Genomic DNA, 50,918 nt, shown 5'->3' on the forward strand with positions numbered 1-50,918 from the left:
ATCAACCACGACGTGGATTAGATACGGAGTAAAGTTCCTCCTACACTGTTACCTCCAAACATCTACATGCTAAGTGTGATATTTTGACACACCAACTTTTTTTTATTCGTTCATGCAATTTGGGGCATCGCTGGCAAGGCCAGCATTTATTGCCCATCCCTAATTGCCCTTGAGAAAGTGGCGGTGAGCCGCCTTCTTGATCCGCTGCAGTCCCTGTGGTGAAGGTTCTCCCACAGTGCTGTTAGGAAGGGAGTTCCAGGATTTTGACCCAGCAACGATGAAGGAACGGCGATATATTTCCAAGTCGGGATGGTGTGTGACTTGGAGGGGAACGTGCAGGTGGTGTTGTTCCCATGTGCCTGCTGCCCTTGTCCTTCTAGATAGTAGAGGTCGCAGGTTTGGGAGATGCTGTCGAAGAAGCCTTGGCGAGTTGCTGCAGAGCATCCTGTGGATGGTACACACTGCAGCCACTGTGCGCCGGTGGTGAAGGGAGTGAATGTTTAGGGTGGTGGATGGGGTGCCAATCAATCGGGCTGCTTTGTCCTGGATGGTGTCGAGCTTCTTGAGTGTTGTTGGAGCAGCACTCATCCAGGCAAGTGGAGAGTATTCCATCACACTCCTGACTTGTGCCTTGTAGATGGTGGAAAGTCTTTGGGGAGTCAGGAGGTGAGTCACTCGCTGCAGAATACCCACAGATTATGCATTTCTTTAGGTACCTGAATAGTTATGAAATATTGTGCATACCAGGGAATCTTACAGTGGAAAAACACCTGAACGGCGGCATTAGTGAGGCATTTCAAATCTTCAAGGGATAGATCATTTGTAGAATGTGATTCATTATTAACACAAGCTTTAGAGCAAGGAGGCATGAATCTAATAAAATTTAGAAAAATGATTATACAGTTAAAATAGTTGGAATAAACTACCCATTGGAAGTGGAATGAAAAACATTTTAACATTTAGGACGGTATTGGATATTTTTGGACAGACAGGGATAGGAAAGCCATCACAGGTCAGGTGGGGCAAGAATCATGTGATCTGTGGATCTGACGCTATAAAGGTACAGTCTTATCTTCCTAAGCAAATTCTGGCACACGAGGAGGGGCAAGGTGTGTGTGTGTGTGTGAGTGTTTTGGAGAGGTGAGGTCGTGGTGGCAGGGTCATAGTATTATGCTTCGTGTTACATTAAGAATAACACCAGAATCCTTGAGTCTGTTTGATTGCTTCATGAAGCAGGGGTGGAATGTCCCTCAGTTTTATTTTCTCTCACAAGAGAATGCATTACATCGAATTACATTGTATAGAATCTACAAAATAGAAACAGGTCATTCGGCCCAACAGGTCTATGCTCCACACGAGCCTCCCCCTAGCTTACCTCATCTCAGCCTATCAGCACATCCTTCTATTCCTTTCTCCCTCATGTACCTATCTAGCTTCCCCTTAAATGCATTGATGCGATTCGCCTCAAGCACTTCCTGTGCTAGCAAGTTCCACATTCTCACAACTCTCTGAGCAAAGAAGTTTCTTTATTGGGTTTATTAGTGACTATCTACTAGTTATGGCCCCTAGTTATGGATTGGTATTTTTTCAACCAGCAAGTGGTACACGAGGTTGTACCATCAGATGAATAGAGTGGGGTTTATCAGTCTGATGGCCCTTGTCAACTTTCCTTCCCTATGTTCTCGAGTTATCCCTTCCTGCAGTGCGCTTCAGAGCCTCTGCCATAAGACCACTTCTTACTGTCCGAATGATATCAGCTTTCCACTTCACAGAGCACCAATTCTATGGCATCCCTACATTAGATTGTCAATTTAGACCCTAATAGTTCCGAGTTAAAGTTGCATTAAGCCCTGGTTAGAACCCACCTGGAATACTGCGTTCATTCTGCGCATCGCACCTTAAGAAGGATACATTGGTCCTGGAGGGGTTGCAGCACAGATTCACCAGAATGATACCGGGGCTTAATTATGAGGTCAGGTTTCACAGACTAGGCTTGTATTCCCTCGAGTATAGGAGATTAAAAGGTGATCTAATTTAAAATGGTTAAAGGATTTGATAGTGTACGTAGAGAGAAACTATTACCTCTGATGGGGGAGTCTAGAACAAGGGGGCATATCATTTCAAATTAGGGCTAGGCCGTTCAGGGGTGATGTCAGGAAATACTTCTTCACACAAAGGGGAGTGGAAATCTGGAACTCTCTCCCCCCCAAATGTTGTTAAGGCTAGGCCAATTGAACATTTCAAAACCAAGATTGATAGATTTTTGTTAGGCAGGGTATTAAGGGTTACAGAACCAAGGATGATAGATAGAGTTAAGATACAGGTTAGGCATGATTCAAATGAATGGCGGAACAGGCTCGAAGGGCTGAACGGCCGACTCTTGTTCCTATGTTCCTAATTCGTTGCAGCATACTGTACAGGAAGCGGCAGGATGGTTGGATTAGACCAAGAGATGCATAAAGGAATAAAACACGCGTCCAATTTTTCAAAACTTGTCCAAAATAGTCAAACTCCCGTGACTTTACAGACGTGGGTTGAAGAGCAAGTACAATCATCAGTTACAATAGAGAATATTGGGTCCAGGGAACAACGAGCTATTTAGGCCTTGTTTAATAGTCATACATTTTTGTCCACTGTTTATCGAGACCTTTGATTCTAAATTATTATCCATAGCTCAATAGCAAAACTGATGGGATTAGTTGGTGCTTGGACATTTGTCTGCCAACAGGCTAAAGAACTTGACAACACCAAACTAAAGCATTGTACTGCCACCATTGGCAGGATGTCACTGCTGTAATGTAGGAGATGCAGCAGCCAATTTGTGCACAGCAAGGTCCCACAAACAGCAATGAGTTAATGAGCAGATAATCTGTTGTTTGAGGCATAAATATTGGCCCAAGACACCGGGGAGAACACCCCTGCTCTTCTTGGATAATAAGTGCTATGGGACCTCTTACGTCCACCTGAGAGGGCAAACAGGACCTCGGTTGAAGTCTCATCTGAAAGATGGCACCTCCGACAGTGCAATACTCCCTCTGTGCTGCACTGGAGCGTCAGCCTAGATTTCGTCGTCAAGTATCTGAAGAGGGAGTTGAACCTACAACCTTCTAACTCAGAGGCGAGAGTGCTACTAACTGAGCCTTGGTTGGCAGTGACTTTACATAGGCAGTGTACGTTATAAATATGGATATAGCCGTTTATATTGAGGGTAGGGAAACAGGAAGCAAGGTTCTGTAAACATGCAGACTTAAGGTTTTTGATATATTATAGAGAGATAGATGCATCTTTCATAATGGAATAATTGTGACTTAATGTAAAGAAATGACTAATTAAAAGCGTAAATTGTATTAAAATATATTTTATTGGCAAGCATTGCTGGAAGAAATCAACGATTCTGAAAAGCCCACTTAAATTCGTCTTAAAATGTAACAATAGTGAGGAATATTATATCTAAACTAGCAAGAAGCATCTCAAGTGTAAATCTTTTCTTTTAAGTCTACAATTAAACCAGATATCCGACATTCCATTGATACAGTAGCAAGTCAGTACATTTTCCTTTAAATGAGTCTCTTGGAATATTTGCATACACGCACAGAATGTTCTCGTGAATTCTCTTAGGCCCTTTGAATGGAGGCAGCAACATTGTTATTTTAAATATTTTGAATTGGACAGCTGGAGTGCCGTGTCCAAATCTGGGCACCACACTGGCTGTCCAATTCAAAATATTTAAAATAACAATGTTGCTGTCAAGGCCTTGGAGAGGATGCAGAGGAGATTTACAAGAATGGCATCAGGCATGAGGGACTCCAGTTAGGTGGAGAGACTAGAAAAGCTGGGATTGTTCACTGTAGAGCAGAAAAGGTTGAGGGGAGATTTAATAGAGTTGTTCAAAATTATGAAGGGTTTTGATAGAGTACATAAGGAGAAATCGGTTCCACTGGCAGGAGGCTCGGGAACCAGAGGACACAGATTTAAAGTTATTGACAAAAGGACCAGAGGGGAGATGAGGAGAAACTTTTTTACTCAGCGAGTTGTGATGATCTGGAATGCACTGCCTGAAAGGGCGGTGGAAGCAGATTCAATAATAACTTGCAAAGGAGAATTGGATAAATACTTGAAAGGGAATAAAATTGCAGTGCTATGAGATAGCTCTTTCAAGGAGCCGGCAAGGGCACGTTGGGCCGAATGGCCTCCTTCTGTGCTGTAAGAGTGCATGATTTTCAGCATGGAGGTTTTTTTCCCCAGATTTCTGTTCTTCCCAGGAAAACACTAGACATTTCGTAGGATCCATTTCACGGGTTAGGACATTAATATTCCAAGCGCCCAATTAAAAGGCATATGACTTAATGTACAAAGAAGATAACATTTAAATCTTACAATGATACAGACTATACGTTTAATATAAAATCAGCAATCTCCAAATGTAAGTATGAGCAAAGCTTCGTCTGAAGTTCTACAAAGAAGAGATTATTCTGATTAAACTATACTACCGTTCTAGAGGAAAGGACAGAAATGACACAATCCTACAATCATGAAGATTCTTTACAAAATAACTTTTACATACAAACACATATATGCACGTTATATATAAAATGTTGCCTTTGGGTAGACTGTTCACTGCATCACATGTAAACATTATTCTGCGTCCATACAAAGATCTTTGGGCCTTCACCGCCATGACAGTCCGATTACTTCTGTGCTCGTGATTAATTGGCCCTCTGGATAGAGAAATAAGTAACAAATGGTTTTAGTATATTATAGCGTGTGGAATTGCCCCCCCATGCAAAATTAATCATCAAAAGTAACCTCTCAATGCTACCAGAACTGAGCTTAGATTTACAATATATTAAAAATTATTACATAGAATTTACAGCATAGAAACAGGCCACTCGCCCAAATGGCCTGTGCCAGTGTTTATGCTCCACACAAGCCTCCTCCCACCTCTTTTTAAGCAACCCTATCACCATAACCTTCTATTCCTTTCTCCCTCGATTGTTTATCTAGCGTCCCCTTAAAGGCATCTCTGCTATTTGCCTCAACTACTCCTTGTGGGAGCGAGTTCCACATTCTCACCACTCTCTGGGTAAAGACGTTTCTCCTGAAGTTCCTATTGGATTGATTAGTGACTATCTTACATTTATGGCCTCCTGGTTTTGGACTCCTCACAATTAGGCATATTTTCACTACATCTATCCTATCAAACCCTTTCATAATCTTAAAGACCTCTTTCAGTTCAACCCTCAATCTTCTCCTTTCTAAAGAAAAGAGCCCCAGCCTATTCAATCGTTCCTGATAAGTATAGCCGCTCTCTTCTGGTATCATCCTTTATCTCAAAGTAAATTTGTTTAGCATTAAGAAAAATGTGATAATTCTTAAACGAAAGCCTGTTAGAGTGTATTGGTCTTTTTTTTCTGATAGGCCGAGTGCTGTATTAGATATAGCATGCAACTCTAGATTGGGGCCAATGTCGATCCGCTACACACACAGCGAGATTACTCCCAATGTGACGCTGCGTGGTATGATTACATTTCCGTTTTAATTTGCTTAGGCTACAAAATATCTTATCTTATTCTGACTGAGACAATGTTATCAGAATTTACTCCCAACGTGGCTCAGTTATACATTCTTTTTTAAAGGGCATCAGTCGGAATCCTGTTATTTTCTTAATTTAAGTATGCTTTAACTATTATTTGGCAATCAAAATGAAGGTCTTTAAATAGTGTTAATTAAAGATTTCAACTTAAGAGTTGATCGGAATAAGTGGTTCTTATAATATTGGAATCGTGGGCACGTCCCTCCATTAATCTGAATGTATCTGATTGTTTTACTTGCTTTTTATATTAAATGTTAGAGATGACAGCCGTATCAGCCCTTGGTAACGCTCTCGCCTCTGAGTCAGAAGGTCGTGGGTTCACAGTAGCACTCCAGAGACTTGAGGACATAATCTAGGCTGGCACTCCCAGTACAGAACTGAGGGAGTGCTGCACTGTCGGAGGTATGGTCTTCCGGGTGAGACGTTAAACTAAAGTCCCGTCTACCCTCTCAGGTGGATACAAACAGTCTTATGCCACTATTCCAATGAAGAGCAGGGGTGTTCTCCCCGTTGTCCTGGGGCCAATATTCATTCCTCAACCAACATCATTAAAAACAATATCTGGCCATTTAACTTATTGCTGTTTATTCTGTCTGTGCAGGTAAAGGTTTATGCAAAGCAGACTGTCTAAAGGAGAGAGTTTTTAGTCTTTGATACTGAACTTGTAAAATGTCACAACTTGCGTCTCACCTTATGAGATCCAAACTCGAACAGTCATCAAGATATTGAATACGATGCTTTTGAAGAAGAATATTCTTAAGCCAAAGACCGTCAGAGAGAGAAGATTCATGTGTTCGTCTGTGAGAAGAGGAAAAACAAAAAAATAAGAATATCTAGAACGATAAATAGCATAAGAACACAAGGAATAGGAGCAGGAGTAGGCCATACGACCCACAGAGCCTGCTCCGCCATTCAATAAGATCACTTCCCCACCCGATCCCCATATCACTTGATTACCTCAGTGTCCAAAAAGCTATCGATCACAGTCTTGAATATATCAATGACCGAGCATCCACAGCCCTCTGGGGTAGAGAATTCCATGAACAAATATTGACCCTGCTCTGATATGTTAATATACGACATGGAATGATAAGTAAAGAGGTATGCTGCTCTCAATTTTGATATTTTGGAAAGTATTCCTTCAGAAACTTGAAGTCGAGGAGAGATTACACAAATTGGGGTTGTATTGTCTAGAGTTTCGAAGGTTAAGGGGTGATCTGATCGAAGTTTATAAGATATTAAAGGGATAGAGAGGGTGGATAGAGACAAACTATTTCCGTTGGTTGGGATTCGAGGAGTAGGGGGCACAGTTCTAAAAATTAGAGCCAGACCTTTCAGGAGCGAGATTAGAAAACATTTCTACACACAAAGGGTGGTAGAAGTTTGGAACTCCCCTCCGCAAACGGCAATTGATACTAGCTCAATTGCTAAATTTAAATGTGAGATAGATAGCTTTTTGGCAACCAAAGGTATTAAGGGTTATGGGCCAAAGGCAGGTATATGGAGTTAGATCACAGATCAGCCATGATCTTATCAAATTGAGGGGCTTAATGGCCTACTCCTGTTCCTATGTTCCTAACTCCGCAACCAGCTCAACAGCTCTCTATATTTACAATTTGCTGTTACCTCGGGGTATGTATTCATATAATGGATGTGTGCATTTATCTTTCGTTCTTTCTTCTTATCTTTCTTTTGTATCCATGCATCTAATTGTAATCGATGCGTTTAAGATGATAAAAGGAGTTGATGGTGTAGATGGAGAGAAACTATTTCCTCTGGAGAGTGGAGTCCAGAATAAGGGGGCATAACCTTAAAATTAGAACCAGGTCATTCAGGGCGGATAGATGGAATTAATATACAGATCAGCCATGATCTGATTGAATGTTGGAACAGGCCCGAGGGGCTGAATGGCCTATTTCTGTTCCTATGTCCCTTCCTAATTTCACGCAGGTATGTTTATGTGTGTGTGTGTGTGTGTGTGCTTGCTTTCTTTGATTTTCGCTACTTTATGCATCTAGAACTAAAATATCACAAGTGATACCTATTAATTGTTACCAACGGTTAATGGTTTAAAAGGGTAACTCGAGTGCATGTCATGTCATGTTGCATTGGTTAAACCAGTTGGAAAATGCAGCTGAATCCCTTTTAAGAACATACGCCTTCAACACATACACACACAAACATACACCCATACGCAAAAATACACATATGTACAAATGCATACAGACCCACAAACACACAAACACACACACACATAAACACTCACGCACAAACAAACACACACACAAATACATAAACACACACATTCATGCACACACGCAAACATCACATGTACACACACACACTCACAAACACGTTACACACATAAACACACACACACAAACACATACAGTGTACTAACCTCCTTTTGCATCTTCGTCAACCTTGATGCAGGGCATGTCAGAACCACCTGTAAAAGACAAATAATATTATTAAGAATAATAGCAGTAATAATGATAATATTAATAATAACTATAAGAGAATAGTTCACGTTATAATCTTAAGGTATAAAATTAATTTATAAATGAACATACCGATATCTTTCATTGTTTTCACGGATTCTGTACTCGAGTCGGTAGTATTGCATTGAAATCCCTCCTCCAGTTCCGATTTAGGCCCTGTCAGATATCCAACCAGACTGTAGCTCTTATCCTCGATGGATACCATAGCGTCCTCTGGGGTTCGTTTCTGCTCATTTTTCCCGGCCGCCAGGGATACGGTGAGGTTGTTGGGGAAGAAGTCTGTAACCAGGCAAACGGCTGAAACCTCAGTCGCATTGCTGGCTTCGGGTGGAGGGAGAATATAGACCGATGGTTTCAGAGTTTCGTCCCTTTCTGTTCATAGACAACGAGAAAAGAAAAAACATAATGTTCCATAATTTATCAATATTCTTACAATCTTTAACTACTAGGCTGACTCGTTTTTTACTATCGAAACTGAGGTGTATGTGTAAGTGTTTCTCTGATAGACTACAGAAAGAGTAGAGAAGCATATGGAATCCTGGGCTTAATTAATAGAGGCATAGTGTACAAAAGCAAGGAAGTTAGGCTAAACCTTTATAAAACACTGGTTAGGCCCCAGCTGGAGCATTGTGGCCAATTCTGGGCACCACATTTTAGGAAGGATGTCAAGGCCTTAGAGAGGGTGCAGAAGAGATTTACTAGAACGGTTCCAGGGATGAGGGACTTCAGTTAGGTGGAGAGACTGGAGAAGCTGGGGTTGTTCTCCTTAGGGCAGAGAAGGTTAAGGGGAGATATGATAGAGGTGTTCAAAATCATGAAGGGTTTTGGTAGAGTAAGGGTCGGTAACCAGAGGACACAGATTTAAAGTAATTGGCAAAAGAAGTAGAGGGGAGATGAGGAGACTTTTTTTTAATGTGGCAAGTTGTGATGATCTGGAATGCACTGCCTGAAAGGATGGAGGAAGCAGATTCAATGGTAACTTTCAAAAGAGAATTGGATAAATACACGAAGGGGGAAAATGTGCAGACCGATGGGAAAAGAGGAGGGGGAGTGGACTAATTGGATTGTTCATCTAAAGAGCCGGCACAGGTACATTGGGCTGAATGGCCTCCTTCTATGCTGTATCATTCTATGAGTCTACAATTAAACTGGAATTGAATTATTTACTTTGCAATAGTCATTTGAAAAGTCAGATGCAATACCTGGTTGCTTTATTTTTGCTTCAGGGCTGAATTTGAATATAAATTGTCACTGCCTTTCATAATCTTAAAGTTCTTTTGAATCACTTGGCGTTCTGAATAAGTGAATATATTTTAAAAATTTGTTCATGGGATGTGGGCGTCGCTGGCAAGGCCAGCATTTATTGCCCATCCCTAATTTCCTATATCTAGAGCAGAAAATGATTACAATCCAAATATGTCACGTGTGGTCAATTTGTCGTCATTCATTCACAACAATAAAGCATATTGTCTATTTTAAATGAATTCTATTCTGTTTGCAAGTGGGCGATGGACACATTTCAGCAGCTAATATGGCTTTAGCAGGTGAAATATAGAGCAATATGTTAAAACTCGCCAGCAACCATTTTGACAATACGTCTCATAGGAATTGCTTGACGAGAAAAGATCCAGGTCCATTTAGTTCTCATACCATCCTGGTAGTCGCATGATAGAATAATAACTGATCATTGACTAATCATAACAATCAATCTCGATCGATTAGTCTATAACGGACCCAGAAATGACCAGAGGAAATCATGAGTGGTGGAGAGCTTTGGGAATCATAACAATAACAACAACTTGCATTTATGTAGCGCCTTTAACGTAGTAAAACATCCCAAGGAACGTTATCAGACACAATTTGATAAGGAGACATGAGGACAGGTGACCAAAAGCTTGGTCAAAGGCATATGTTTTAAGGAGCGTCTTAAAGTTGGAGAGAGAGGTAGAGAGGCGGAGAGGTTTATGGAGGGAATTCCAGAGCTTAGGGCCTAGGCAGCTGAAGGCACGGCCGCTAATGGTGGAGCGATGAAAATTGGGGATGCGCAAGAGGCCAGAATTGGAGGAGCAGAAATCTTGGAGGGTTGTAGAGCTGGAGCAGGTTACAGAGATAGGGAGGGGCGAGGGCCATGGAGGGATTTGAAAACAAGGAGGAGAATTTTTTAGGACCATAGGCATTTTTCCCCACAGGCATGCTACACTTACCACATGCAATGTCTCAATGTATTCATATACTGCATTAAAATGTTATTTTCTGAAACATCAGTCAGAATGAGTTGTAAGTATGGCAATTGTTGTAATGTAATACTTTTCTGTCACTGAAAAGGACCTGCTAATAACAGAATATTGGAGCACAGAAACAGGCCTTTGGGCCTAACAGGCCATGCTTTACCTACCTAACCCACCTCGGCTAATTCCACCCTCCCAGTTGCTTCCTTTACCCATCAATAGTCGTTTTACTCATTTTATCTAGTGCATAATTTCTGGATTCTGCTTCAACATCAGTTTGCGGCACAAAATTCCACAACCTACCCTTCCTGTGGATAGTTTTCCTGATCGCCCCTTTCATTTTATGTGATTATTTGAAATTGTGCCCTCTTGCTGAGATCTGGTAACAATCTATCACTCTTTACCCTATCGTGACCCTTCATAATCTTGGAGGCCTTTTTAAGGTCGTCTATTAATGCTCCCGGTTCTAGTCAGAAAAGAATAACTTCTAAATTTTGTCTTCATAACTGCAACATCCTACTGACTCTATATCTCCATTGTTATTATGACCTTTCTAGAATGGGGTGCCCAAAACGCACAAAGTAGGATTACTTCGTCCTAGCTATGAGCTTGTAAAAAATAATTGTTTGCTGATTGTTTTGCGTTTTATGCCTCTAGATACCAAGCATATGATCCCATCTCACTTTTTAGGCCTTATTTAATTGTGCTGCCACTTTTAGGGACCGGTTTATCTGCACACCAGGGTCCTGTTGCTCCTCATTTAAAATCTTATCACTTCACGTCTATGTCATTTCACCATTCTTATTTCGTAAAGATAACTCTTAACATATGTTCTGCTTTGAGCTGCATCTGCCAATATTCTGCCCGTCTTACTAGACCACCTATGTCCTTTTGCAGCCTGTCATAATCCTCCACACTATTCGCCATGCCCCCAAAGTTGGAGTCAGTAGCCAATGTTGATGTTGTCCTTTCAATTCTATATATAGTCATTAAAAGTGTCTCCAACACAGATAACAGACCCTTGTGGGACACCATTAGTCAAAGCTTTCCATTATAAGCAACCTCCTTTTGCATCCACTCTTTTCGTTCTGTGTTCTACCATTCTATCTACGTGCCCGCTTCTCTTTAATGGTTTGCGCTATCTCCTTTGCCATAAGTGCCTTGTGTTGCCTTAGCAAATATTTTTAAAAAATTGTATATTTTTTTCTCAAATCTCTCTCTCTCTCTTTTCTCTCTGCGCCTTAATGTACATATCATGGTCAATAGTGGGTATATTTGCCCGTGTTAATTTTCATATTTAACATTATTGTCCTTACAATACTAATCCAATTGCCACTAATCCAATGTTAGACCATTATCTCTCTCAGAATCAATGTAAATATAAATAATGCACCTGTTTGTAAATACATTTTCTTATTTGCTTCTGGTTTCATTCGACTCACACTTACAAATATTAGTTCAAGGTTATTAACTACCCATTAACTGGTCTCAATATATAAATTATTATATGTTGCCTAGCTTATTATTTCAAATAGTTATACTTGAATCTATTGCCGGCATTACATTTGCAGCAAAGCTGTTGTTATACACTTTAAAGTGTTAATGGATACGCTTTGGCGATGCTGGACAGTAAATCATGATATCAACTGGGGGTGGGGGGTTGAGGAGGGGCAGGTTCGATTAAACTCCGTTTATTCTTTTTGGAAAATATTTCTGGTTTGAAAGACAAGGTTTCATTGAGATATTTGACTATATGCAATAATCAGTTGAGTTTTTAATTATTATTCCATTTTAAAGTTTTTACTAATTATTCTAATTGTCATATTTGACACAAATACTTTTTTTTGCATACCGAGGAGTCTCAGTCATTTCACGATGGTATTCAGGCACACTGCGTGATTAGGGTATAAAACAGAACTGAGAGATTATAACTATCAGGAGAGGCTGAACAGGCTGAGGCTCTTTTCTCTAGAAAAGGGAAGGCTGGGGGGTGATCTGAGAGAGGTCTTTAAAATTATCAAAGGGTTTGATAGGGTAGATGCAGAGAAGATGTTTCCACTTGTGGGGGAGACCAGAACTAGGGGCCATAAATATAAGATAGTCACTAATAATAGGGAATTTATGAAAAACGTTTTTTATCCAGAAAGTGGTGAGAATGTTGACCTCGTTCACAGGTGGAGTGGTTGAGGCGAATAGTGTAGATGGATTTAAGGGGAAGCTAGATAAACACATGAAGGAGAAAGGAATAGAAGGATATCATGATAGGGTGAGATGAAGTAGGTGTGAGAGGAGGTCTGTGTGGAGCATAAATACCAGCATAGACCAGTTGGGCCGAATGGCCTGTTTCTGAGCTGTAAATTCAATGTCATGTAATAGCCCATCGCTAAATGAATCTTGTTGGAAACTTTTCATGAATATAACAGATACCATGTTGGCTTTATTCTTTCACCTATTGACGCTTAATCTATTAATGTTTATTTCACTGTGAGCGCCAATGATGGCATTTCATTAGCTGCATTGTTACCAAGATTCTACTTCCAAACTCTAGCTTATAGGAGCCTGCTGTTTCTTTCACTAATGTCCAGCGCTAGCTAGCCTTGGAAACATGTGCAGACAGATCGACGAAGTTGGATAACCAGTTACATTTGTTCATTCAGTTTTAGGTGATTGTCATAGAAATTATAGAATTTTACAGTGCAAAAGGTGGGCATTTAGCACCTGTAGTGACTCATCCTCTGCCCTTTCCCCCAAAACCCAATTCATTTTTAAACAATTATCCCCTTCCCTTTTAAAACCTCTTATGAATGCTGCTTACAACTGTGCGACTTGCACATATATTTTAACACACATAGTATAGTGCCCAAAACGTGACAATATGCAAAAATATTGGGAGAGTCAGCTTAATCCCGGCTTCGCACCAGGATGTTGGTTGATTGCCAAATTCCCATAGTATATACCTTCCCAATGGATAAACTTACCAAGTATCCACTATGGGATTGCATTTTATTCCCACTGGAATATTTGGTCGATTGCTACTTTTTTTTTACTAGTAAGACATTAGAATTGTGAATTGCATTTTTTGTTAGACTTGGTTCCGCCTCTGCTGATTTATTTTGTGTTGTAATTTATATTGCTAGAATAGTTCTGTTGAATATTGTTTGCTAATTTCTAAATTTCTCTTGGTGCTAATTATGCCTACTGAAATAATAAATCACTGGTTTTAATGGGAAGAAAGGTTGACTCACTCGGTGTTACGGTCAGCCTGGTTCCAGATCCAAATGTTTGTTCGTAGTTATTATTCACACAGCATCATACGGTCATACAAAAACGATGTGACATGGTCAATTGTGATGTGCATTTTATAGTATGTATTGATGAGTGAAATTAAATATTATGTTGATGCATCTACGATCTGAAGTACAACTGGCAAAACACAGGATCATCTGCTAAATATTTTAAAAAGTAACATACATTAGATGACATTTTGTATTACTTATGTATGTATGTATGTATGTATCTATCATCTGTGTATCTATCTATCTATCTATCATCTGTGAATCCATCTATCTATCTATCTATCCATCTATCTATCATCTGTGTATCTATCCATCTATCTATCTATCTATCTATCTATCATCTGTGTATCTATCTATCTATCTATCTATCTATCTATCTATCTATCTATCATGTGTATCTATCTATCTATCTATCATCTGTGTATCTATCCATCTATCTATCTATCATCTGTGTATCTATCTATCTATCATCTGTGTATCTATCTATCTATCTATCTATCTATCATCTGTGTATCTATCTATCTATCATCTGTCTATCTATCTATCTATCTATCTATCTAACTATCATCTGTGTATCTATCTATCTATCTTATAGCTTTTAGTTAAAATTTGTGTGATACCCGATTTTATTATCAGTTAGCCACTAAAGATGTAAAAAGTAATTCTGAAAAGGGGAAACGTTATACTGAATAGCTTTTGATCTGTGATAGGCGTTTCATGACATGTTTTGCCTTTAATTTCATAGATGATGGAGATAATATCGAATGGCATTTTCATATTTGTTTTGTGCTCACATTTACAATTAATCAGAAGTAGTTTTTTTATACGGTAAAAAAAATAACACTTACTGGGTTCTACAAGTACTTTAGTCCCGCTTCCAAACGTTAGCTTATCATTGCCTCCATAATTCACACAGTGCCTTACTCTCTTACAAAAAATACTCCCTGGCAATCCACAATGTCCGCCTCATCTTTTTTCAAAAAGTGCAATCTAGTTGGCACAATGACCCCATAAATGTAAGTTTTTTTTCTTCATTTGATCCGAATTTAAGTAATTAAGTTTGAGTAACACCTAATTCCATTGTTATAAACCCAAAGCCTATGGCGATGAAGATGGTCCATTTACACATCTTTATTAATTCCTTTTAAATTTTGTTTTTAACAATACTGCAAGCCATATTAAAAATTAGAAATTATAGTTTCTACACTGTCTAAAGGAAATCATTCCACATTTCTATTTAATTTGATGCCACCTCAAATTTTTATTGTACGTCATTCAATATCCATGATCCCTGACATAAAAATGCATGTGTGAAAGCAATCTCTAACTTTCAGCAGTGTGTTTGTCTAATCTCTTATCGCTCTCTCATCTTTTTCTCTATTTCTCCCTTTCTCTGTCTGAGTTTATAGTGCGTTAGTCAATCATTGTACTCTTCTATGCAACTGGCCAACTGTGCAGTAAACTTTGAAGCAAAATATTATTTATAATCTTGCTTATTCTATTGAAGTTTATAATATTGCTATAAAAAAGAGTGTAAAATTGTTTATTTTGATTAAAATCATTATACAATTGACCGGTCACCAAATTTGGAAATATTCACTTATCTAGTCTAACCCATGTTTCCACTAAACCAATAGTACCCATATTCTTTTCAAATACCTTTGAATGATTCTGATTAATTTTACACACATGCAATGGCAGGTAGGTTTAAACGTACATTTAAGTTTGGTAAAATACTTACGTGGCTGTACAGTTAATCTAGTCCCTCTTCCAAATATTAGTTTAAGGTTCCCTCCTTGATTCACACAGCACTAAACTCCCCTACAAAAAGCCCCAGGGCTCATTTTATGACCCCTTCATTTACCTACATGATTTTACAAGCCATCCCGATTTAAGCAATTTGGTTACATTAGTCCAATTTACTTTTCCATGTAATTTGTTGCTAAGTGTTCTGTTACAACAACAAGGCAAGTATATTTGTCACATTGTATATCACTTAGATTAGTTTTAGTACTACATACGATTTTTGTCTCTGACCCACATTTCTCGATTATTTTGTGATTTCCAATGCTGTCCCATTAGATTCACATAATAGAATTGCACAGCATAGTCTGGTCAATTGCATCTCATTTAGTGTCTTGCTCTATTTGTTTCTGGCTGTCTCTGTGTGATTTTCCAATGTATGTCCACTAGATTCTACCGTATGAGACGTAACAGAGACTGAAACAAATGCAGGAATGGTTCACGTACATAACTTGTATTATTTGTGTTCCTAATGCCAACCTTAGTTACAAAAAAAAATAATCATTTTGGAGTGTTTATACCGTGACATCTAATATTTATTAAACAGTATCTATTTGGTGTTGTATTTAAAACAATCATATAATGTCACCCTCCTCCCTCACATCCACCAGTATCATAGAATCATACAGCAGAGAAGAAGGCCATTCGGCCCATCATGCCTGTTCCAGCTCTCTGAAAGAGCTAACCAATTAGTCCGACTCCCATGCTTTTTAACCAGAGCCCTACAATGTTTTCCTTTTTAAGTATATCCAATCCCCTCTTGAAATTTACTATTGAATCTGCTCCCATCATACTTTCAGACAGTGAATTCTAGATCATAACAACTCGCCGTGTAAAAATAAAAACTCATCTTTCCCCCTGCCTTTTTTGCCAATTATCTTAAATCTGTGTTTTTTGGTTACCCACCCTCATTCCACTAGAAACAATTTCTCCCTATTTACTCTATCAAAACCCTTCAGGATTTTGAACACCTCGATTGAATGTCCCCTTAAACTTCTCTGCTCTAAGGAGAACAATCCCAACTTCGCGACTCTCGCAACATAACTGAATCACCTAATTCCTGGTCTCATTCTGATAAATCTCCTCTGCACCCTCTCCAAGGCCTTGACATCCTTCCTAAAGTGTGGTGCCCAGAATTGGAAGCACTAATCTAGCTGAGGTCTAACCAGTGATTTATTAAGGTTTAGCATAACTTCCTTGCTTTTGAACTCTATGGTTCTATTCATAAAGCCAAGAATCCCGTACGCTTTTTCTTAACAGAATGTGGAAGGTTTTCCACAGTAAAATCATCCAGACCACCACGTATAACCAATCTTTAACTTCCAAGGGTGATTCCATGTTATTGTGTTGGATATGGCAACATAAAATCTTACATTCAATGACAAACCCTTGAGCACCTGTTGTTCCTTATTTTGTTTTCAACTCTGCTAGTGTTCTTGGGCCATCTTGCCCAGTGCCCATCCGTATAAAGTACTGCCATATTCATATGTTGTTAAAATCGTTTGTAATGTTTGAAATACATATGTGCAGTTGCTAGTACATTTATGCAATGTAGTTTTGTTTATTAAATTACGTACTTGGTTGTACAGTTAGCTTGGTTCCTCTTCCAAAAGTCAGCACATCAGTTCCTCTATTATTCACACGTCGCTATAGCCCTTGACAAAATCTGTTCCTGTGACACTGGGTGATGTTTCATTCTGATTCTACCTTACAGAACTGTACCTTACAGTGGCACATTTCCCCAATCAAAGCAAATATTTGACATAACAAATTAATTCATTCTAAATTAAGGACAATTCGAACTCACTTAAGGCATTCGCTCCATCTCAATTGTCCATTTGAAATATCTATGCCTTGTACATTTGAGGAATCTACAAAGTAATAATAGATTCCTTGTCTTAGCGAACAACTTTGCCTTAACCTCTGCTCCACGTTGCTCCTAACGAGACAAAATGAAGTTCTAGCCAATCTCAACTAACTTTCTACAATGCCACTTACTTTATCATCCATTTTTAATATTTCTTTTCTATTACAATTCACGTACAGTGATCTTTTCTGTAGTCCCAGTTTCGCAACATAACAGCAAAAATCTGTGATTTAAAATTTCATTTGAGAGTTAGTGGAAGTGATGGATACTTCTGCATGTTGTTGGAAAAAGAAGATACTCTGTATTTGCTACTAGATTATCATGGACACTTTCAAAGTTCTGTTTCTCAGTCCTTCAAAACATAAGTGTGATGTGGAATTATTTACGAATGTGACAACTGGCTTTTTTGATCGAATAACTCAGTGGGTAGCACTCTCGCCTCTTGGTCGGAACGCTGTAGGTTCAAGTCCTACTGCAGAGAGTTGAGCATAAAACCTAGCCTCATATCTTACTGCAATACTGAGGGAGTAATGCACCGTCAGATGTGCCTGCTTTCAGGTGAGACATTAAACCAAGTCCCCATCTGCCCTCTCAACTGGACGTAAAAGATCCCATGGCAGTATTTCTGGGCCAATATTTATTCCTCAATCAACATCACTAAAAACAGAATGTCTGGTTATTAACACATTGCAGTTTGTGGGATCTTGCTGTGCGCAAATTGGCTGCCACATTTCTTACATTGCAACAGTGACTACACTTCTAAAGCACTTCATGGTCTGTAAAGCGCCCTGGGGCTTCCTGAGGTCGTGAAAGACGCTATAGCCTTTCAAATCTATCAAAATCTACGCTATACTTTTTAACCAGATTTAATTAATAGCAGTAATGTGATATTTTTGAAAATTGCGATCTGAAAATCACTTGATGAGGCACAAACTATTTGTAGAACTCAACTGCTGTAAATGTCATGCTTGTTATAGAGCTACATCAAATATCACACGCCAAGTTGGCATGAATAGCAGCATATTTACTAATGTCTTATTTTAATAATGAGTCCAACCAAAAAATATTGCAATTGCCTCTTTGCAAATAAAAGCTTTCATCACTTACAAACTTATTCTGTTTGGTAAGTGTTTTGTGGAAATTGAGAATAGTTCTGTACTTACTAGGTTCTACACTGAGACTAGTCCCTCTTCCAAATAATGGCTTGATGCCATCACTCACACAACGAAAGCCCCACTAACAAAAACTCTTAGCAATATTGGGTTTATTTCATGCCAATCAACCGTTGCATGCATTTCATTGACACAGCGCTAAAGAACCATCAGTATTTGGAGTGAAACTTTGGAAAGTTCACATTTGCCTGTAAGTTTATGACGGACAATCAGACAATATCTTCAATGCCACATAACTATTACATATACTTACATAGAGTTTACAGCACAGAAACAGGCCATTCGGCCCAATTGCCCTGTGCTGGTGTTTATGCTCTACACGAGCCTTCTCCAACTTTACTTCATCCAATCTTCTCTATTCCTTTCTCCCTCATGGACTTGTCTAGCTTCCCCTTAAAGGCATCTATGCTATTCGCCTGAACCACTCCATGTGGTAGCAAGTTCCAGATTCTAACCACGCTCTCCTGAATTCTTTATTGGAATTATTAAAGACTATCCTATCTTATATTGATGACCCCTAGTGTTGGACTCCCCTAGAAGTGGAAACATCTCCTCTACGTTTACCCTATCAAACCTCTTTACAATCTTAAAGACCTCTATTAGGTCACCTCTCAGCATTCTCTTTTCTAGATAAAAGAGCCCCGGCCTGTTCAGTCTTTCCTGATAGTTATTATTTACGTTTAATTGTAACGAACTGGCGATACTTATTAACAAAACGATGTTTTGCCTGTTATCAACATAATTAGCAAACAGAATTAAAATTCACTTACTAGGTTGAACCATTAGTTTGGTCCCGGATCCAAATATTAGCTTATTGAGATTATTCACACAGCATTACATGCTAGTACATAAACCCTTTAATTGTTACCAAGCATATAGACTATCTAAGAAATCAACTGTATGTTATATTTATGCTTGATCAATAGTCCACATTACAATATTAACATGTGCTTAATCTTGTATTGTTCTCAGTTTATTTAAATCAATTTAGATTTAGTAGGTCGCACACATTAATGCTACCTGTTTACACATTGTAAATATATAGTTTAATTTTGGCTGGATCTACTTTGTGTCCATTGACCAACTGCACATTATTTTGACCAGAATTTATCGAAAATTAATTTACATCGTTATTTTGGGTAACTATTATTCAGATCTTACCGGGATTAACAATGAGTTTGGTGCCGCTTCCAAATATCGTTTTACCATATCCTTGAGAAGCCACACAGTAATTTATCCCTCCACAAGAACTCAGGATAGCGGCGGTTCCCGATGTACCGCTGTCGCTACTCATTTATTCCAATTTTTATTTTAATTGCATGAAATAACGAAAAATTGTAATTGATATATTTGCTAGTTTATTCATGATAATTCTTTAATTTTTTTCAATCAGATTTGTGACATTATTCTTCCAAAACACAATGCTTACTGGGTTCCAAGGTTAGCCTAGTCCCACTTCCAAAATTAAGCTTGGAGGTTCAATCATTCACATGGTCCTACACTGCCTAACAAAGACCATCTGAGTTAATTATTATTCTGTGTCTATCTTAGCTTTGCAATTTAAAGTTAACAGTCAACAATTTTACCTATGAGTTTACTTTACATATATATTCGCATATGTCGTCTATCATCTGTCTATCTATCTATCTATCCAACTATCTATCTATTCACTTATCTATCTATCCACCTATCCAGCTATCCATCTATCTAGCTATCCATGTACAGGAATAAACCTAGTGTTTCATGCATTGCACATACAGTAACATGGACATATACACATATAGATGTATCAGTGCAAAACATCAAAAGGCATCCCTTGTCAATGATATTTGTTTAATGTCTATTAAGTAATTCCAACATTATAATAATATTGCATTGAGTATATATTGTTATTTCATCTGATCTCTATAAGTAGTCCAAACATTTTATGCCAGTTTTAGATGACCAATCGAGATAAACATGCAACAAACTCTAGAACTGTATTAGTTGAGTTGGCCAAGAGCTTCTATTGGGACAAAGTAAAAGCTGCAGTTCCGATTTTGTAACTAACATTCTAAATTATTTATCTAATAACTATTAGTTTACTTAGTCTACATATTGTAACACTTTACTTACTTGGTGTTACTTTTAACTTGCTTCCAGATCCGAATGTGAGTTTATTGCCATAATCCACACAGTATGATATACCAGTGCAAAAACCTACGCTCCTAATTCTGGTGCCTAATTCTCACAAGAAAATAGCTCTGACCATCTTATAGAATAGCAAATTGTAACGTTGCTACAATGCAGTGTAGTATAAAGAGGACTCTTTTACTCGCCTTTCCCTTCAATTAATATTTAATAGCCGCTCCCCTTCCTTTCTCCCTGGCTCTGAACTTGCTTAAAAACTGTTAAATCTCTAACTTCTTCCAGTTCTGATGCAAGGTCATCGACCTGAAACATTAACTCCATTTCTCTCTCCACAGATGCTGCCTGACCTGCTGAGTGTTTCCAGCATTTTCAGTTTATATTTCAGATTTCCAGCATCCGCAATATTTTGCTTTTGAATAGTTAATAATCCTTTCTTCAAATCATCTTTAATCTTGTTTGTTATGTATATATTTATGTCTGCCACGTCTTTATATACAACTTAACGTAACATATCACATAAAGTTAAATATTATACTTATTGGACTCTACAAAGATTTTGATCCCACTTCCAAAGGCGTGGAATTGTTTGGTTCAAAGAGTCTCATAGTAATACGCCCCTATTGAAATCCCCTCGTAATAACAAGAAACTCCATTTGCTGTTCAATTTCTTTTTTCAATAATTGTACTGAGCTCAAATTTGAATGGAAATCTTATAATTTTCTTATCAAATTGTCATTAGTATAATTCTGCTTCCAAATCATATTTCTAACAGGGGACATGGTATATTTCTAAAATAAATATGATGATGGCTATACTCCAGTAAGCAAAACAAATGAATGTTCCTGAAAAATAAGTATATTTTTGGTTTCAAGGCGAAATATTGCTAAACCCCAGAGTTATTTTTGTGCCATTTCCAAATACAATCATGTGTGCTCCGTAAGTCACACAGTATTACACTTCCATGGAAAACACATTTTCCTACTTGTGATCGCTCCAGTCAGGAGTGTGGAAGTTCAATAGGCTTAAATCCAAGACGCCATTAAGTCTTTTTGGAATAAGATATCAAAAATACATATTGCTGTAACGTTAGACAATTGTTAGACTTTTGGAATTTTACTCGTGACAAAATATAATAGTGATTCCATATTACAGATGTATAATCCTGGCTCGGTTAGGGTTTCTGTTGTTTAGTGTTGTTCTCATAGATCTTGCAAGGTATGACATTTAACTGCGTCCTTCAGAAAACCTGCACTGCCTTAAAACAATATTGATTGCGACAGAATCATAGTAAATCTTCACAGTTCAACTTCATTGTTCAAATCTTTTCATGGCCTCGCCCCTCTCCATCTCCTAACACCCTCTGAGAACTCTGCGTTCCTTCTATTCTGGCCTCTTGTGCATCCCTGATTTCCATTGCTGGCCATGCCATCAGTTGCCTAGGCCCTCAGCTCTGGAATTCCCTTCCAGAACACCCCCGCCTCTCCGCCCGTCCCTCTCCTCCTTTAAGAAGCTATGTAAAAGCTACCCCCTTCACCAAGCTTTTAGTCACCTTTTCCAATATCTCTTTACATGGCTCGGTGTCACATTCTGTTGGATAACGCCCCTGTGAAAAGCCTCGGGACGTTCAACTAAAGCGGCTATGTAAATGCAAATTGTTGCTTATTGCACCACACTATTTAGCATTTTCTCAAAGGGAAACTGTTCCATCCAGTTAATTATTTTAGATTAATAAGGTGAACAATGGCACACAATTAACTACACTTCTCATAACCATCACGCATAATACATGAATTATCATATCCATACTCCAATAAGCAGCGGCATAAATGTTCCAATAATAGGGATTAATTGAACATTTAGAGAAATTATTTGATAAATTATAGACAGTCCAGAGAACATTCACATATATGTGAGTAGATAGACAGTCCATAGATATTAATGAATACCTACTTGGCTCCACAGTTAACTTTGTCCCGTTTCCAAAGATAAGCTTGGTGCTACTTCCTAAATTCACACAGCATTGCGTCCTTTAGCAAAAACTCCCTTCAGATTAACTATAGCACATTATTGCTCTTTTTGGCAGTTATGTTTGAATATTTGGTATCGCCCAATCCTATTGTTGTGACATTACTTGTATAAACCGTCTTTAAATGACCATTGATATTTATTAGTCATATATGACTTATTTAGTCTGTTTATCGCCCAAGCATAACTTAGTTTTTCCATTAAAAATATACGATTACCACCCCTCAGTACTTCACTGGACTGTCATCTTGGATTATATGTTTCATCTATGAGGTGGAGATCCATCTTATCCTTAACGAAGACACCACATTCTTTGTAGAGTTGAGGATGGATTAAAATTAGTACCAAATGCTTTAAGGATGTCAACATCAATTCTGGTAAAGAGTAGTTTATTTTAAAGATGACTAATAATATGTAGGAAGACTGAAGAAGAGATTTCATGTGATTATTTTCACAGCTAGTCTATTGGAGAGAAAACACATGGTGATATAAAGCAACTTACTGGGTTGAACTCTGAGCTTTGTCCCAGCTCCAAATATCAAACTGTTGGAGTTTACATTCACACACCATTACACCCCTTAACAAAAATCCCTCCTTTCAAAATGATTCATCCCCTATCAATGTCCTGATTCAGATTAAGGACATCCAATTACCATTTTGGAAGTAGCTCAATTCGAAATTACATAATCACAAAGGTGTGAGCCTAATTACGTAAAACAAAATTTGATCCATATTTCAAATGGTTCTATACCATGCCTTTCTCTTATGTCGTAACGCATAAAACGGACATCCTTAAACATTCCCACTTACTTGGTATAACCGTGAGCCTGGTCCCAGATCCAAAGATCACCTTATCAGCAAAGTTCACACAGCCTGAAATGCTAATACTAAAACCTTTCCCAGCCAGCCATTCCCAGACAGAACATCACGTCACACTATTTGTTATTTCTTAAAATGCTGCACTTCACTGAATAAGGACATATTCCTGGTGCAATTGACATCAAATCCTATTGATTTAAATCACGTTTCATGGGAAAACAGCATTTAGTACAGCAATAATAGGTTTGGACCTCAATTCAACCGTCATCCTTAATACCTGGCATAAATATACTCTGTTCCCTGAAGATAAAAAATGCACAGAGATCTATGAATTATCTAAAATATTTAAAAATGTAATTATTAATAGTTACCAAGCGTTACGATGAGTTGAGTCCAATTCCAGACGTCAGCTTATCATATTCAATGTTCACACAGCACTGGTTCATTCACGAAAACTCAACCACGACAGTATAACTCTTGTTTGCTTATATTGCTTGTTTAGTTTTGGTTAATTTTTGTTCAACCCAGTCAATGAAATGACCAGACATTGTTATCGTATTTTCCGAATTAATCCAAATTACTCAATCAGCTTCAACACATTTTATTTACCTGACTTAAGATAATTCTAAAGTTATAGGCCATAACATCACGAATTTAAGATAGCTTATTCTACTTACTAGGTTCCACAGTTAGCTTCGTCCCGCTTCCAAAGGTAAGTTTGTTGTCGCTAGTATAAGCCACACAGTGCTATATTCCCTAACACAAAGTCTGAAGTTCATTCTGCTGCAAAGTCAATGCAACTCACTGCAGCTTCCAGATATAAATTCTAGCAGCAATGCTAGATTTTATTTACTAATTGCAGCATTACTTTCGAATTCCCTTCCTATATTTCATCTGACCTATCGTTATATAACAAGAATACATCTCGCGAATACGAGTTTAAAGCTTTTGTAACGGTCTAGATAAACAGTATGATACCTACTTGGCTGGACAGTAAGTTTTGTGCCCGATCCGAATAAGAGCTTGTAACCATTAATATCCTCCCACAGTGGCAATTAGTTTGACAAAAAACATTTGCCTGTCAAATCATCACTGTGAAAAGCATGGGAACGAATATAAATGAAAGATTTTGTGCCACTGTTGCCTCAATTCATTACAGAACTTGTCCAAATATAGAAACTGATTTAAATTCGCAAAATGTAGGCCCTTGTTCTTGTCTAAGTTTTGTCCCATTATGAAATGCCACCTCATGACTTAAAAAGCAATGGACCCATTCTCAAGAAAATTCAAATCCGCTTCATTATAATTGCCTGCAGCCAATGTTCTTTCTTGGTTTGTTCCAGTTAATCATATTGACACTCAGAAAGGGGAATGGGTGCAATGTTTTATTTGTTCATTATTTGATGCAAAATACTAACCTATGCAAATGTTCTTAAGTCTCATTAGACGTTAGATTTACATCCAGCGATGTGAATAATACCATGCCATTAACGACACTTACTTGGTTCCACAGTTAGTTTAGTCCCATTTCCAAAAATCAGTTTAGCAGCATTGCTATAACTCACACAATGACATACTTCATAACACAATCCCTGTAACTCCATTTGGCAGGATCGTATGTCACTACTTCTAATTTCAGGTAATCTGACAACATTTTCTATTTGCAAAACATTCCAGTGGGACACTATGGTTTCATTTGAGATTTAATTTTGTTCTACCAAATAAATGCAACGTCCCGGGGGTGAGGGGGCGGATATATGAGGAGAGGTTGAGTAGATTGGGACTCTACTCATTGGAGTTCAGAAGAATGAGAGGCGATCTTATTGAAACATATAAGATTGTGAAGGGGCTTGATCGGGTGGATGCGGTAAGGATGTTCCCAAGGATGGGTGAAACTAGAACTAGGGGGCATAATCTTAGAATAAGGGGCTGCTCTTTCAAAACTGAGATGAGGAGAAACTTCTTCACTCAGAGGGTAGTCGGTCTGTGGAATTTGCTGCCCCAGGAAGCTGTGGAAGCTACATCATTAAATAAATTTAAAACAGAAATAGACAGTATCCTAGAAGTAAAGGGAATTAGGGGTTACGGGAAGCGGGCAGGAAATTGGACATGAATTCAAATTTGAGGTTAGGATCAGATCAGCCATGATCTTATTGAATGGCGGAGCAGGCTCGAGGGGCCGATTGGCCTACTCCTGCTCCTATTTCTTATGTTCTTATGTTCTAAATTTCTTATGAACGAAATTTACATATTACATGAAATACATTGTTGTTTCACATACACCTTAAAACTTTCAATCCTAACAGATTAGCGACCACAATTCACATTTAATTTATTTTGCTGCAATTGAATTAAATACAGATTTGTAAACTCTTCATGTTCAATTGTATCCCATATTCTGGTTAATGATATTGATCAGGCAAATGACCAATGCTGTGATGCAAAATGCTCGGTGTATTCACCAATAGTACGCCATTTTCCTTCTTAGCTACCCTTTGCAATGTTAAAACGATTGCATTCATGTTATTTTAGGAGGTTTCTCAACAATATTAGCAGTCACATTTGCACTTTCAAATTGCGCTGACAAGTGTAAATTTGTATATCTCTAGCACCAATTAATCCAAACGTAAACAGTCCCATACTCACTTGGAATTACAGAGAGTTTGGTCCCGGTTCCGAATATGACTTTGTAACCAGTTCCATCCCTCCCACACTGAAAATTTGGTTCACAAAAACCCTCTTACTACCAAGTGAAGTATTATCACGATGCGCACTTATCAATATGTTCAGGGTGTAGAAAAAATATTAGGTTCTCATTGAGTTTACTTCATGGCAGTGATGGGTACCTCGATCACATTGTAAATTGAACAGATGGTACTGAGTTTTCTATGTTATAAACATTTTGCGAAACCTCACTGTACACAACTCACAACTGAAAAATCAATGCGATTTAGCATCAATGAACGTCATGGAACAAGGTTCATTTGTAAACGCTAGCTAAAGTGATTGTCATTAAAGAAATCTTGCCCTTTACCTCGATGTTTTGCACTTTTGACAATATTTCAACATTCAAAAATCATAAGGTGTGCAATATTTAAATATAAATGTTGGAAAAATACTAAGAATTTGTTTTTCTTGTGATTTATCCTCGATACTGCACTGAACATATTGTCCGCTGTAAAGTTATAACAGCATTTCTCTGAGAATCAGCACAGATAGTTTCACTTTACACAGAAATAATAGTATATAAATTGGTATATTGATGCACCCTTCATTTACAGGCTCAAAGTGAATACCATACTGAATCAACGTTGTCACTATTGAAAAAGAAAGTTTTGGAATAAGTTATCAATATTTTATTAAACCATGTACCTCCGACTACCACTTGAGCAATTGATTGCTGCTGATGCTTTCATTCATCAATATGCTATATTACTTACTGAGTGCTATGGTCAGTCTGGTCCCACTTCCAAATATCAAGGGATTTGCTGCCCCTGTATTCACACAGCGCCTAACGCCTTTACAAAAACATTTCCAGTCAACTGTTTGGATAATTACTCAGTTATTACTTTCTACTGTCCAACTAAAATGGCAACACTTCATCAACTTTGCTTCTAACTACCACCGCTCCCATTTCTTCACATGGCCCACCTCCCACTCTTCCCTTCCCTTTCTCAACTCCTCTATCTCCATTTCTAAATATGGGATGTCCACCAATGGCTACTTCAAAATGGCTCATCCTTTCCATGTCGCCCTCCATACTTCAACAGACCGATTTATTTATGTTTTCTTTGTTAATTATTTCAGGAAAATATAGATATGTCTTGCATCATTTAATTTGAAATTTCTGAAATGTTTGCAACGAAATAAACCCCTTCTACACAAGGACAACAATATTGATGAATTGGGATTTCAAAGACTTACTGGACGCCACGTTTAGCTTCGTTCCTGGTCCAAATGTGAGCTTTCCTGTTCCATCATTCACACAGTACCAATCACCGGTACAAAAACTGCTTCGTGCTATTTTGATTTCGGGAGGAACTTTTTTTTTGTTGATAATTAGACAATATTATCATCTCTAACAATTTCAGGACCAAACATTTCATGTGACTTCGTACTATGTATTTTTTCCAAACCTCTTTCTATCCTCAAATGTACTAGCGTCCTCCTTAAAACCCACAATATGGACATTTTTGCAGTTTGCAACATTATTCCAAACCGGTGTAGTTGCTCTGCCATTATCAACCCTACCATGGTTGAAAGACCACCTTATTCCACGAATAACTGCATTTGCACAACTTGCTAATTCACTATTTATTCTCATGTGACAACAAATCATCAAAACACACCAAAACCGCCAACATTGTTTCATAGTGAAGGTATCTTATTTATTAATATAACAAACGGCAACATACTTACTGGGTTCTACAAGTAGGTTGGTTCCTTTTCCAAATATTGGCTTATTCAGCACTCCTCCAGAATCGCACAGTGGGATATACCTGAACAAAAACCTGTTGTACTCAACTGCATTACCTTGTCCAGCCACCATGCCTTGCCTTCTCCATGCCCATCGCGAGCTGCTACTTTTAATTTACACTCAATATCTCCCTCGTATTCTAATATAATGCCAAACGAATCATGCAAGATCTTTGAGCACGGAATTATACGGAGAATAAACACATTTGCATTTTAGGATAATCAAAAATACACATTGCTGTAACGTTAGACAATTGTTAGACTTTTGGAATTTTACTAGTGACAAAATATAATAGTGATTCCACATTACAGAGGTATAATCCTGTCTCGGTTAGGGTTTCTGTTGTTATAGTGTTGTTCTCATAGATCTTTCAAGGTGTGTCATTTAACTGCGTCCTTCAGAAAACCTGCACTACCTTAAAACAATATTGATTGCGACAGAATCATAGTAAATCTTCACAGTTCAACTTCATTGTCCAAATCTTTTCATGGCCTCGTCCCTCTCCATCTCCTAACACCCTCTGAGAACTCTGCGTTCCTTCTATTCTGGCCTCTTGTGCATCCCTGATTTCCATCGCCCCACCATTGCTGGCCGTGCCATCAGCTGCCTCGGCCCTAAGCTCTGGAATTCCCTCCCTAAACACCTCCGCCTCTCCGCTCGTCCCTCTCCCCCTTCACCAAGCTTTTAGTCACCTTTTCCAATATCTGTTTACATGGCTTCGTGTCACATTCTGTTGGATAACGCCCCTGTGAAAAGCCTCGGGACGTTTAACTAAAGCGGCTATGTAAATGCAAATTGTTGTTTATTGCACCACACTACTTAGCATTTTCTCAAAGGGAAATTGATCCATGTAACCCTGTTCCATCCAGTTAATTATTTTAGATTAATAAGGTGAACAATGGCAGACAATTAACTGCACTTCTCATAACCATCACGCATAATACATGAATTATCATATCCATACTCCAATAAGCAGCGGCATAAATGTTCCAATAATAGGGATTAATTAAACATTTAGAGAAATTATTTGATAAATTATAGACAGTCCAGAGAACATACACATATATGTGAGTAGATAGACTGACAATAGATATTAATGAATACCTACTTGGCTCCACAGTTAACTTTGTCCCGTTTCCAAAGATAAGCTTAGTGCCAGTTCCTAAATTCACACAGCATTGCGTCCTTTAGCAAAAACTCCCTTCAGATTAACTATAGCACATTAATGCACTTTTTGGCAGTTATGTTTGAATACTTGGTATCGCCCAATCCTATTGTTGTGACATTACTTGTAAAAACCGTTTTTAAATGACCATTGATATTCATTAGTCATATATGACTTATTTAGTCTGTTTATCGCCCAAGCATAACTTACTTTTTCCATTAAAAATATACAGTTACCATTTCTAGATCAGTTCACCAGAACTCTCCTAAAGATTTCCAAGTACTTCTGAAAGTGGAACACCCCCTTAGTACTTCACTGGACTGTCATCTTGGATTATATGTTTAATCTGTGAGGTGGAGATCCATCTCTCAACTTTCTAATGCAAAGAATAGAGTGCCAGCAACTGAGCCAAGTTATGATTTATGACACTTCTCTCTCCCAATTTCTGTCGATTCTTTCATTAATGAAACCTTACGTTGTTCTATTACAACCATGTTTTTTTTTAATTTTCCCAATGGTTAACGTCAATAGCTCGTAATTAGTTTCCAGATTATTAGAAGCATCAATGTCTTTAACATAATTGGCGAATGTTTATAGGCACCATTTGGAATTTTCTAAAAATAGGTTACAACTAACTAATAATAATAATTAGACAATTGACTAATTTTTCACTTGTAAAAGAGAGTAATATTTGATCAAACCTAAAGCCAACCGATAAAGTAAATATCGAATACAATCTCAGAGCTAAAATAATGAACTTGAGACCATTTCATACGGTCACTTCCTTATGGATCAAATACTTTATTATTTCTTTCTGTTCATTAGCAGACTAGGTGCACTATTGTTGAAAACTCTTTAATAAAAATTAAATACATCACCACTGCCAAAATTTTTGCTACCACCGTTTAGTTGCTATAAATTTCACATTATCTTGTCGCACCACAACAAAGCAGAAATATATACTAATCCCAACTCCACTATCAATTTGTATAGATTATGCGAGGGCCACAACAATGTATTTAATGAAAAATTAAGAACAATGAAAACGATTAGGATCGCATTCAGACCATTAGCTTATTTCATCATCGAGCTCTCTTTTGAAATGCCATTCAGAAACTTGTAAAGTCTTATCTTATCCTTAACTAAGACACCACATTCTTTGTAGAGTTAAGGATGGATTAAAATTAGTACCAAATGCTTTAAGGATGCCAACATCAATTCTGGTAAAGAGTAGTTTATTTTAAAGATGACTAATAATATGTGGGAAGACTGAAGAAGAGATTTCATGTGATTATTTTCACAGCTAGTCTATTGGAGAGAAAACACATGGTGATATAAAGCAACTTACTGGGTTGAACTCTGAGCTTTGTCCCAGCTCCAAATATCAAACTGTAGGTGTTTGCATTCACACACCATTACACCCCTTAACAAAAATCCCTCCTTTCAAAATGATTCATCCCCTATCAATGTCCTGATTCAGATTAAGGACATCCAATTACCATTTTGGAAGTAGCTCAATTCGAAATTACATAACCACAAAGGTGTGAGCCTAATTACGTAAAACAAAATTTGATCCATATTTCAATTAGTTCTATACCATGCCTTTCTCTTATGTCGTAACGCATAAATCGGACATCCTTAAACATTCCCACTTACTTGGTATAACCGTGAGCCTGGTCCCAGATCCAAAGATCACCTTATCAGCAAAGTTCACACAGCCTGAAATGCTAATACTAAAACCTTTCCCAGCCAGCCATTCCCAGACAGAACATCACGTCACACTATTTGTTATTTCTTAAAATGCTGCACTTCACTGAGTAATGACAAATTCCTGGTCCAATTGACATCAAATCCTTTTGATTTAAATCACGTTTCATGGGAAAACAGCATTTAGTACAGCAATAATAGGTTTGGACCTAAATTCAACCGTCATCCCTAATACCTGCCATAAATATACTCTGTTCGCTGAAGATATAAAATGCTCAGAAATCTATGAATTATCTAAAATAATTTTTGTTCAACCCAGTCAATGGAATGACCAGACATTGTTATCGTATTTTTCGAATTAATCCAAATTACTCAATCAGCTTCAACACATTTTATTTACCTGGCTTAAGATAATTCTAAAGTTATAGGCCATAACATCACTAATTTAAGATAGCTTATTCTACTTACTAGGTTCCACAGTTAGCTTCGTTCCGCTTCCAAAAGTAAGTATGTTGTTGCCAGTATAAGCCACACAGTGCTATATTCCCTAACACAAAGTCTTAAGTTCATTCTGCAGCAATACTCAATGCAACTCACGACAGCTTCCAGATATAAATTCTAGCAGCAATGCTAGATTTTATTTCCTAATTGCAGCATTACTTTCGAATTCCCTTCCTGAATTTCATCTGACCTATCATTATATAACAAGAATACATCTCGCGAATACGAGTTTAAAGATTTTGTAACGGTCTTGATAAACAGTATAATACCTATTTGGCTGGACAGTAAGTTTGGTGCCAGATCTGAATAAGAGTTTGTAACCATTAATATCCTCCCACAATGGCAATTAGTTTGACAAGATCCATTTGTTTGTCAAACCATCCCTGTGAAAAGCATGGGAACGAATATAATTGAAAGATTGGGTGCCACTGTTGCCTCAATTCATTACAGAACTTGTCCAATTATAGAAACTGATCTAAATTCGCAAAATTTAGGCCCTTGTTCTTGTCTAAGTTTTGTCCCATTACGAAATGCCACCTCTTGACTTAAAAAGCAATGGACCCATTCTCACGAAAATTCAAATTCGCTGCATTATAATTGTCCGAGGCAAAGGTTCTTTCTTGGTTTGTTCCAGTTAATCATATTAGCACTCAGAAAGGGGAATGGGTGCAATTTTTTATTTGTTCATTGTTTGATGTAAAATACTAACCTATGCAAATGTTCATAAGTCTCATTAGACGTTAGATTTACATCCAGCGATGTGAATAATACCATGCCATTAACGACACTTACTTGGTTCCACAGTTAGTTTAGTCCCATTTCCAAAAATCAGTTTAGCAGCATTGCTATAATTCACACAATGACATACTTCATAACACAATCCCTGTAACTCTATTTGGCAGCATCGTATGTCACTACTTCTAAATTCAGGCAATCTGACGACATGTTCTGTTTGCAAAACATTCCAGTGGGACATTATGGTGTCATTTAAAATTTAATTTTGTTCTACCAAATAAATGAAACGTCCCAAATTTCATATGAACTAAATTTACATATTACATGAAATTCATTGTTGTTTCACATACACCTTAACACTTTCAATCCTAACAGATTAGCGACCACAATTCACATTTAATTTATTTTGCTGCAATTGAATTAAAAACAGATTTGTAAACTCTTCATGCTCAATTGTATCCCATATTCTGGTTAATGATATTGATCAGGCAAATGACAAATGCTGTGATGCAAAATACGAAGGTGTATTCACCAATAGTACGCCATTTTCCTTCTTAGCTACCCTTTGCAATGTTAAAACGATTGCATTCATGTTATTTTAGGAGGTTTTTCAACAATATTAGCAGTCATATTTGCACTTTCAAATTGCCCTGAGAAGTGTAAATTTGTATATCTCTAGCACCAATTAATCCAAATGTAAACAGTCCCATACTCACTTGGAATCACAGAGAGTTTGGTCCCGGTTCCGAATATGACGTTATAACCAGCTCCATCCCTCCCACAGTGAAAATTTGGTTCACAAAAACCCTCTTACTACCAAGTGAAGTATTATCACGATGCGCACTTATCAATATGTTCAGGGTGTAGAAAAATGTTAGGTTCTCATTGAGTTTACTTCATGGCAGTGATGGGTACCTCGATCACATTGTAAATTGAACAGATGGTACTGAGTTTTCTATGTTATAATCATTTTGCGAAACCTCACTGTACACAACTCACAACTGACAAATTAATGCGATTTAGCATCAATGAACGTCATGGAACAAGGTTCATTTGTAAACGCTAGCTAAAGTGATTGTCATTAAAGAAATCTTGCCCTTTACCTCGATGTTTTGCACTTTTGACAATATTTCAACAATCAAATATAATAAGGGCTGCAATATTTAAATACTAATGTTAGAAAAATACTAAGGATATATTTTTCTTTTGATTTATTCTCGATACTGCACTGTACATATTGTCCACTGTAAAGTTATAACAGCATTTCTCTGAGAATCAGCACAGATATTTTCATTTTACACAGAAATAATAGTATATACATTGGTATATTGATGCACCCTTCATTTACAGGCTCAAAGTCAATACCATACTGAATCAACGTTGGCGCTATTTAAAGAGAAACTTTTGGAGTAAGTTATCAATATTTTATTAAACCATGTACCTCCGACTACCACTTGAGCAATTGATTGCTGCTGATGCTTTCATTCATCAATGTGTTATATTACTTACTGAGTGCTATGGTCAGTCTGGTCCCACTTCCAAATACCAGGGGATCTGCTCCCCCTGTATTCACACAGCGCCTAACGCCTTTACAAAAACCTTTCCAGTCAACTGTTTAGATAATTACTCAATTATTTCTTTTTACTGTCCAACTAAAATGACAACACTTCATCAACTTTGCTTCTAACTACCACCGCTCCCATTCCTTCACATGGCCCACCTCCCACTCTTCCCTTCCCTTTCTCAACTCCTCTATCTCCATTTCTAAATATGGGATGTTCACCAATGGCTACTTCAAAATGGCACACCCTTTCCATGTCGCCCTCCATACTTCAACAGACCGATTTATTTATGTTTTCTTTGTTAATTATTTCAGGAAAATATAGATATGTCTTACTTCGCTAAATTTGAAATTTCTGAAATATTTGCAACAAAATAAACCCATCGACACAAGGAGAAGAATATTGATGAATTGGGATTTCAAAGACTTACTGGGCACCACGTTTAACTTCGTTCCTGGTCCAAATGTTAGCTTTCTTGTTGCATCATTCACACAGTACCAATCACCGTTACAAAAACTGCTTCGTGCTATTTTGATGTAGGGAGGAATTTTTTTTTTGTTGATAATTAGACAATATTTTAATCTCCAACAATTTCAGGACCAAACATTTCACGTGACTTCGTACTATGTATTTTTTCCAAACCTCTTTCTATCCTCAAATGTACTAGCGTCCTACTCAAAACCCACAATATGGACATTTTTGCAGTTTGCAACATTATTCCAAACCGGTGTAGTTGGACTGCCATTATCAACCCTACCACGGTTTAAAGACCACATTATTCCACGAATAACTGCATTTGCACAACTTGCTAATTCACTATTTATTTTGTGTGACAACAAATCATCAAAACAAACCAAAACCGCGAGCATTGTTTCATAGCGAGGGTATCTTATTTATTAATATAACAAACGGCAACATACTTACTGGGTTCTACAAGTAGGCTGGTTCCTTTTCCAAATATTAGCTTATCCAGCCCTCCTCCAGAATCGCACAGTGGTATATACCTGAACAAAAACCTGTTGTACTCAACTGCATTACCTTGTCCAGCCACCATGTCTTGCCTTCTCCATGCCCATCGCGAGCTGCTACTTTTAATTTACACTCAATGTCTCCCTCGTATTCTAATATAATGCCAAACGAACCATGCAAGATATTTGAGCACGGAATCATACGGAGAATAAACACATTAGGATTTTAGGATAATGTCAAAATATTTGTCGAGTTTACTAGCTACTGCCAAAACATAAGCAAAAAAAGGGTGACGCCCTGCAAAAATATTATTATGATATTTTCGATAGGAAAAAGTGTACCAGTTTTCAATGAAACCGGGAATCCAAACAACATTTCGATTTCAATGTTGTTGGGCCAGAGTTCCTGCTCACTATTTCCCCAGTCTTGGTTACTTATATTACCTTTCATGTAAAACACATGACAATAATTTATTACAAACCGTCTGCCAGTAATACGAGTCGTTGGAGATTATAGACTTAAAAAATCTTTCTGATACATTTCCCTGACAAAAATCGCCAAGATTCTAATATTGGTAGATTTTTCCGACATTTCCATTGTTCATTTTCTTGTTCCTTGAATGAACTTTCTGATTCATATTCTAACTAAAGCACAATATTTATTTTTGGCAAATATAACTACACCACAATACAATGCATATGGTTTTGTTAATGAAAAGCTAATCTTGAATAAACATGTAGACATATTGTCAGCCTTTAAAGAAAGTAACAAGGTTTATACATCTTGCAGTACCAGTCAGTAATTTAAATCTATTTTGGTAGCAACATTTTCAAAAGATATTGATCTCATTATCATCCGTTCTAGGTAATCATTCATTTAAAAAAAATTAATTGTATTGCATTTTTGGCTTTTAATATGTATGTTTTACAGGACACATGGTATTAAGATTAATCTGACTTGAACTCTGTTTGGTACAAGTTAGTGACTCACTGCAAATTCGAGGCTGTAGCATTTTTAAATGGCAGTTTATTTCGCCAAATTGTGGCTCTAAGTGAAATCCTCCCCAGATTTATAGATTCAAGTATTATTTTTTGTTAGATTAATGAACCGACTATTATAAGTTATTACAAATCACGTCATTTGTGCTCCCTTGAATATAGAAGATTAAGGGGTGATCTAGTTGAAGTGTTAAATTTGATTAAATGATTTGAAAGGGTAGATAGATAGAATCTATTTCCTCTGGTGGGAGAGTCCAGAACAAGGGGGCATAACCTTAAAATTATAGTTAGGTGTTCGGGGTAATGTCAGAAAGCACTTCTTTACACAAAGGGCAATGGGAATCTAGAAACTCTCTCTCCCAAAAAGCTGTTGAGGCTGGGGTGAAATGAAAGGTTCAAAACTGAGATTGATAGATTTTTGTTGGGCAAGGGTATTAAGGGTTACTGAACCAAGGTGGGTAGATGGAGTTAAGATATAATTCAGCCATGATCTAATTGAATGGCGGAATGGGCTCGAGGGGCTGAATGGCCTACTTTTCCCAGGATGTCCTTATGTTCCTATGACAGCTTTGGATCAATAATATTGCTTTAATTCAGATTCTTGTAATAAAACATTCTATGGCATTGTGGAGATTTCTAGGCACTTTGTTGGGGTGGGGGGAGGATAGGGAGGGAAAAGTGAGTACTCACTCGGTATCACAACGAGTTTAGTCCCAGTTCCAAATATGAGCTCCTTAGTCCCTCCAATATTCACACACCAATAAACATCCTAACAAAAACCAGCCTCTGTGGACGCAATTATACTTCACACACATTCTCAGTTGCTGTCTCTCTACTGTGAATTCTGCAGTCAGGGCAAGCATCAGAATATATTGTCCACATGAGTTATTACTTTATTCCTGAGCATCAGTGTTGTAACTGGAAGTCTTTGAAGATTTTTTTTTGCGTTGCTTCATTATATTATCACAGAAATAGACTGCAGACTTTCATATTATTTTACCTTGACCGATTGAATGCAACAATTAAAATATGTGAGATTATTGATTAGCACTCAAGAACTGTGCTGGATAAAGTCAAAAAGCCCACTGTACGTGTCGCATAGGGCTTATTAGAAACACTTTCGTACATGCTTGATAGATATACTAAATGCCAGGACCCCTGTAATTTCTCCTGAAATAATACAACCATTTATATATATTTCTATTTGATTCGATCCTCATATCAAAATTACACACATACAGTTCCTCTTCTCCACTGTTTGATGGACGACCTGTTTAAACATTAATCATTCAACCCCAAGTCAATTAAACATAAATTGGATTATTTTCTACTAAAAGCGATATTGTATTTTAGAGAAGATAAAAGCAACAGACTTACTTGGGACTACAGTTAGCCGAGTTCCATTTCCAAATATTAGCTTGCTCCCTGCTATATTATTCACACAGTGCAAAACGTCTCAACAAAAACTATGTGCACTCTACCGCTGTCTTCTGTTACATGCACGGTATGTCAAGAGGAATTCGATAGCAATGAGAGGGGGAAAATGGCTGCATTTTCTCCTCCCTAGACCAGGGGTGATGAGGTCAGCAATAGCACCTGTGGTGTCTCCCCATTTAAAATTGAGGAAGTTAACACCGACTACGGATATAATCTGGGACATTGCTCACTGACCCACATTGGCTCAGGGTCTGGCAACGCTGCGATTAAAAATTCTCACCCTTGTTTTCAAACCCCTCCATGGCCTCGCCCCCTCCCTATCTCTGTAAACTCCTCCAGCCCTACAACCCCCCGAGGTCTCTGCTCTCCTCCAATTCTGGCCTCTTGCCCATCCCCGATTTTCATCGCTCCATCATTGGCGGCCGTGCCTTCAGCTGCCAAGCTCTGGAATTCCCTCCCTTAACCTCCCCGCTCTCTACCTCTCTCTCTCCTTCTCCAGAACGCTCCTTAAAGCTGACATCCTTACCTGTCTTATTATCTCCTTAATTAGCTCGGAGCCAATTTTTGTTTGATAATCGCTCCTGTGAAGCGCCTTGGGACATTTTACGAGAATAAAGGCGCTACATAAATGCAAGTTGTTGTTGTAACAGTCACCGTTACAAACTGGACAACATCAAACCATTTGAGAGCTGCAGAATTGTCTCCTTCAGTTACTTAATGTAGAGATCCATAGAACCAAGGAATTGAACACATCTATTCCTTGCTTCTATTGATCTCTACAATGGGTTGGAATCCCCAGAGTTCCAGAGAATGTTTCAACAGGGAAGTAAGCAAACTGAGATGATTTTGACCGCTTTTACTATAGGTCAGATATTAAGCAGTAAATTGACATTTCAGTACTCACTGGGTCGCACGACTAACTTGGTGCCACTTCCAAATGTTAGTTTGTAACCTCCACCACCAGATGCCACACAGCGTTACACGCCATTGCAAAAATGCCGAGCCTGGGACCTTCCCCTTATCACTGATGCAGTCCATCGAGTCTTTTAACGGCATTGTGACACTTCAAATAATAATCCCGTTTTTTGGACTTATGCAAGGGGCGAAATTTGGATATGGGTTGGGACGCAAAACAGGCGGTATCACATCAGCCGTCCGGTATTCAGTTAAATTGCCTGAATGGAATAATGCGATTCCATCTGTTTTGCGTCCCCGCCTATAACCAATCTCACCCCATTCTGTTCTGCAATTAACACGGGTATTACATCAACCTGATCCTCTTAGCAGTGATAAATTCACAAGATAGCCTTCGAAATGAATCTTAAACTTTTCTATAAAATTTTAATTGAATAACGTTCTGCATAATGTGTTTGTCTATCATTTTTTTTCTGTCTATCAGGACCAATTTGACACCACTAAGGGGAATATTTTACGCATTTACATTAAAAAGAGACACTAAGGCTTCTAGTTTCTCCCTATGTAATTGGCAAAGACAGGTTGCTAATGTTTCGAGGCAATGCACTTACTCGGTTCAACAGTAAGTCTTGTCCCAGGCCCAAATATCTGTTTGAATCCTCCTGCATCTCTCACACAGCATTCAGTTTCATCACAAAAACGTCCACATTTGTAATACGTTTCTGGTGCCATTTCCGTGTTGTATCGATAGGCATTTCAATACGATCATAAACTCCAGGAAATATCTCCTTTGGAACGAAAACCCTTAAACCCATTCAAATTTCGTGATAATGCGAATCGTCATCGTATATGACCATTCAATTCTGTGTGGGTCTTGTGATCCATTTATCTATTTATCTGGCGTTTGCTTTTCTCTCCTTTCTCTATAGCGGTGAATAACAATAGATAACTGACTTATCTCCACCCTTAATTAATTTTTGTACATTCCTGTGTATTTCCTTCAATGTTAAATAGCCTATATCTGTGTGCAGGGAAAGCTGGATGTGCAAAAAAAACTATTCCCACTGTCAAATATATAATGCAAGCCTCGAGCTATTTGAGCCAAAATAAATCTTATCATTAAATGAATAAAATGCTGGTTACTCACTCGGCTCCACTCTCAGTTTTGTTCCTTTTCCAAAGGTTAGCTTGATAACCCCTGAACCTGCTCACAGCGTTACTCTCCCTAACAAAAACCTCAGTCCCAGATTGCATTAACTCACGCCCAGCAGTGCAACTGCATATGCACAACTTGCTAATTCACTATTTATTCTCATGTGACAACAAATCATCAAAACACACCAACACCGCCAGCATTGTTTCATAGTGAAGGTATCCAATTTATTAATGTAACAAACGGCAACATACTTACTGGGTTCTACAAGTAGGCTGGTTCCTTTTCCAAATATTAGCTTATTCAGCACTCCTCCAGAATCGCACAGTGGGATACACCTCAACAAAAACCTGTTGTACTCAACTGCATTACCTTGTCCAGCCACCATGTCTTGCCTTCTCCATGCCCATCGCGAGCTGCGACTTTTAATTTACACTCAATGTCTCCCTCGTATTCTAATATAATGCCAAACGAATCATGCAAGATATTTGAGCACGGAATTATAAGGAGGATAAACACATCAGCATTTTAGGATAATGTCAAAATATTTGTAGATGTTACCAGCTACTGCCAAAACATAAGCAAAAAAAAGGTGACGCCCTGCAAAAATATTATTATAATATTTTCGATAGGAAAAAGTGTACCAGTTTTCAATGAAATCGGGAATCCAAACAACATTTCGATTTCAATGTTGTTGGGCCAGAGTTCCTGCTCACTTTTCCCCAGTCTAGGTTAATTATATTACCTTTAATGTAAAACACATGACAATAATTTATAACAAACCCTCTGCCAGTAATACGAGTCGTTGGAGATTATAGACCTAAAAACATCTTTCTGATACATTTCCCTGACAAAAATCGCCAAGATTCTAATATTGGTAGATTTTTCCAGCATTTCTCTTGTTCATTTTGTTGTTCCTTATATGAAATTTCTGATTCATATTCTAACTAAAGCACAATATTTATTTCGGCAAATATAACTACACCACAATACAATGCATATGGTTGTGTTAATGAATAGCTAATCATGATTAAACATGTAGACATATTGTCAGCCTTTAAAGAAAGTAACAAGATTTATACATCTTGCAGAACCAGTCAGTAATTTAAATCTATTTTAGTAGCAACATTTTCAAAAGATATTGATCTCATTATCATCCGTTCTAGGTAATCATTAATTTAAAAAAATTAATTGTATTGCATTTTTGGCTTTTAACGTGTATGTTTTACAGGACACATGGTATTAAGATCAATCTGACTTGAACTCTTTTTGGTCCAAGTTAGTGACTCACTGCAAATTCGAGGCTGTAGCATTTTTAAATGGCAGTTTATTTCGCCAAATTGTGGCTCTAAGTGAAATCCTCCCCAGATTTATAAATTCAAGTGTTATTTTTTATTAGATTAATGAACCGACTATTATAAGTTATTACAAATCACGTCATTTGTGCTCCCTTGAATATAGAAGATTGAGGGGTGATCTAATTGAAGTGTTAAAATTGATTAAATGATTTGAAAGGGTAGATAGATAGAATCTATTTCCTCTTGTGGGAGAGTCAAGAACAAGGGGGCATAACCTTAAAATTATAGCACGGCTGTTCAGGGGTAATGTCAGAAAGTACTTCTTCACACAAAGGGTAATGGGAATCTGGAAACTCTCTCTCCCAAAAATCTGTTGAGGCTGGGGGTGAATTGAAAGGTTCAAAACTGAGATTGATAGATTTTTGTTCGGCAAGGGTATTAAGGGTTACTGAACCAAGGTGGGTAGATGGAGTTAAGATATAATTCAGCCATGATCTAATTGAATGGCGGAATGGGCTCGAGGGTCTGAATGGCGTACTTTTTCCAGCATGTCCTTATGTTCCTATGACAGCTTTGGATCAATAAAATTGCCTTAATTCAGATTCTTGTAATAAAACATTCCATGGCATTGTAGAGATGTCTAGGCACTTTGTTGGGGTGGTGTGGGGGTGCGGTGAGTAGGGAGGGAATGGTGAGTACTCACTCGGTATCACAACGAGTTTAGTTCCAGTTGCAAAGGTGAGCTTCTGAGTCCCCAATATTCACACACCATTAAACATCCTAACAAAAACTCAGCCTCTGTGGACGCACCGATACATGACACACATTCTCAGTTGCATTCACTCGACTGTGAATTCTGCAGTCAGGGCAAGCATCAGAATATATTGTCCACATGAGTTATTACTTTGTTCCTGAGCATCAGTGTTGCAACTGGAAGTCTTTGAAGATTTTTTTGGCGTTGCTTCATTATATTATCACAGAAATACACTGCGGACTTTCATATTATTTTACCTTGGCCGATTGAATGCAACAGTTAAAATATGTGAGATTATTGATTAGCACTCAAGAACTATACTGGCTAACGTCAAAAATCCCACTGTACGTGTAGCACAGGGCTTATTAGAAACACTTTCATAAATGCTTGATAGATATACAAAATGCCAGGACCCCTGTAATTTCTCCTGAAGTAATATAACCATTTATATATATTTCTATTTGATTCGATCCACATATCAAAATTACACACATACAGTTCCTATTCTGCACTGTTTGATGGGCGAACTGTTTACATTTTTATCATTCAACCCCAAATCAATTAAACATAAATTGGATTATTTTCTACTAAAAGCGATATTGTATTTTAGAGAAGATAAAAGCAACAGACTTACTTGGGACTACAGTTAGCCGAGTTCCATTTCCAAATATTAGCTTGTTCCCTGCTGCATTATTCACACAGTGCAAAACGTCTCAACAAAAACTATTTGCACTCTACCGCTGTCTTCTGTTACATGCACGGTTTGTCAAGAGGAATGAGATAGCAATGAGAGGGGGAAAATGGATGCATTTTCTCCTCCCGAGACCAGGGGTGATGAGGTCGGCAACAGCACCTGTGGTTTCTCCCCATTTAAATTGAGGAAGTCAACACCGACTACGGATATAATCTGGGACATTGCTCACTGACCTACATTGGCTCAGGGTCTGGCAACGCTGCGATTAAAAATTCTCACCCTTGTTTTCAAACCTCTCCATGGCCTCGCCCCCTCCCTATTTCTGTAACCTCCTCCAGCCCTACAACCCCCCGAGGTCTCTGCTCTCCTCCAATTCTGGCCTCTTGCCCATCCCCGATTTTCATCGCTCCATCATTGGCGGCCGTGCCTTCAGCTGCCCAGCTCTGGAATTCCCTCCCTTAAACTCCCCGGTCTCGACCTCTCTCTCTCCTTCTCCAGAACGCTCCTTAAAACTGACATCCTTACCTGTCTTATTATCTCCTTAAGTAGCTCGGAGCCAATTTTTGTTTGATAATCGCTCCTGTGAAGCGCCTTGGGACATTTTACGACATTAAAGGCGCTACAGAAATGCAAGTTGTTGTTGTAACAGTCACCGTTACAAACTGGACAACATCAAACCATTTGAGAGCTGCAGAATTGTCTCCTTCAGTTACTTAATGTAGAGATCCATAGAACCAAGGAATTGAACACATCTATTCCTTGCTTCTATTGATCTCTACAATGGGTTGGAATCCCCAGAGTTCCAGAGAATGTTTCAACAGGGAAATAAGCAAACTGAGATGATTTTGACCCCTTATACTATAGGTCAGATATTAAGCAGTAAATTGACATTTCAGTACTCACTGGGTCGCACGACTAAATTGGTGCCACTTCCAAATGTTAGTTTGTAACCTCCACCACCAGATGCCACACAGCGTTACACGCCATTGCAAAAATGCCGAGCCTGGGACCTTCCCCTTATCACTGATGCAGTCCATCGAGTCTTTTAACGGCATTGTGACACTTCAAATAATAATCCCGTTTTTTGGACTTATGCAAGGGGCGAAATTTGGATATGGGTTGGGACGCAAAACAGGCGGTATCACATCAGCCGTCCGGTATTCAGATCAACTGCCTGAATGGAATAATGCGATTCCGTCTGTTTTACGTCCCCGCCGATGACCAATCTCACCCCATTCTGTTCTGCAGTTAACACGGGTATTACATCAACCTCATCCTCTTGTCAGTTAGAAATTCACAAGATAACCCGAGAAATGACACTTTCCTATGAATTTTTCAATGAATAACGTTCTGCATAATGTGTTTGTCTATCATTTTTTTTCTGTCTATCAGGACCAATTTGACTCCACGAAGGGGAATATTTTTTTCGCATTTACATTAAAAAGAGACTCTAAGGCTTCTAGTTTCTCCCTATGTAATTGGCAAAGACAGATTGCTAATGTTTCGAGGCAATGCACTTACTCGGTTCAACAGTAAGTCTTGTCCCAGGCCCAAATATCTGTTTGAATCCTCCTGCATCTCTCACACAGCATTCGGTCTCATCACAAAAACGTCCACATTTGTAATATGTTTCTGGTGCCATTTCCGTGTTGTATCGATAGGCATTTCAATACGATCATAAACCCCTGGAAATATTTCCTCTGGAAATTAAACCCTTAAATCTATTCAAATTTCGTGATAATGCGAATCGTCATCGTATATAACCATTCAATTCTGTGTGGGTCTTGTGATCCATTTATCTATTTATCTGGCGTTTGCTTTTCTCTCCTTCTTTCTCGATAGGGATGCATAACAATTAATAACTGAATTATCTCCACCCTTTGTTAATTTTTGTACATTCCTGTGTATTTCCTTCAATGTTAAATAGCATATATCTGTGTGCAGGGAACGTTGGATGTGCAAAAAAAACTATTCCCACTGTCAAATATATAATGCAAGCCTCGAGCTATTTGAGCCAAAATAAATCTTATCATTAAATGAATAAAATGCTGGATACTCACTAGGCTCCACTCTAAGTTTTGTTCCTTTTCCAAAGGTTAGCATGCTAACCCCTGAATTTGCCCACAGCGTTACTCTCCCTAACAAAAACCTCACCCCCAGATTGCATTAACTCACGCCCAGCAGTTGTCGTTTTCAAGTTACCAATCACAGAATGAATCTACTCTCCTTCTCCATTTGAAAGAAAACTGAACTTTATGTTAATTAATTGATTTGCTTTCTGCTCTGGAAAATTCGGTTTGTCCATTTTTCCCACTTTTCTTATTGAAGGTCAGCATCATGTGAAACAGAGTAAAGCGCAAAGCACAGATTTTTTGTCTCTACATTGCAACGAAGGAACAGGATTAGGTACTCAACAAAAGAGACGGCCTCGGATCAATCGCCAAGTGCAACTATTAACACTTTCCCCTATCCCGTCTTCACACCTTATAGCCTACCCGGACCAATGGGCGCCAAATCGTCGGACAGTTTGACTAATTGTCCGATCTACTTTCACTTAAGATGCCCCGTCACCACCAAAATGAGTGATAGGGCGCTCATTTCAGCCTGGACTACATTCGGACGCGGATCCCCATTGTGAATTCAGTCTCCAACTTACTGTAACACCCCATCCCGTAAAGAAGGAATTGATTTGTCTCAATTAATTCACTTTTATTCTCTCAAAGTGAACCCAAACGCAACTTTGCTGTCCACGGATATAGTCCCAGTTCTGTAGATCGGAAATAGCCCATCCATCAATAAAGCCCGGGTTATTTATTCCGTTTATTGTGCACCATTGTGTAATACGTGTTATACCGAAATAAGGCCTAATCATTCTCTGTTTACTCTATTAGATTGTTCAGCGCGCCTCCTCCATAGTTAACACAGCCTTAGATACCTTCACAAAAAACTCATATAAGGCCAGTGATATTTTAACAGTTTGTTTTGTGAACCTCACCAAATCATGCGTGGCTTTAACCGAGTTACGTTCCAATCTCTGACACCCTTTCTCCCATATCCAGCTATCTATTTCTCTGCTTACCACCTTTTTCTCCCTGTCTCCCAGTTTCCAGCAAAAGCAAACTTGGGTGTAGTTTTAACCGAACCCGCCGATCGGAAAACTGGCGCAAACGTCAGTGTTTCGCCCGTTTTACGCTCCGCCCGATTTTACTCTCCGTTAAAGCATTTCTGCTCACTCAGTGTTACTCAAGATTGCACCGAAACTGCTCCAGCCATTAAAAGGACAGCACGAATTGCATCAGTATGGGCTGGTGCCGAACCCATTTCCCACAGGGAAAGGAACTTGTCCAAAACTACTGAAGCACCTAGTGTCCGATCACAGAGAGTATCATACCCTTTGTCCGTGGCTCGAATTGAACGCAGGTGCCATAGATGAAAGGGCAGTGTTTAACTCACTGCCCCACACAGGCCTCCAAGCAGAGGGAGGGGACCTTCACCACCTCTCTCTACAATGGATTTGAATCCAAGTAGGCGGTGCCTGATCCACTCCCCAGCCATTCCCGCATACAACGCGTGTCGATTTTACTTCGATGGCTTAACAATTGTTTTCAAATGTGAAATTGCTTGCATGTCCCTTTAATCCTACTTACTTGGTGCCACAGTCAATGTAGTCCCTGAGCCAAAGATGAGCTTTCCCATTGCACTTCCATACCACACACGTCGATAAACACCCGGACAATAACCTCAATCATACCACACCATCGCCTCTCACTGCTCATCTTGCTTTATGAAGGAGGAACACAATCTTATCATTCGTTTCACTGGCACAATCTATTGCACATTTCACATCTCCAACAATATGGCAATTGATTGTATCAGAAATAATAATTACTTTACCTGTAATATTCGGTTATTAATATATCAATGTTACTAACCACACAATAGATCTATCTCCAACTCTATCCCTAATTAGGATATTTTCCTTTGTCCTTTCTTCTGGGCCATACATTTATTTACATAACCTTCGCCTAATTAAATGCTAAATTTTGTCAATCAGTCTAAAACTGATTGGGGAAAATTCAGCTCACATTGTTATCCGGGTTCATCACCGTTTTAAATATTATGATTCCTGGAACATAATGTGCTCAATATTGCAATAGGTGGAACTTTTACAGGTAATATTTGGAGGTTGAATATTTGCCACACAGTGAATTTCCGATACTTACTGGGTCCTACTGATAGCTTCGTTCCAGTTCCAAATATTAACTTGTCAGCTACTCCACCATCATTCACACGTTGTTAAAGATACATACAAAAACCCCAAGCGGTGCACAGGAAATCTAATATAGAATCACACAGCACGGAAAGAAGGCATTTGGCCCATCGTGCCTGAGTCGGCCTTTTGAAATAACTATCCAGTTAGTTCAAATTCCCCGTGTCCTTCCCACACCTAGCCCTGCAAGTTTGCTCTTTAAATTCTTGGCCCGGTCGGAGATCGAACCCGCGATGTTGACGTTATTGCCAACCAAGCTAACCGGCTTGTACTAACTGGCTGTGCGGACGCATTTAAATTACTTTGTCCAATATGTATATTCGTCTTTTTGTTATTCTCCGTAAACATAAAGCAGTAAATTGTAATATCATGGAACTGGACTTGTGCAGGCAATCGATGAGAGACTATATCCTTTTGAATTCATTGTGTAATTTAGAACGATCGGTCCACTATAGTTTCTGAACTTGGCATCGATTTGAGATCTTTCATATCCAACACATCTCGCCGAAATAGTTTAATCGGTACAAATTTTTTATTTGGTTTCTTCCCAGTACTGTTTTATGGTGGAAGCCGATACAATAATAACTTTCAAAAGGAGAATTGGATAAAGACTTGAAGGAGAAACATTTGTGTGTCGATCGGGAAAGAGCAGGGGAGTGGGACTAATTGGATAGCTCTCTCAAAGTGCTGGCACAGGTACGATGGGCCGAATGGCCTCCTTCTATGCTGTATCATTTTAATGATTCTATGATTACAATTACGCTTGTATCATTGGGATCAATGCAAGTCTTTCTTTCAATCTGGTTTAAAAAGAAGGCTCACCGCCACCTTCTGAAGGGCAACTAGGGACGAACAATAAATACTAGCCTTGCCAGCGATGCACATAGCCCCAGAATGAATTTTAAAAAAAAGTTGTGTTGAGGGAGTGAAATGCTAAACAAATTGCAGATGCCAACTTACTCGGCTCAACAGTCAGTCTAGTTCCACTTCCAAATATGAGTTTCCGTGCTGTAGCATCATTCACACAATGCTAAATAGCTTGACAAAAACTATCCCACATGAGATATAAAGGCATTTGCATTAACATTCAGTCGAGTGCTCTCTTAACGACGCTACAGTTTTGTTAAGGTCCCATTTTTATAATCAGTCTATTATATCAGTATAATTCATATTTAATGGAACTTAACACACACAAACAATACGTTTGAAAGCAGCTTTCAAGGAGATACTTACTGGGTTCGATTGACACCTGAGTCCCGTTTCCAAATGTTAGCTTACTGTCTGCGTAATTCACACAGTGCCAAATGCAATAGCAAAAACTATATTGGTAGATAACCCCAAGAGCTTGTTTATATTCAGGAGCATCGGAACATATGAACGGGAGTGGGCCACTCAGCCCCTCGTACCTGTTCCACTAATCTATTAGGTGATGGCTGATCTGCCCCTCAACTCCATTGCTCCATCTCCCTTGATATCCTTACCTAACATAGGAATATAGGAACATAGAGACAGGCGTGGACCACTCAGCCCCTCGAGCCTAACCACAGCCTATCGATCTCAATCATCTGCTGAAGAGAGTTCACAATCTGGGGAAGAGAGTTCTAAATTTCCACCACCCGTTGTGTGAAAAAAGTACTTCCTGATTTCATTCCTATAAGGCCCAAATCTAAGTGTAAAATGGTAGCCCCTTGGTTTGGATTTCCCCACCAGAGGAAATAGATTTTTTTCTGCGTCTCCCCTTTCGAATGCCTTTATGGTTTTAAGCACCTCGATTAAATCATCCCTCAAACATCTGAATTCCAGGGAACTTTATGCCACCAGTCCTCGTAATTTAACTCCCTGAGCCCCGAAATCATTCTGCGGAATCTGCGCTGTAAAACAAATATAGCTTTCCTAAGGCACCGTGCCCAAAACTGAACGCAGTACTCCAGATGGGGTCTGACCAAGGCTCTGTACAATTGAAGCATAACTTCCTTACTTTTGCATTCTAGCCTTCGTGAGATTACCGCCAACATTGCATACGCCTTTTCGAATACTTTTTGTACCTGTGCACTAACGTTTGGTGATTTGTAAGGCGAAATCGCTTTGCTCCTTCACAGCTCCTTATCGCTCACCATTAAGACAATTATTCCAGTTTGTCTTTCTCAGAGAAAAAGTGGATGATCTCACACTTTTCGATGTTGAGCTCCATCTGCCACAGTTTTTTCTCCCCACAAGCTTAGTCCGTCTATGTCCCTTTGTAACTTCCTGCTCCCAACTACACAGCGTACAACCCCTCCTAACAGAGCGTTATCTCAACTCTTTCATCCAAGTCATTTTTATATATATGGTAAGATTTGAGGCATCGGGCATTCCTGGGGAGCAGCACTTGTCACATTCCACAAGTCAGGGAACATTCCCCTTTACCCCTACTCCTTGTTTCCTACCTCCCAACCAATTACCAACCCATGTCACAAGGTTAGATCCAATTCCATGCGCTTTGATTTTTGCCAATATTCTCTTTAAAATTAACACTTCCAAAATATCTTTTACACTGCACCTACGCCGTTGTGTCATCGTCCGGTTGGCACTACTGCTCAGGCGACTTCCTATCCCATTGGCTTTAAGAATGCTGGATGGAGATTCGCTTTTTATTATGTGCTATTGGTACGTAAGTAAAATCGTGAATAGGGACTAATTCCCCTTGTTTGTGATTCCTTTAGAAAGTTCATAAGGACAGCGATGCAGATCATGCTAATTGCGTTCAAGAAGATTTCCGCAGTTCCCTGCTTCTAGCAAACTCGCAAACACACTCCAACCGAGTCTTGTAGCAATAGGGTACAGAGAGAACTTTCTGGAATGCATTTCTCATATTCGTTATACATTCTTCCTTTTGCTTCCAGGATGGTGGTTTTTACGCATCTTTCTTAGAATGTACCAATATTTTTCTTGTCAAATCCTATTTCGATTAGTGGTCTAGGAGTGAGTCAAAGTAAAAGCAATTCAAAGTGAAGCTATATCAATAACTGGACAGCTGTAGGGACATAGGAAGAACAGAGGAACAGGGGTAGGCCACTCAACATTTCGAGCCTATTCCGCCGTTCAAGTAGACCATAGATGATTAGCCCCATGTACCCGCCTTGGTTCTGTATCCCTTGCCTAACAAAAATCTACCAATCTCAGTTTTGAAATTTTCAATTGACCCCCAGCCCTCAACAGCTTTTTAGGGGAGAGAGTTCCAGATTTCCACTCCTCTTTGTGCGAAGAAGTGATTCCTGACATCACCCCTGAACGACCTGGCTCTAATTTTAAGGTTATGCCCCCTTCTTCTGGACTCTCACACCAGAAGGAATAGTTTCTCTCTATCTACCCCATCGAATCCTTTAATCATCATGACCAATTCAATTGGATCTTCACTTAATCTTTTATACCAGAGGGAATTTATACTTTCTGTTGATCGCTCTCTTTATAATTAACAACATTTACGTACGCTTTTATCTATTTTTTTATTCAAACGAAAATAAAGCGTCTAAATATTCCCAAACATGAACGGTCTACTTACTGGGTGCCACAATCAGTTTGCTCCCGCCGCCAAACCTAAGCTTCCCAGTACCGGTTTCAAAGCTTTCACAGTATTTAACAAGGTGACACAAAGCTCCCCGCGTTACTCAGTGTCTAACAGCAGTTTTCATATGTCCTTCTGCATCGCTTACACGAGCAGATTTTTCGGTCACACAAAAAAATCCGTTTACCTTAATTAACAACGAAGAGGAAGAATTACTCTCTGCGCTATATGTAGCAGGTCGAACATGAATGCGTCATTCGGCTAAAGTTAGCCACCAGGCCAATCTCCAACAATACATTTCTGGTGTCGCTTTACATAGCGGTCTGAGATATTGCATAGAGTCTACAGCACAGAAACAGGCCCTTCGGCCCAACTGGTCCATGTCGGCATTTATGCCCCACAGGAGCCCCCCTACCACCCATCTTCATCTAACTATTGTTCCTTAGTTATGCTTTAAGCTGATTGGCAAGACATGTCGATAGAGTTAAATTGTGGTTTCGAAACGTGTAGTATCGCCTTTAAAGCATAATTGACATTGATTTATTGTCCTTCTTTTCATGATTAGCAAATATCGCATGTAACATAAAATCTAACCTTTGGACATTTGGATTAGTTGGTTGCAATAAGGTTAGGATATACTTACTGGGCAAGACCAAGAGTTTAGTTCCATTGCCGAAGAGAAGCTTGTAGCTTCCACCTTGATAATCGCACGGTATCACAATGCAGGACAAAAACCTCTCCGCCAGATAGCTACACATATGCATCCACCGATTCATCCATCTCCATCTCTTCATTACCTACTTTTCTCATTCCATTCACGTCTCATCTTATTTTTCGTTATTTTGGTTTCTAAGCTAAGCTCGATTCCATCAAGTCATTCCCTTACTCTTTATGAAATATATTACCTGATGTTTGATAAGAACTTTTCAAACTTAAAAACAAAACTCACATTCTGTACATGTCAAAATACAGTTCAGTGAAATCTGGTTTTAATTCGAGACAACACAGGTACAGTATGTTCAAATCACCTGTGTGTCAGGTTGCAGCGCATGTGTTTTGAACTATTTCACGTAGCATCGAACTGAGTGTACAGGTACCCCTTTATTAGAATTTCCCCCAATGCTGCCCTATGTGTTTTGTACACGATGAAGAAATGGTAAATAATATTATTACTAATATGATTATTATTTGAATTAAGCATAATAGTCAGACACCCTTCAGTCAAGAAAGTTCACGTTATATTTGAATGAATATACCACTGATTTTACACAATGTCTAACATCCTTCTATTTATTTGACAAAGTA

General features: G+C 38.5%; 1 gene segment (V, D, J or C); it reads right to left on the reverse strand.

The window, feature by feature from the left end:
• Nucleotides 1-3,342: 3,342 nt before the first annotated feature.
• LOC137308051 (T-cell receptor alpha chain constant-like) lies at nt 3,343-34,650 on the reverse strand. The segment is given in 5 exon segments: nt 3,343-4,718; nt 6,284-6,391; nt 7,995-8,042; nt 8,167-8,466; nt 34,506-34,650. Coding segments are annotated over 4 exon segments (585 nt in total).
• Nucleotides 34,651-50,918: the final 16,268 nt, after the last annotated feature.

Source organism: Heptranchias perlo, unplaced genomic scaffold (genome assembly GCF_035084215.1).
Source record: "Heptranchias perlo isolate sHepPer1 unplaced genomic scaffold, sHepPer1.hap1 HAP1_SCAFFOLD_118, whole genome shotgun sequence".
NCBI lineage: Eukaryota > Metazoa > Chordata > Chondrichthyes > Hexanchiformes > Hexanchidae > Heptranchias > Heptranchias perlo.